The 72,089-nt window shown below is 24.8% G+C and overlaps 1 protein-coding gene and 2 pseudogenes across 1 annotated transcript; 2 read left to right on the top strand and 1 right to left on the bottom strand.

The window, feature by feature from the left end:
• The first annotated feature begins 46,857 nt into the window (after positions 1 to 46,857).
• On the top strand, positions 46,858 to 55,770 carry LOC132927641 (histone deacetylase HDAC1-like). Its single transcript, XM_060992221.1, has 9 exons — positions 46,858 to 47,779; positions 52,816 to 52,928; positions 53,002 to 53,119; positions 53,192 to 53,550; positions 53,924 to 54,125; positions 54,194 to 54,502; positions 54,603 to 54,777; positions 54,859 to 54,950; positions 55,631 to 55,770. The coding sequence occupies exons 1-9, from the start codon at positions 47,734 to 47,736 to the stop codon at positions 55,693 to 55,695; spliced, it is 1,479 nt and encodes a 492-aa protein (XP_060848204.1). The 5' UTR covers positions 46,858 to 47,733; the 3' UTR covers positions 55,696 to 55,770.
• LOC132923793 (uncharacterized) lies at positions 50,456 to 52,272 on the bottom strand (annotated as a pseudogene).
• Positions 55,771 to 58,100: 2,330 nt separating the features above from the next.
• LOC132923950 (probable lysine-specific demethylase 4A) lies at positions 58,101 to 58,849 on the top strand (annotated as a pseudogene).
• Positions 58,850 to 72,089: the final 13,240 nt, after the last annotated feature.

Genomic DNA, 72,089 nt, shown 5'->3' with positions numbered 1-72,089 from the left:
TTAAGCTTATACTTCATAAACTCTAAAAACCATGAATTCCTATTTTAATTTTAACTAATATTAAAAATTCATATATTTTACTGCTTATAAAACACTGTATTCTTAAGTTATTCTCCAACCATTATATTTTTCATAGTTAACTTCCATAATTAATTTAAGCTCATACTTTATAAACAATATAAAACATGCTCTCATATTTAAATTTTAACTCAAATTTTAAGTTCAAATTTCTAACCGCTTATAAAGCCCTGTTTCTTTATGTTATTCTCCAACTATTATACATATTTAACCGACTACATTTTTTTAGATTCAGTAGAGCAGTTCATTCAAGGAATGCTGAGACATGAATTCACTTTTCTACCACATGTGAAAGTTTAACTGCCTATGGTTATAATGGATGCGAATATAACGATAATATTCATGGTTTTATGCAATGTACATAGAATAGTTATTGAATATAATTAATAGTGAATTAATAGTAGAGTAACAAAAAGTTAGTTTCATGAAACCCTTACAATTAGATTAAGAAAATTATTTTAATTACCATAACTAACGTCCTTAAAATTAATTTAAATTCATACTTCATAAACAATATAAAACATGCTTTCATATGTTAATTTTAGCTCAAATTAAAAAATCCAATTTCTAACATTTTATAAAACACTCAATTCTTAAGTTAGTGTCATGAAACCCAGAACAATAAAATAAATAAATATATCTTATTTACCAAAATTAACTGCCATAAAATTCATTTAAGCTCAAACTTCATAAACACTATATTACATGCTTTCATATGTTTATATTGATGAATATTAAAAAATTCATACTTTTAACCGCTTATAAAACACTGTATTCATCAATTACTCTACAGCCATTATATATCTCATAATTAACTTCCATATAATTCATTTTAGCTCATACTTCTTAAATATTTTAAAAAACCTACTTTCATATGTTAATTTTAGGTCATATTAAAAGTTCAAATTTTTTACTGCTTATTAAACACTGTATTCTTAAGTTATTCTCCAACCATTATATATTTCATAATTAACTTCACTATAATTAATTTTAGTTCATACTTCTTAAATATTTTAAAACATTTTTTCATATGTTAATTTTAGCTCATATTAAAAGTTCAAATTTCTAACAATTTATAAAATACTCAATTCTAAAGTTAGAATCATGAAACCCTTACAATTAGATTAAGAAAATTATTTTAATTACCATAACTAACGTCCTTAAAATTAATTTAAATTCATACTTTATAAACTCTATAAAACATGCTTTCATATGTTAATTTTAGCTCAAATTAAAAGTTCCAATTTCTAACATTTTATAAAACACTCAATTCTTTAGTTAGTGTCATGATTACCTGAACAATAGATTAAATAAATAGATCTTATTTAAGAAAATTAATTTTCATATAATTCATTTAAGCTTTTTTTTTTTTTTTTTTTTTCCGTTTGAACCGACAGCAGAGGAGGATCTGTGTGAACACTACTACTCCTCTGCTGCCATCGTTTATTAATATTTAGTAAAAACATTAATACATGCACATTCTTAACATATAATTAATTATGGTTGCTTCACCTTAAAAATAACATTAATACAATAGGTACAATACAATGTAATACAATGCGATACAATAATAAAGTCAGTCAGTTGGAGCGGCTGCCACTGGATTCGCTCTTCGTTCGGCCTCAGCTACCCTTTCATCACGCTCCTTGCAGCTTAAAATGTTGTCAACCATGTCATAAAAGGACTGAGTGGCACGTTGGGAGGCAGCCCGTAGCCGGTCGTTCTCGCTGAACGGGACATCAGAGGGGCCGCACAGCAAATCCTGAACGTCTCCCGGAGTTATATTTCGGTTACCAACAAACATCTTCACTGGCAGCCGAAGCGGATCCCAGTAAGCACAATCAAATATCGTGTGTTCCACAGTGTCCTCAGGGTGTTGGCAGTACAGACAAGCCGCATCAGGAGCGCGCTTCATCCTGTGTAGGTAATACCTGAAACACCCGTGTCCAGTAAGAGCCTGTGTTACATGAAACGTGAGGTCTTTGGGGCATCTTTTCGTCCATCTCATCAGGTCCGGAAGAATCGTGCGCGTCCAGGCGCCTCCAACGCCCCGACTCCATCTGTTCGACCAGGCAGCAAGCAAGATGTCTCGCTCTGCTCTCCGGATTTCATCCTTAGAATCAGCTCTGTCCGGGTCGTCAAGTTTACTTCGGACTCTTTTGCGTTCCAAAGCAAGAAGATCACCCGGAGGAGTTCCCGCCAGAAATAAGGCTGCCTCAGCCGAGACTGTGCGGTAGGCCCTCGTGACTCTGAGAGCCGCAATCCTCTGTGCCCGGATCATAAGGTTTCGACAGATAGCGTACTTGCATGCTCTTTCCGCCCACGTTGGACAGGCGTACAGCAGCCTGCTGTTCACCACAGACATTAGCAGCGTTCTCTTAGCCTGTGAGGGTCCTCCAAGGTTGGGCATGAGCCGTCCTATAGCCAGCGCTGCCTGGGACGCCTTCCCCGAAACAGTAGTGAAGTGTCCACTGAAAGTAAGGTGCGAGTCCAGATGGAGTCCCAGGTATCGCAATTTCCTTAACAAAGGAACTGTGTGACCCCCTACAACGAAAACCGGATCCCGATACGCCCACTTCTTAGTCAGCATGATGGCCTCTGTCTTGTGCCGTGCTAGTTGAAGTCCGTGAGCGCCCATCCAGCCATCAATAGCGTCTAATGTGGGGTTGACCACCTCTTCCAAGGTGTCTGAAGTCTCTCCAACTGCGAGTAGGGCTAGATCATCTGCGAAGCCAACAAGCTGAACCCCCTCCGGAACGTCCATCCTGAGAATGTCATCATAGAATACATTCCACAATGTGGGGCCGAGGACCGACCCCTGCGGAACACCCCCTGTGACCGGCCTGTCAATGCTGTTCCCATCGGTTGTTCTAATGGTAATTGTACGATCCTCCATGTATGACCGTAAAATTTTTAGGAGGTATCGGGGGACTCCTCTGCGTCGAAGAGCCTCATCCACGTGCTTCCATGGCGCAGAGTTGAAGGCATTCTGAACGTCGAGTGCCACTAGGACGCATAGTTCCTGATTTCTTGAGGGTCCATGATTGGCCCACTTAGCCAGGTCAAGAACCTTTTTGATGGCGTCCTCGGTGGAGCAACCCCTTCGGAAGCCAAACTGGTTGATACTGAGTCCACCAGCCCTCTCTAAGTGATCGTTAAGCCTGAGTAGGAGGATCCTCTCAAATAATTTCCCAGTGGTGTCTAGCATGCAGAGAGGCCGAAAGCTAGATGGATTAGATACTGGCTTGTCCGGTCCTTTATGAAGAAGTAGGAGTCTGGCCCTTTTCCACCTAACAGGAAAAACTGACTCACTTAAACATCTATTGTACATTTTAACAAATATATCGGGGGACCTATTGGCAATCAGCGAAAGCATCTCATTAGGAATCCCATCCAGCCCGGTCGCTTTACCCCTTGACAGTCGTGAGACTGTTAGCCTGGACTCCTCTGTGGTTATAGGTGGGCACTCATTACCATGATTTAAGTTGTAACCTTCGGCAGTGGTGGTTGGAAAGCTAGGATCTACTTGGCTATCCATCGGCACACATTGCCAATTGATAATTGGCATAGTGGGAAATAGGTGATCAGCAATCTCGTTTTCGCGTCCTATTGCAGCTAAACCTGGTGGCTGTCTGCCCAGCCGCCCCGAAACAATTCTGTATGGCACACCCCAGGGATCGTTATCTACCGATGCGCAAAGAGCAGCCCAGCTAAGCTTCTGTGACTTACGGATGGAAACGCGTAAAGCCTTGCGTGCCTCTCTGAAGGCAATTCTTTCCGCTGTACTGCCATCAGGGCCTTGTCTCTTAACCACTCTGAGATATATGCGCCTATTCCTTATGCATTTGGCTCTAAGGTCGGCAATCTCATGGTTCCACCAATGAACTGCTTTCCGTTTGTGGGCTCCGTAGACTCTTCTGGGCATACAAGAATCGCAGGCATTAACCAGATAGTTGTTGAGAACCTCTGCTGCGTCATCCACCGAAGCAGGCTCCTCCAAAACCGGTGGTCCCTCATCCAACTTTCGAGAGAGCGCAGCATAATCGAGCTTACGTGTGGCCCATCCTAGATGTACACCCCGTCCCATGGGTACGTTATCGTTAAGTGTTCGCGAGTAGGGAATGAGGTTGAATGTGATGTAGTTGTGGTCGCTACCGGAATAGTCATCGAGGACCTCCCAGTCCACTACCTCGTAGGGGCCCGGGCCCGAGAAGGTTACATCAATGACCGAAGAAGACGCCCCTCTCTGGAAGGTAGGGTGGCTTCCAACGTTGTTGGCCCAGAGTCCAAGACTTGCGGCAAAGGATTCAAGAGCTTCTCCTTTACTATCATCTACACTAGAGCCCCAGTACGTGGACTTAGCATTAAAGTCACCAGCAACCAGGAGAGTTTCATTCTCTCTTTCCCCCTGTCTTATAGCTTGTTCAAGACCATCCAGGAATCCCTTAAAGGCATTCAGGCGGTCCTCTGCAGAGTCGCCGTTGGGGGTCCAGTAGCAGCTGAATGCTCTAACATTCCCAAATCGGAGCCATGCAAAGCCCGGGCCAGAACCAGTCTCCTCCGCCACAATGCCCGCAATGGTGGTCAGTGCTATTGAGCACCTCCCGTCTGAACTAGAAGCCCAGCTGGGGTGGTTACATGGGGATCTGTTGTGCTCACTGAGGATGAGGAGGCCAATGTCCATGTTCAGCACGGTTCGGGAAAGTAGCTGTTGGGCAGCCCAGTCGGTGTGGAGGTTGATTTGCAAGCAGTGAATCATTGCTTCGAGCGTGATCCATCTCCGCTGGCTTCCCGCCGAGACTGCGCTTGCGAATTGTGCCCAGCAAGTATCTTGAGCGCCTCCTTCCTGGCTTTGCACATACCTGAACCTGGCTTATGTTCAAAACGTTCAATGCCTGCTCTCTCACATGCAACACATCGGTCCTTTTCCGCCAAACAGTCTTTAAGTTCGTGTCCTGGTTCTCCACAGCGTCTGCAATTCAACGATAAGTCGGGCCCGGAACAATTATCACTCCGATGACCGAATCCGTGACATCTAAAGCACTTTTCGGGTTTAGGACGCCTAGGACGAACGCGGCACATTGTCCATCCAATAGGGACGCGAGTTACAATAGCGGCAGAAGCTCTAGTCATTCTGGCGGTAGCAATTTGCTGGCCGGACATGGTGGACCAAAGGCCAGTGATTTGAACTGCCTGTCGTTCGCAAATTGCAGCTTGGTCATCTTCGGATCCGGGTATTGCCGCCCGCAATGCCGAAAGAACCTCACCCTCGGTCGTCACTGCGTCGAGGTCAACAATCTCAACAACAGTAAACTGGCTAAGCTGTGACACTCCTCCAACCGCATCACCCAGCCTGGTGGCTATGGCCGACGACAATTTCTGGGCTGCTACTACAGATCCCGCACCTTTGGCTAACTCAACCAGCAAGTGCCCATCCCTGGTTTTGCGCATGCCAGTAACCTGAGCTCCCAGCTCAACCAAGTTCACCTCGCTGTTATTCCTTACTGCACGAACGGTGTCAGCGTACGACGAGCCGGCAGCCACCTTGACTAAAACCGCCGGAGGCTTAGCCCTGAACTTCGCCCCAGTCCTCATAGGTATAGGAAGGCCCATTGCTCTTCCACTGTGCGGAGCTGCAGTTGCTTTCCTGCCAACAACTTCCCTCCACCCTTCGCCATCCGTCTCCATCGCCGAATCAGCTCCAGTATCGGCATGATTTTCCACTGCTGATGGCCCCCGTGCACCTGCCTTGGCTGCGCGACGTCTTGACGACTCCTTCTTCCGGCGCTCCTGCTCACTCTCCCACCAATTAGGAGTCAGAACGGTGTCAGTTCCGACGTCCACCATCTCCGGCCTGCTGAGGCCCTTGTCCACTGAGCCGGTCACTAGTACATCTCTCAATTTCTTAGCTGGGGGGAGAAGTGGTGATCTCAATTTACCCTTTTTTGTTAGCATCGGAGCCACGGTGTCATAGATATCTTCAAGCAACTTCATGAGTCGGTTGGACGCCGATTTATCGCCCCCTGATCTCACTTCGTTCATTGCTGTTTTTAGCGAAGATTTTATGTACGCCAGTCCAGCCTCAATCTGGTTCTCACTGCCCCCCACAGTGGAGGTGAGTGTGGGGATTGTGCACTTTCTTTTAATACCCATCACTGGTGTCGTTTCCCCGTCGGTACACGATCTAGCGCCCACCAGTCCGGGACTTGGTGGCCCAGCCATCCCGGCACCCGAGACACCAGATTCAATTTCCATGACGTCATCATCGACCTCGAGGTTGCCGTGATTCATGCTCCTGCGGCTCAGAGCTTTCTAACTACGCGTCACCCTGTATAATATACAGTGTGCAGGTAGTCTGAGCGGTTCCGTGTGCTATTTGTTTATATAGCTGTTTCAGCTGCGCGCCGCCCGAAATCGCGATAACGAGCTCGGCGATAGCGGCGACGACCGTTCGCCGGTTGACCTTTGGCCGACCGCGGGCCGATAAGAAAAGTAGTAAATGTTACTCTTACTTAATCAGTAGTCGTACAAACCTAACTTAAAACTGCCCTTATGGGGAAAGTTCTTATAGGACCGACTCAAAATCGACACCGATCCTCGCGCGCACTTTTCAGGCACCTCTAGGTACAAAAATCACAAAAAACTGTTAACAATTGTCAGCTGGAGGCGCAATAATATTAGAACAGTGCTATTACGCATGCTACCACTAAGACAGCCACCGCTGAATTCATTTAAGCTTATACTTCATAAACTATAAAAAACATGAATTCCTATTTTAATTTTAACTAATATTAAAAATTCATATATTTTACTGCTTATAAAACACTGTATTCTTAAGTTATTCTCCAACCATTATATTTTTCATAGTTAACTTCCATAATTAATTTAAGCTCATACTTTATAAACAATATAAAACATGCTCTCATATTTAAATTTTAACTCAAATTTTAAGTTCAAATTTCTAACCGCTTATAAAACCCTGTTTCTTTATGTTATTCTCCAACTATTATACATATTTAACCGACTACATTTTTTTAGATTCAGTAGAGCAGTTCATTCAAGGAATGCTGAGACATGAATTCACTTTTCTACCACATGTGAAAGTTTAACTGCCTATGGTTATAATGGATGCGAATATAACGATAATATTCATGGTTTTATGCAATGTACATAGAATAGTTATTGAATATAATTAATAGTGAATTAATAGTAGAGTAACAAAAAGTTAGTGTCATGAAACCCTTACAATTAGATTAAGAAAATTATTTTAATTACCATAACTAACGTCCTTAAAATTAATTTAAATTCATACTTCATAAACAATATAAAACATGCTTTCATATGTTAATTTTAGCTCAAATTAAAAAATCCAATTTCTAACATTTTATAAAACACTCAATTCTTAAGTTAGTGTCATGAAACCCAGAACAATAAAATAAATAAATATATCTTATTTACCAAAATTAACTGCCATAAAATTCATTTAAGCTCAAACTTCATAAACACTATATTACATGCTTTCATATGTTTATATTGATGAATATTAAAAAATTCATACTTTTAACCGCTTATAAAACACTGTATTCATCAATTACTCTACAGCCATTATATATCTCATAATTAACTTCCATATAATTCATTTTAGCTCATACTTCTTAAATATTTTAAAAAACCTACTTTCATATGTTAATTTTAGGTCATATTAAAAGTTCAAATTTTTTACTGCTTATTAAACACTGTATTCTTAAGTTATTCTCCAACCATTATATATTTCATAATTAACTTCACTATAATTAATTTAAGTTCATACTTCTTAAATATTTTAAAACATTTTTTCATATGTTAATTTTAGCTCATATTAAAAGTTCAAATTTCTAACAATTTATAAAATACTCAATTCTAAAGTTAGAATCATGAAACCCTTACAATTAGATTAAGAAAATTATTTTAATTACCATAACTAACGTCCTTAAAATTAATTTAAATTCATACTTTATAAACTCTATAAAACATGCATTCATAAGTTAATTTTAGCTCAAATTAAAAGTTCCAATTTCTAACATTTTATAAAACACTCAATTCTTTAGTTAGTGTCATGATTACCTGAACAATAGATTAAATAAATAGATCTCATTTAAGAAAATTAATTTTCATATAATTCATTTAAGTTTATACTTCATAAACTCTAAAAAACATGAATTCCTATTTTAATTTTAACTAATATTAAAAATTCATATATTTTACTGCTTATAAAACACTGTATTCTTAAGTTATTCTCCAACCATTATATTTTTCATAGTTAACTTCCATCATTAATTTAAGCTCATACTTTATAAACAATATAAAACATGCTCTCATATTTAAATTTTAACTCAAATTTTAAGTTCAAATTTCTAACCGCTTATAAAACCCTGTTTCTTTATGTTATTCTCCAACTATTATACATATTTAACCGACTACATTTTTTTAGATTCAGTAGAGCAGTTCATTCAAGGAATGCTGAGACATGAATTCACTTTTCTACCACATGTGAAAGTTTAACTGCCTATGGTTATAATGGATGCGAATATAACGATAATATTCATGGTTTTATGCAATGTACATAGAATAGTTATTGAATATAATTAATAGTGAATTAATAGTAGAGTAACAAAAAGTTAGTGTCATGAAACCCTTACAATTAGATTAAGAAAATTATTTTAATTACCATAACTAACGTCCTTAAAATTAATTTAAATTCATACTTCATAAACAATATAAAACATGCTTTCATATGTTAATTTTAGCTCAAATTAAAAAATCCAATTTCTAACATTTTATAAAACACTCAATTCTTAAGTTAGTGTCATGAAACCCAGAACAATAAAATAAATAAATATATCTTATTTACCAAAATTAACTGCCATAAAATTCATTTAAGCTCAAACTTCATAAACACTATATTACATGCTTTCATATGTTTATATTGATGAATATTAAAAAATTCATACTTTTAACCGCTTATAAAACACTGTATTCATCAATTACTCTACAGCCATTATATATCTCATAATTAACTTCCATATAATTCATTTTAGCTCATACTTCTTAAATATTTTAAAAAACCTACTTTCATATGTTAATTTTAGGTCATATTAAAAGTTCAAATTTTTTACTGCTTATTAAACACTGTATTCTTAAGTTATTCTCCAACCATTATATATTTCATAATTAACTTCACTATAATTAATTTAAGTTCATACTTCTTAAATATTTTAAAACATTTTTTCATATGTTAATTTTAGCTCATATTAAAAGTTCAAATTTCTAACAATTTATAAAATACTCAATTCTAAAGTTAGAATCATGAAACCCTTACAATTAGATTAAGAAAATTATTTTAATTACCATAACTAACGTCCTTAAAATTAATTTAAATTCATACTTTATAAACTCTATAAAACATGCATTCATAAGTTAATTTTAGCTCAAATTAAAAGTTCCAATTTCTAACATTTTATAAAACACTCAATTCTTTAGTTAGTGTCATGATTACCTGAACAATAGATTAAATAAATAGATCTCATTTAAGAAAATTAATTTTCATATAATTCATTTAAGTTTATACTTCATAAACTCTAAAAAACATGAATTCCTATTTTAATTTTAACTAATATTAAAAATTCATATATTTTACTGCTTATAAAACACTGTATTCTTAAGTTATTCTCCAACCATTATATTTTTCATAGTTAACTTCCATCATTAATTTAAGCTCATACTTTATAAACAATATAAAACATGCTCTCATATTTAAATTTTAACTCAAATTTTAAGTTCAAATTTCTAACCGCTTATAAAACCCTGTTTCTTTATGTTATTCTCCAACTATTATACATATTTAACCGACTACATTTTTTTAGATTCAGTAGAGCAGTTCATTCAAGGAATGCTGAGACATGAATTCACTTTTCTACCACATGTGAAAGTTTAACTGCCTATGGTTATAATGGATGCGAATATAACGATAATATTCATGGTTTTATGCAATGTACATAGAATAGTTATTGAATATAATTAATAGTGAATTAATAGTAGAGTAACAAAAAGTTAGTGTCATGAAACCCTTACAATTAGATTAAGAAAATTATTTTAATTACCATAACTAACGTCCTTAAAATTAATTTAAATTCATACTTCATAAACAATATAAAACATGCTTTCATATGTTAATTTTAGCTCAAATTAAAAAATCCAATTTCTAACATTTTATAAAACACTCAATTCTTAAGTTAGTGTCATGAAACCCAGAACAATAAAATAAATAAATATATCTTATTTACCAAAATTAACTGCCATAAAATTCATTTAAGCTCAAACTTCATAAACACTATATTACATGCTTTCATATGTTTATATTGATGAATATTAAAAAATTCATACTTTTAACCGCTTATAAAACACTGTATTCATCAATTACTCTACAGCCATTATATATCTCATAATTAACTTCCATATAATTCATTTTAGCTCATACTTCTTAAATATTTTAAAAAACCTACTTTCATATGTTAATTTTAGGTTATATTAAAAGTTCAAATTTTTTACTGCTTATTAAACACTGTATTCTTAAGTTATTCTCCAACCATTATATATTTCATAATTAACTTCACTATAATTAATTTAAGTTCATACTTCTTAAATATTTTAAAACATTTTTTCATATGTTAATTTTAGCTCATATTAAAAGTTCAAATTTCTAACAATTTATAAAATACTCAATTCTAAAGTTAGAATCATGAAACCCTTACAATTAGATTAAGAAAATTATTTTAATTACCATAACTAACGTCCTTAAAATTAATTTAAATTCATACTTTATAAACTCTATAAAACATGCATTCATAAGTTAATTTTAGCTCAAATTAAAAGTTCCAATTTCTAACATTTTATAAAACACTCAATTCTTTAGTTAGTATCATGATTACCTGAACAATAGATTAAATAAATAGATCTCATTTAAGAAAATTAATTTTCATATAATTCATTTAAGTTTATACTTCATAAACTCTAAAAAACATGAATTCCTATTTTAATTTTAACTAATATTAAAAATTCATATATTTTACTGCTTATAAAACACTGTATTCTTAAGTTATTCTCCAACCATTATATTTTTCATAGTTAACTTCCATCATTAATTTAAGCTCATACTTTATAAACAATATAAAACATGCTCTCATATTTAAATTTTAACTCAAATTTTAAGTTCAAATTTCTAACCGCTTATAAAACCCTGTTTCTTTATGTTATTCTCCAACTATTATACATATTTAACCGACTACATTTTTTTAGATTCAGTAGAGCAGTTCATTCAAGGAATGCTGAGACATGAATTCACTTTTCTACCACATGTGAAAGTTTAACTGCCTATGGTTATAATGGATGCGAATATAACGATAAAATTCATGGTTTTATGCAATGTACATAGAATAGTTATTGAATATAATTAATAGTGAATTAATAGTAGAGTAACAAAAAGTTAGTGTCATGAAACCCTTACAATTAGATTAAGAAAATTATTTTAATTACCATAACTAACGTCCTTAAAATTAATTTAAATTCATACTTTATAAACTCTATAAAACATGCTTTCATAAGTGAATTTTAGCTCAAATTAAAAGTTCCAATTTCTAACATTTTATAAAACACTCAATTCTTTAGTTAGTGTCATGATTACCTGAACAATAGATTAAATAAATAGATCTCATTTAAGAAAATTAATTTTCATATAATTCATTTAAGTTTATACTTCATAAACTCTAAAAAACATGAATTCCTATTTTAATTTTAACTAATATTAAAAATTCATATATTTTACTGCTTATAAAACACTGTATTCTTAAGTTATTCTCCAACCATTATATTTTTCATAGTTAACTTCCATCATTAATTTAAATTCATACTTCATAAACAATATAAAACATGCTTTCATATGTTAATTTTAGCTCAAATTAAAAAATCCAATTTCTAACATTTTATAAAACACTCAATTCTTAAGTTAGTGTCATGAAACCCAGAACAATAAAATAAATAAATATATCTTATTTACCAAAATTAACTGCCATAAAATTCATTTAAGCTCAAACTTCATAAACACTATATTACATGCTTTCATATGTTTATATTGATGAATATTAAAAAATTCATACTTTTAACCGCTTATAAAACACTGTATTCATCAATTACTCTACAGCCATTATATATCTCATAATTAACTTCCATATAATTCATTTTAGCTCATACTTCTTAAATATTTTAAAAAACCTACTTTCATATGTTAATTTTAGGTCATATTAAAAGTTCAAATTTTTTACTGCTTATTAAACACTGTATTCTTAAGTTATTCTCCAACCATTATATATTTCATAATTAACTTCACTATAATTAATTTAAGTTCATACTTCTTAAATATTTTAAAACATTTTTTCATATGTTAATTTTAGCTCATATTAAAAGTTCAAATTTCTAACAATTTATAAAATACTCAATTCTAAAGTTAGAATCATGAAACCCTTACAATTAGATTAAGAAAATTATTTTAATTACCATAACTAACGTCCTTAAAATTAATTTAAATTCATACTTTATAAACTCTATAAAACATGCATTCATAAGTTAATTTTAGCTCAAATTAAAAGTTCCAATTTCTAACATTTTATAAAACACTCAATTCTTTAGTTAGTGTCATGATTACCTGAACAATAGATTAAATAAATAGATCTCATTTAAGAAAATTAATTTTCATATAATTCATTTAAGTTTATACTTCATAAACTCTAAAAAACATGAATTCCTATTTTAATTTTAACTAATATTAAAAATTCATATATTTTACTGCTTATAAAACACTGTATTCTTAAGTTATTCTCCAACCATTATATTTTTCATAGTTAACTTCCATCATTAATTTAAGCTCATACTTTATAAACAATATAAAACATGCTCTCATATTTAAATTTTAACTCAAATTTTAAGTTCAAATTTCTAACCGCTTATAAAACCCTGTTTCTTTATGTTATTCTCCAACTATTATACATATTTAACCGACTACATTTTTTTAGATTCAGTAGAGCAGTTCATTCAAGGAATGCTGAGACATGAATTCACTTTTCTACCACATGTGAAAGTTTAACTGCCTATGGTTATAATGGATGCGAATATAACGATAATATTCATGGTTTTATGCAATGTACATAGAATAGTTATTGAATATAATTAATAGTGAATTAATAGTAGAGTAACAAAAAGTTAGTGTCATGAAACCCTTACAATTAGATTAAGAAAATTATTTTAATTACCATAACTAACGTCCTTAAAATTAATTTAAATTCATACTTCATAAACAATATAAAACATGCTTTCATATGTTAATTTTAGCTCAAATTAAAAAATCCAATTTCTAACATTTTATAAAACACTCAATTCTTAAGTTAGTGTCATGAAACCCAGAACAATAAAATAAATAAATATATCTTATTTACCAAAATTAACTGCCATAAAATTCATTTAAGCTCAAACTTCATAAACACTATATTACATGCTTTCATATGTTTATATTGATGAATATTAAAAAATTCATACTTTTAACCGCTTATAAAACACTGTATTCATCAATTACTCTACAGCCATTATATATCTCATAATTAACTTCCATATAATTCATTTTAGCTCATACTTCTTAAATATTTTAAAAAACCTACTTTCATATGTTAATTTTAGGTCATATTAAAAGTTCAAATTTTTTACTGCTTATTAAACACTGTATTCTTAAGTTATTCTCCAACCATTATATATTTCATAATTAACTTCACTATAATTAATTTAAGTTCATACTTCTTAAATATTTTAAAACATTTTTTCATATGTTAATTTTAGCTCATATTAAAAGTTCAAATTTCTAACAATTTATAAAATACTCAATTCTAAAGTTAGAATCATGAAACCCTTACAATTAGATTAAGAAAATTATTTTAATTACCATAACTAACGTCCTTAAAATTAATTTAAATTCATACTTTATAAACTCTATAAAACATGCATTCATAAGTTAATTTTAGCTCAAATTAAAAGTTCCAATTTCTAACATTTTATAAAACACTCAATTCTTTAGTTAGTGTCATGATTACCTGAACAATAGATTAAATAAATAGATCTCATTTAAGAAAATTAATTTTCATATAATTCATTTAAGTTTATACTTCATAAACTCTAAAAAACATGAATTCCTATTTTAATTTTAACTAATATTAAAAATTCATATATTTTACTGCTTATAAAACACTGTATTCTTAAGTTATTCTCCAACCATTATATTTTTCATAGTTAACTTCCATCATTAATTTAAGCTCATACTTTATAAACAATATAAAACATGCTCTCATATTTAAATTTTAACTCAAATTTTAAGTTCAAATTTCTAACCGCTTATAAAACCCTGTTTCTTTATGTTATTCTCCAACTATTATACATATTTAACCGACTACATTTTTTTAGATTCAGTAGAGCAGTTCATTCAAGGAATGCTGAGACATGAATTCACTTTTCTACCACATGTGAAAGTTTAACTGCCTATGGTTATAATGGATGCGAATATAACGATAATATTCATGGTTTTATGCAATGTACATAGAATAGTTATTGAATATAATTAATAGTGAATTAATAGTAGAGTAACAAAAAGTTAGTGTCATGAAACCCTTACAATTAGATTAAGAAAATTATTTTAATTACCATAACTAACGTCCTTAAAATTAATTTAAATTCATACTTCATAAACAATATAAAACATGCTTTCATATGTTAATTTTAGCTCAAATTAAAAAATCCAATTTCTAACATTTTATAAAACACTCAATTCTTAAGTTAGTGTCATGAAACCCAGAACAATAAAATAAATAAATATATCTTATTTACCAAAATTAACTGCCATAAAATTCATTTAAGCTCAAACTTCATAAACACTATATTACATGCTTTCATATGTTTATATTGATGAATATTAAAAAATTCATACTTTTAACCGCTTATAAAACACTGTATTCATCAATTACTCTACAGCCATTATATATCTCATAATTAACTTCCATATAATTCATTTTAGCTCATACTTCTTAAATATTTTAAAAAACCTACTTTCATATGTTAATTTTAGGTTATATTAAAAGTTCAAATTTTTTACTGCTTATTAAACACTGTATTCTTAAGTTATTCTCCAACCATTATATATTTCATAATTAACTTCACTATAATTAATTTAAGTTCATACTTCTTAAATATTTTAAAACATTTTTTCATATGTTAATTTTAGCTCATATTAAAAGTTCAAATTTCTAACAATTTATAAAATACTCAATTCTAAAGTTAGAATCATGAAACCCTTACAATTAGATTAAGAAAATTATTTTAATTACCATAACTAACGTCCTTAAAATTAATTTAAATTCATACTTTATAAACTCTATAAAACATGCATTCATAAGTTAATTTTAGCTCAAATTAAAAGTTCCAATTTCTAACATTTTATAAAACACTCAATTCTTTAGTTAGTATCATGATTACCTGAACAATAGATTAAATAAATAGATCTCATTTAAGAAAATTAATTTTCATATAATTCATTTAAGTTTATACTTCATAAACTCTAAAAAACATGAATTCCTATTTTAATTTTAACTAATATTAAAAATTCATATATTTTACTGCTTATAAAACACTGTATTCTTAAGTTATTCTCCAACCATTATATTTTTCATAGTTAACTTCCATCATTAATTTAAGCTCATACTTTATAAACAATATAAAACATGCTCTCATATTTAAATTTTAACTCAAATTTTAAGTTCAAATTTCTAACCGCTTATAAAACCCTGTTTCTTTATGTTATTCTCCAACTATTATACATATTTAACCGACTACATTTTTTTAGATTCAGTAGAGCAGTTCATTCAAGGAATGCTGAGACATGAATTCACTTTTCTACCACATGTGAAAGTTTAACTGCCTATGGTTATAATGGATGCGAATATAACGATAAAATTCATGGTTTTATGCAATGTACATAGAATAGTTATTGAATATAATTAATAGTGAATTAATAGTAGAGTAACAAAAAGTTAGTGTCATGAAACCCTTACAATTAGATTAAGAAAATTATTTTAATTACCATAACTAACGTCCTTAAAATTAATTTAAATTCATACTTTATAAACTCTATAAAACATGCTTTCATAAGTGAATTTTAGCTCAAATTAAAAGTTCCAATTTCTAACATTTTATAAAACACTCAATTCTTTAGTTAGTGTCATGATTACCTGAACAATAGATTAAATAAATAGATCTCATTTAAGAAAATTAATTTTCATATAATTCATTTAAGTTTATACTTCATAAACTCTAAAAAACATGAATTCCTATTTTAATTTTAACTAATATTAAAAATTCATATATTTTACTGCTTATAAAACACTGTATTCTTAAGTTATTCTCCAACCATTATATTTTTCATAGTTAACTTCCATCATTAATTTAAGCTCATACTTTATAAACAATATAAAACATGCTCTCATATTTAAATTTTAACTCAAATTTTAAGTTCAAATTTCTAACCGCTTATAAAACCCTGTTTCTTTATGTTATTCTCCAACTATTATACATATTTAACCGACTACATTTTTTTAGATTCAGTAGAGCAGTTCATTCAAGGAATGCTGAGACATGAATTCACTTTTCTACCACATGTGAAAGTTTAACTGCCTATGGTTATAATGGATGCGAATATAACGATAATATTCATGGTTTTATGCAATGTACATAGAATAGTTATTGAATATAATTAATAGTGAATTAATAGTAGAGTAACAAAAAGTTAGTGTCATGAAACCCTTACAATTAGATTAAGAAAATTATTTTAATTACCATAACTAACGTCCTTAAAATTAATTTAAATTCATACTTCATAAACAATATAAAACATGCTTTCATATGTTAATTTTAGCTCAAATTAAAAAATCCAATTTCTAACATTTTATAAAACACTCAATTCTTAAGTTAGTGTCATGAAACCCAGAACAATAAAATAAATAAATATATCTTATTTACCAAAATTAACTGCCATAAAATTCATTTAAGCTCAAACTTCATAAACACTATATTACATGCTTTCATATGTTTATATTGATGAATATTAAAAAATTCATACTTTTAACCGCTTATAAAACACTGTATTCATCAATTACTCTACAGCCATTATATATCTCATAATTAACTTCCATATAATTCATTTTAGCTCATACTTCTTAAATATTTTAAAAAACCTACTTTCATATGTTAATTTTAGGTCATATTAAAAGTTCAAATTTTTTACTGCTTATTAAACACTGTATTCTTAAGTTATTCTCCAACCATTATATATTTCATAATTAACTTCACTATAATTAATTTAAGTTCATACTTCTTAAATATTTTAAAACATTTTTTCATATGTTAATTTTAGCTCATATTAAAAGTTCAAATTTCTAACAATTTATAAAATACTCAATTCTAAAGTTAGAATCATGAAACCCTTACAATTAGATTAAGAAAATTATTTTAATTACCATAACTAACGTCCTTAAAATTAATTTAAATTCATACTTTATAAACTCTATAAAACATGCATTCATAAGTTAATTTTAGCTCAAATTAAAAGTTCCAATTTCTAACATTTTATAAAACACTCAATTCTTTAGTTAGTGTCATGATTACCTGAACAATAGATTAAATAAATAGATCTCATTTAAGAAAATTAATTTTCATATAATTCATTTAAGTTTATACTTCATAAACTCTAAAAAACATGAATTCCTATTTTAATTTTAACTAATATTAAAAATTCATATATTTTACTGCTTATAAAACACTGTATTCTTAAGTTATTCTCCAACCATTATATTTTTCATAGTTAACTTCCATCATTAATTTAAGCTCATACTTTATAAACAATATAAAACATGCTCTCATATTTAAATTTTAACTCAAATTTTAAGTTCAAATTTCTAACCGCTTATAAAACCCTGTTTCTTTATGTTATTCTCCAACTATTATACATATTTAACCGACTACATTTTTTTAGATTCAGTAGAGCAGTTCATTCAAGGAATGCTGAGACATGAATTCACTTTTCTACCACATGTGAAAGTTTAACTGCCTATGGTTATAATGGATGCGAATATAACGATAATATTCATGGTTTTATGCAATGTACATAGAATAGTTATTGAATATAATTAATAGTGAATTAATAGTAGAGTAACAAAAAGTTAGTGTCATGAAACCCTTACAATTAGATTAAGAAAATTATTTTAATTACCATAACTAACGTCCTTAAAATTAATTTAAATTCATACTTCATAAACAATATAAAACATGCTTTCATATGTTAATTTTAGCTCAAATTAAAAAATCCAATTTCTAACATTTTATAAAACACTCAATTCTTAAGTTAGTGTCATGAAACCCAGAACAATAAAATAAATAAATATATCTTATTTACCAAAATTAACTGCCATAAAATTCATTTAAGCTCAAACTTCATAAACACTATATTACATGCTTTCATATGTTTATATTGATGAATATTAAAAAATTCATACTTTTAACCGCTTATAAAACACTGTATTCATCAATTACTCTACAGCCATTATATATCTCATAATTAACTTCCATATAATTCATTTTAGCTCATACTTCTTAAATATTTTAAAAAACCTACTTTCATATGTTAATTTTAGCTCATATTAAAAGTTCAAATTTCTAACAATTTATAAAATACTCAATTCTAAAGTTAGAATCATGAAACCCTTACAATTAGATTAAGAAAATTATTTTAATTACCATAACTAACGTCCTTAAAATTAATTTAAATTCATACTTTATAAACTCTATAAAACATGCTTTCATAAGTTAATTTTAGCTCAAATTAAAAGTTCCAATTTCTAACATTTTATAAAACACTCAATTCTTTAGTTAGTGTCATGATTACCTGAACAATAGATTAAATAAATAGATCTCATTTAAGAAAATTAATTTTCATATAATTCATTTAAGTTTATACTTCATAAACTCTAAAAAACATGAATTCCTATTTTAATTTTAACTAATATTAAAAATTCATATATTTTACTGCTTATAAAACACTGTATTCTTAAGTTATTCTCCAACCATTATATTTTTCATAGTTAACTTCCATCATTAATTTAAGCTCATACTTTATAAACAATATAAAACATGCTCTCATATTTAAATTTTAACTCAAATTTTAAGTTCAAATTTCTAACCGCTTATAAAACCCTGTTTCTTTATGTTATTCTCCAACTATTATACATATTTAACCGACTACATTTTTTTAGATTCAGTAGAGCAGTTCATTCAAGGAATGCTGAGACATGAATTCACTTTTCTACCACATGTGAAAGTTTAACTGCCTATGGTTATAATGGATGCGAATATAACGATAATATTCATGGTTTTATGCAATGTACATAGAATAGTTATTGAATATAATTAATAGTGAATTAATAGTAGAGTAACAAAAAGTTAGTGTCATGAAACCCTTACAATTAGATTAAGAAAATTATTTTAATTACCATAACTAACGTCCTTAAAATTAATTTAAATTCATACTTCATAAACAATATAAAACATGCTTTCATATGTTAATTTTAGCTCAAATTAAAAAATCCAATTTCTAACATTTTATAAAACACTCAATTCTTAAGTTAGTGTCATGAAACCCAGAACAATAAAATAAATAAATATATCTTATTTACCAAAATTAACTGCCATAAAATTCATTTAAGCTCAAACTTCATAAACACTATATTACATGCTTTCATATGTTTATATTGATGAATATTAAAAAATTCATACTTTTAACCGCTTATAAAACACTGTATTCATCAATTACTCTACAGCCATTATATATCTCATAATTAACTTCCATATAATTCATTTTAGCTCATACTTCTTAAATATTTTAAAAAACCTACTTTCATATGTTAATTTTAGGTCATATTAAAAGTTCAAATTTTTTACTGCTTATTAAACACTGTATTCTTAAGTTATTCTCCAACCATTATATATTTCATAATTAACTTCACTATAATTAATTTAAGTTCATACTTCTTAAATATTTTAAAACATTTTTTCATATGTTAATTTTAGCTCATATTAAAAGTTCAAATTTCTAACAATTTATAAAATACTCAATTCTAAAGTTAGAATCATGAAACCCTTACAATTAGATTAAGAAAATTATTTTAATTACCATAACTAACGTCCTTAAAATTAATTTAAATTCATACTTTATAAACTCTATAAAACATGCTTTCATATGTTAATTTTAGCTCAAATTAAAAGTTCCAATTTCTAACATTTTATAAAACACTCAATTCTTTAGTTAGTGTCATGATTACCTGAACAATAGATTAAATAAATAGATCTTATTTAAGAAAATTAATTTTCATATAATTCATTTAAGCTTATACTTCATAAACTATAAAAAACATGAATTCCTATTTTAATTTTAACTAATATTAAAAATTCATATATTTTACTGCTTATAAAACACTGTATTCTTAAGTTATTCTCCAACCATTATATTTATCATAGTTAACTTCCATCATTAATTTAAGCTCATACTTTATAAACAATATAAAACATGCTCTCATATTTAAATTTTAACTCAAATTTTAAGTTCAAATTTCTAACCGCTTATAAAACCCTGTTTCTTTATGTTATTCTCCAACTATTATACATATTTAACCGACTACATTTTTTTAGATTCAGTAGAGCAGTTCATTCAAGGAATGCTGAGACATGAATTCACTTTTCTACCACATGTGAAAGTTTAACTGCCTATGGTTATAATGGATGCGAATATAACGATAATATTCATGGTTTTATGCAATGTACATAGAATAGTTATTGAATATAATTAATAGTGAATTAATAGTAGAGTAACAAAAAGTTAGTGTCATGAAACCCTTACAATTAGATTAAGAAAATTATTTTAATTACCATAACTAACGTCCTTAAAATTAATTTAAATTCATACTTCATAAACAATATAAAACATGCTTTCATATGTTAATTTTAGCTCAAATTAAAAAATCCAATTTCTAACATTTTATAAAACACTCAATTCTTAAGTTAGTGTCATGAAACCCAGAACAATAAAATAAATAAATATATCTTATTTACCAAAATTAACTGCCATAAAATTCATTTAAGCTCAAACTTCATAAACACTATATTACATGCTTTCATATGTTTATATTGATGAATATTAAAAAATTCATACTTTTAACCGCTTATAAAACACTGTATTCATCAATTACTCTACAGCCATTATATATCTCATAATTAACTTCCATATAATTCATTTTAGCTCATACTTCTTAAATATTTTAAAAAACCTACTTTCATATGTTAATTTTAGGTCATATTAAAAGTTCAAATTTTTTACTGCTTATTAAACACTGTATTCTTAAGTTATTCTCCAACCATTATATATTTCATAATTAACTTCACTATAATTAATTTTAGTTCATACTTCTTAAATATTTTAAAACATTTTTTCATATGTTAATTTTAGCTCATATTAAAAGTTCAAATTTCTAACAATTTATAAAATACTCAATTCTAAAGTTAGAATCATGAAACCCTTACAATTAGATTAAGAAAATTATTTTAATTACCATAACTAACGTCCTTAAAATTAATTTAAATTCATACTTTATAAACTCTATAAAACATGCTTTCATATGTTAATTTTAGCTCAAATTAAAAGTTCCAATTTCTAACATTTTATAAAACACTCAATTCTTTAGTTAGTGTCATGATTACCTGAACAATAGATTAAATAAATAGATCTTATTTAAGAAAATTAATTTTCATATAATTCATTTAAGCTTATACTTCATAAACTATAAAAAAACATGAATTCCTATTTTAATTTTAACTAATATTAAAAATTCATATATTTTACTGCTTATAAAACACTGTATTCTTAAGTTATTCTCCAACCATTATATTTTTCATAGTTAACTTCCATCATTAATTTAAGCTCATACTTTATAAACAATATAAAACATGCTCTCATATTTAAATTTTAACTCAAATTTTAAGTTCAAATTTCTAACCGCTTATAAAACCCTGTTTCTTTATGTTATTCTCCAACTATTATACATATTTAACCGACTACATTTTTTTAGATTCAGTAGAGCAGTTCATTCAAGGAATGCTGAGACATGAATTCACTTTTCTACCACATGTGAAAGTTTAACTGCCTATGGTTATAATGGATGCGAATATAACGATAATATTCATGGTTTTATGCAATGTACATAGAATAGTTATTGAATATAATTAATAGTGAATTAATAGTAGAGTAACAAAAAGTTAGTGTCATGAAACCCTTACAATTAGATTAAGAAAATTATTTTAATTACCATAACTAACGTCCTTAAAATTAATTTAAATTCATACTTCATAAACAATATAAAACATGCTTTCATATGTTAATTTTAGCTCAAATTAAAAAATCCAATTTCTAACATTTTATAAAACACTCAATTCTTAAGTTAGTGTCATGAAACCCAGAACAATAAAATAAATAAATATATCTTATTTACCAAAATTAACTGCCATAAAATTCATTTAAGCTCAAACTTCATAAACACTATATTACATGCTTTCATATGTTTATATTGATGAATATTAAAAAATTCATACTTTTAACCGCTTATAAAACACTGTATTCATCAATTACTCTACAGCCATTATATATCTCATAATTAACTTCCATATAATTCATTTTAGCTCATACTTCTTAAATATTTTAAAAAACCTACTTTCATATGTTAATTTTAGGTCATATTAAAAGTTCAAATTTTTTACTGCTTATTAAACACTGTATTCTTAAGTTATTCTCCAACCATTATATATTTCATAATTAACTTCACTATAATTAATTTAAGTTCATACTTCTTAAATATTTTAAAACATTTTTTCATATGTTAATTTTAGCTCATATTAAAAGTTCAAATTTCTAACAATTTATAAAATACTCAATTCTAAAGTTAGAATCATGAAACCCAGAACAATAGATTAATGAAATAGATTTTATTTACCACAATTAACTGCCATATAATTCATTTAAGCTCATACTTCATAAACTCTAAAAAACATGCTTTCATATGTTAATTTTAGCTCAAATTAAAAGTTCCAATTTCTAACATTTTATAAAACACTCAATTCTTTAGTTAGTGTCATGATTACCTGAACAATAGATTAAATAAATAGATCTTATTTAAGAAAATTAATTTTCATATAATTCATTTAAGCTTATACTTCATAAACTCTAAAAACCATGAATTCCTATTTTAATTTTAACTAATATTAAAAATTCATATATTTTACTGCTTATAAAACACTGTATTCTTAAGTTATTCTCCAACCATTATATTTTTCATAGTTAACTTCCATAATTAATTTAAGCTCATACTTTATAAACAATATAAAACATGCTCTCATATTTAAATTTTAACTCAAATTTTAAGTTCAAATTTCTAACCGCTTATAAAGCCCTGTTTCTTTATGTTATTCTCCAACTATTATACATATTTAACCGACTACATTTTTTTAGATTCAGTAGAGCAGTTCATTCAAGGAATGCTGAGACATGAATTCACTTTTCTACCACATGTGAAAGTTTAACTGCCTATGGTTATAATGGATGCGAATATAACGATAATATTCATGGTTTTATGCAATGTACATAGAATAGATATTGAATATAATTAATAGTGAATTAATAGTAGAGTAACAAAAAGTTAGTTTCATGAAACCCTTACAATTAGATTAAGAAAATTATTTTAATTACCATAACTAACGTCCTTAAAATTAATTTAAATTCATACTTCATAAACAATATAAAACATGCTTTCATATGTTAATTTTAGCTCAAATTAAAAAATCCAATTTCTAACATTTTATAAAACACTCAATTCTTAAGTTAGTGTCATGAAACCCAGAACAATAAAATAAATAAATATATCTTATTTACCAAAATTAACTGCCATAAAATTCATTTAAGCTCAAACTTCATAAACACTATATTACATGCTTTCATATGTTTATATTGATGAATATTAAAAAATTCATACTTTTAACCGCTTATAAAACACTGTATTCATCAATTACTCTACAGCCATTATATATCTCATAATTAACTTCCATATAATTCATTTTAGCTCATACTTCTTAAATATTTTAAAAAACCTACTTTCATATGTTAATTTTAGGTCATATTAAAAGTTCAAATTTTTTACTGCTTATTAAACACTGTATTCTTAAGTTATTCTCCAACCATTATATATTTCATAATTAACTTCACTATAATTAATTTTAGTTCATACTTCTTAAATATTTTAAAACATTTTTTCATATGTTAATTTTAGCTCATATTAAAAGTTCAAATTTCTAACAATTTATAAAATACTCAATTCTAAAGTTAGAATCATGAAACCCTTACAATTAGATTAAGAAAATTATTTTAATTACCATAACTAACGTCCTTAAAATTAATTTAAATTCATACTTTATAAACTCTATAAAACATGCTTTCATATGTTAATTTTAGCTCAAATTAAAAGTTCCAATTTCTAACATTTTATAAAACACTCAATTCTTTAGTTAGTGTCATGATTACCTGAACAATAGATTAAATAAATAGATCTTATTTAAGAAAATTAATTTTCATATAATTCATTTAAGCTTATACTTCATAAACTATAAAAAACATGAATTCCTATTTTAATTTTAACTAATATTAAAAATTCATATATTTTACTGCTTATAAAACACTGTATTCTTAAGTTATTCTCCAACCATTATATTTTTCATAGTTAACTTCCATAATTAATTTAAGCTCATACTTTATAAACAATATAAAACATGCTCTCATATTTAAATTTTAACTCAAATTTTAAGTTCAAATTTCTAACCGCTTATAAAACCCTGTTTCTTTATGTTATTCTCCAACTATTATACATATTTAACCGACTACATTTTTTTAGATTCAGTAGAGCAGTTCATTCAAGGAATGCTGAGACATGAATTCACTTTTCTACCACATGTGAAAGTTTAACTGCCTATGGTTATAATGGATGCGAATATAACGATAATATTCATGGTTTTATGCAATGTACATAGAATAGTTATTGAATATAATTAATACCTAGTGAATTAATAGTAGAGTAACAAAAAGTTAGTGTCATGAAACCCTTACAATTAGATTAAGAAAATTATTTTAATTACCATAACTAACGTCCTTAAAATTAATTTAAATTCATACTTCATAAACAATATAAAACATGCTTTCATATGTTTATATTGATGAATATTAAAAAATTCATACTTTTAACCGCTTATAAAACACTGTATTCATCAATTACTCTACAGCCATTATATATCTCATAATTAACTTCCATATAATTCATTTTAGCTCATACTTCTTAAATATTTTAAAAAACCTACTTTCATATGTTAATTTTAGGTCATATTAAAAGTTCAAATTTTTTACTGCTTATTAAACACTGTATTCTTAAGTTATTCTCCAACCATTATATATTTCATAATTAACTTCACTATAATTAATTTAAGTTCATACTTCTTAAATATTTTAAAACATTTTTTCATATGTTAATTTTAGCTCATATTAAAAGTTCAAATTTCTAACAATTTATAAAATACTCAATTCTAAAGTTAGAATCATGAAACCCTTACAATTAGATTAAGAAAATTATTTTAATTACCATAACTAACGTCCTTAAAATTAATTTAAATTCATACTTTATAAACACTATAAAACATGCTTTCATATGTTAATTTTAGCTCAAATTAAAAGTTCCAATTTCTAACATTTTATAAAACACTCAATTCTTTAGTTAGTGTCATGATTACCTGAACAATAGATTAAATAAATAGATCTCATTTAAGAAAATTAATTTTCATATAATTCATTTAAGTTTATACTTCATAAACTCTAAAAAACATGAATTCCTATTTTAATTTTAACTAATATTAAAAATTCATATATTTTACTGCTTATAAAACACTGTATTCTTAAGTTATTCTCCAACCATTATATTTTTCATAGTTAACTTCCATCATTAATTTAAGCTCATACTTTATAAACAATATAAAACATGCTCTCATATTTAAATTTTAACTCAAATTTTAAGTTCAAATTTCTAACCGCTTATAAAACCCTGTTTCTTTATGTTATTCTCCAACTATTATACATATTTAACCGACTACATTTTTTTAGATTCAGTAGAGCAGTTCATTCAAGGAATGCTGAGACATGAATTCACTTTTCTACCACATGTGAAAGTTTAACTGCCTATGGTTATAATGGATGCGAATATAACGATAATATTCATGGTTTTATGCAATGTACATAGAATAGTTATTGAATATAATTAATAGTGAATTAATAGTAGAGTAACAAAAAGTTAGTGTCATGAAACCCTTACAATTAGATTAAGAAAATTATTTTAATTACCATAACTAACGTCCTTAAAATTAATTTAAATTCATACTTCATAAACAATATAAAACATGCTTTCATATGTTAATTTTAGCTCAAATTAAAAAATCCAATTTCTAACATTTTATAAAACACTCAATTCTTAAGTTAGTGTCATGAAACCCAGAACAATAAAATAAATAAATATATCTTATTTACCAAAATTAACTGCCATAAAATTCATTTAAGCTCAAACTTCATAAACACTATATTACATGCTTTCATATGTTTATATTGATGAATATTAAAAAATTCATACTTTTAACCGCTTATAAAACACTGTATTCATCAATTACTCTACAGCCATTATATATCTCATAATTAACTTCCATATAATTCATTTTAGCTCATACTTCTTAAATATTTTAAAAAACCTACTTTCATATGTTAATTTTAGGTCATATTAAAAGTTCAAATTTTTTACTGCTTATTAAACACTGTATTCTTAAGTTATTCTCCAACCATTCTATATTTCATAATTAACTTCACTATAATTAATTTAAGTTCATACTTCTTAAATATTTTAAAACATTTTTTCATATGTTAATTTTAGCTCATATTAAAAGTTCAAATTTCTAACAATTTATAAAATACTCAATTCTAAAGTTAGAATCATGAAACCCTTACAATTAGATTAAGAAAATTATTTTAATTACCATAACTAACGTCCTTAAAATTAATTTAAATTCATACTTTATAAACTCTATAAAACATGCTTTCATAAGTTAATTTTAGCTCAAATTAAAAGTTCCAATTTCTAACATTTTATAAACCACTCAATTCTTTAGTTAGTGTCATGATTACCTGAACAATAGATTAAATAAATAGATCTCATTTAAGAAAATTAATTTTCATATAATTCATTTAAGTTTATACTTCATAAACTCTAAAAAACATGAATTCCTATTTTAATTTTAACTAATATTAAAAATTCATATATTTTACTGCTTATAAAACACTGTATTCTTAAGTTATTCTCCAACCATTATATTTTTCATAGTTAACTTCCATCATTAATTTAAGCTCATACTTTATAAACAATATAAAACATGCTCTCATATTTAAATTTTAACTCAAATTTTTAGTTCAAATTTCTAACCGCTTATAAAACCCTGTTTCTTTATGTTATTCTCCAACTATTATACATATTTAACCGACTACATTTTTTTAGATTCAGTAGAGCAGTTCATTCAAGGAATGCTGAGACATGAATTCACTTTTCTACCACATGTGAAAGTTTAACTGCCTATGGTTATAATGGATGCGAATATAACGATAATATTCATGGTTTTATGCAATGTACATAGAATAGTTATTGAATATAATTAATAGTGAATTAATAGTAGAGTAACAAAAAGTTAGTGTCATGAAACCCTTACAATTAGATTAAGAAAATTATTTTAATTACCATAACTAACGTCCTTAAAATTAATTTAAATTCATACTTCATAAACAATATAAAACATGCTTTCATATGTTAATTTTAGCTCAAATTAAAAAATCCAATTTCTAACATTTTATAAAACACTCAATTCTTAAGTTAGTGTCATGAAACCCAGAACAATAAAATAAATAAATATATCTTATTTACCAAAATTAACTGCCATAAAATTCATTTAAGCTCAAACTTCATAAACACTATATTACATGCTTTCATATGTTTATATTGATGAATATTAAAAAATTCATACTTTTAACCGCTTATAAAACACTGTATTCATCAATTACTCTACAGCCATTATATATCTCATAATTAACTTCCATATAATTCATTTTAGCTCATACTTCTTAAATATTTTAAAAAACCTACTTTCATATGTTAATTTTAGGTCATATTAAAAGTTCAAATTTTTTACTGCTTATTAAACACTGTATTCTTAAGTTATTCTCCAACCATTATATATTTCATAATTAACTTCACTATAATTAATTTTAGTTCATACTTCTTAAATATTTTAAAACATTTTTTCATATGTTAATTTTAGCTCATATTAAAAGTTCAAATTTCTAACAATTTATAAAATACTCAATTCTAAAGTTAGAATCATGAAACCCTTACAATTAGATTAAGAAAATTATTTTAATTACCATAACTAACGTCCTTAAAATTAATTTAAATTCATACTTTATAAACTCTATAAAACATGCTTTCATAAGTTAATTTTAGCTCAAATTAAAAGTTCCAATTTCTAACATTTTATAAAACACTCAATTCTTTAGTTAGTGTCATGATTACCTGAACAATAGATTAAATAAATAGATCTCATTTAAGAAAATTAATTTTCATATAATTCATTTAAGTTTATACTTCATAAACTCTAAAAAACATGAATTCCTATTTTAATTTTAACTAATATTAAAAATTCATATATTTTACTGCTTATAAAACACTGTATTCTTAAGTTATTCTCCAACCATTATATTTTTCATAGTTAACTTCCATCATTAATTTAAGCTCATACTTTATAAACAATATAAAACATGCTCTCATATTTAAATTTTAACTCAAATTTTAAGTTCAAATTTCTAACCGCTTATAAAACCCTGTTTCTTTATGTTATTCTCCAACTATTATACATATTTAACCGACTACATTTTTTTAGATTCAGTAGAGCAGTTCATTCAAGGAATGCTGAGACATGAATTCACTTTTCTACCACATGTGAAAGTTTAACTGCCTATGGTTATAATGGATGCGAATATAACGATAATATTCATGGTTTTATGCAATGTACATAGAATAGTTATTGAATATAATTAATAGTGAATTAATAGTAGAGTAACAAAAAGTTAGTGTCATGAAACCCTTACAATTAGATTAAGAAAATTATTTTAATTACCATAACTAACGTCCTTAAAATTAATTTAAATTCATACTTCATAAACAATATAAAACATGCTTTCATATGTTAATTTTAGCTCAAATTAAAAAATCCAATTTCTAACATTTTATAAAACACTCAATTCTTAAGTTAGTGTCATGAAACCCAGAACAATAAAATAAATAAATATATCTTATTTACCAAAATTAACTGCCATAAAATTCATTTAAGCTCAAACTTCATAAACACTATATTACATGCTTTCATATGTTTATATTGATGAATATTAAAAAATTCATACTTTTAACCGCTTATAAAACACTGTATTCATCAATTACTCTACAGCCATTATATATCTCATAATTAACTTCCATATAATTCATTTTAGCTCATACTTCTTAAATATTTTAAAAAACCTACTTTCATATGTTAATTTTAGGTCATATTAAAAGTTCAAATTTTTTACTGCTTATTAAACACTGTATTCTTAAGTTATTCTCCAACCATTATATATTTCATAATTAACTTCACTATAATTAATTTAAGTTCATACTTCTTAAATATTTTAAAACATTTTTTCATATGTTAATTTTAGCTCATATTAAAAGTTCAAATTTCTAACAATTTATAAAATACTCAATTCTAAAGTTAGAATCATGAAACCCTTACAATTAGATTAAGAAAATTATTTTAATTACCATAACTAACGTCCTTAAAATTAATTTAAATTCATACTTTATAAACTCTATAAAACATGCTTTCATAAGTTAATTTTAGCTCAAATTAAAAGTTCCAATTTCTAACATTTTATAAACCACTCAATTCTTTAGTTAGTGTCATGATTACCTGAACAATAGATTAAATAAATAGATCTCATTTAAGAAAATTAATTTTCATATAATTCATTTAAGTTTATACTTCATAAACTCTAAAAAACATGAATTCCTATTTTAATTTTAACTAATATTAAAAATTCATATATTTTACTGCTTATAAAACACTGTATTCTTAAGTTATTCTCCAACCATTATATTTTTCATAGTTAACTTCCATCATTAATTTAAGCTCATACTTTATAAACAATATAAAACATGCTCTCATATTTAAATTTTAACTCAAATTTTTAGTTCAAATTTCTAACCGCTTATAAAACCCTGTTTCTTTATGTTATTCTCCAACTATTATACATATTTAACCGACTACATTTTTTTAGATTCAGTAGAGCAGTTCATTCAAGGAATGCTGAGACATGAATTCACTTTTCTACCACATGTGAAAGTTTAACTGCCTATGGTTATAATGGATGCGAATATAACGATAATATTCATGGTTTTATGCAATGTACATAGAATAGTTATTGAATATAATTAATAGTGAATTAATAGTAGAGTAACAAAAAGTTAGTGTCATGAAACCCTTACAATTAGATTAAGAAAATTATTTTAATTACCATAACTAACGTCCTTAAAATTAATTTAAATTCATACTTCATAAACAATATAAAACATGCTTTCATATGTTAATTTTAGCTCAAATTAAAAAATCCAATTTCTAACATTTTATAAAACACTCAATTCTTAAGTTAGTGTCATGAAACCCAGAACAATAAAATAAATAAATATATCTTATTTACCAAAATTAACTGCCATAAAATTCATTTAAGCTCAAACTTCATAAACACTATATTACATGCTTTCATATGTTTATATTGATGAATATTAAAAAATTCATACTTTTAACCGCTTATAAAACACTGTATTCATCAATTACTCTACAGCCATTATATATCTCATAATTAACTTCCATATAATTCATTTTAGCTCATACTTCTTAAATATTTTAAAAAACCTACTTTCATATGTTAATTTTAGGTCATATTAAAAGTTCAAATTTTTTACTGCTTATTAAACACTGTATTCTTAAGTTATTCTCCAACCATTATATATTTCATAATTAACTTCACTATAATTAATTTAAGTTCATACTTCTTAAATATTTTAAAACATTTTTTCATATGTTAATTTTAGCTCATATTAAAAGTTCAAATTTCTAACAATTTATAAAATACTCAATTCTAAAGTTAGAATCATGAAACCCTTACAATTAGATTAAGAAAATTATTTTAATTACCATAACTAACGTCCTTAAAATTAATTTAAATTCATACTTTATAAACTCTATAAAACATGCTTTCATAAGTTAATTTTAGCTCAAATTAAAAGTTCCAATTTCTAACATTTTATAAACCACTCAATTCTTTAGTTAGTGTCATGATTACCTGAACAATAGATTAAATAAATAGATCTCATTTAAGAAAATTAATTTTCATATAATTCATTTAAGTTTATACTTCATAAACTCTAAAAAACATGAATTCCTATTTTAATTTTAACTAATATTAAAAATTCATATATTTTACTGCTTATAAAACACTGTATTCTTAAGTTATTCTCCAACCATTATATTTTTCATAGTTAACTTCCATCATTAATTTAAGCTCATACTTTATAAACAATATAAAACATGCTCTCATATTTAAATTTTAACTCAAATTTTAAGTTCAAATTTCTAACCGCTTATAAAACCCTGTTTCTTTATGTTATTCTCCAACTATTATACATATTTAACCGACTACATTTTTTTAGATTCAGTAGAGCAGTTCATTCAAGGAATGCTGAGACATGAATTCACTTTTCTACCACATGTGAAAGTTTAACTGCCTATGGTTATAATGGATGCGAATATAACGATAATATTCATGGTTTTATGCAATGTACATAGAATAGTTATTGAATATAATTAATAGTGAATTAATAGTAGAGTAACAAAAAGTTAGTGTCATGAAACCCTTACAATTAGATTAAGAAAATTATTTTAATTACCATAACTAACGTCCTTAAAATTAATTTAAATTCATACTTCATAAACAATATAAAACATGCTTTCATATGTTAATTTTAGCTCAAATTAAAAAATCCAATTTCTAACATTTTATAAAACACTCAATTCTTAAGTTAGTGTCATGAAACCCAGAACAATAAAATAAATAAATATATCTTATTTACCAAAATTAACTGCCATAAAATTCATTTAAGCTCAAACTTCATAAACACTATATTACATGCTTTCATATGTTTATATTGATGAATATTAAAAAATTCATACTTTTAACCGCTTATAAAACACTGTATTCATCAATTACTCTACAGCCATTATATATCTCATAATTAACTTCCATATAATTCATTTTAGCTCATACTTCTTAAATATTTTAAAAAACCTACTTTCATATGTTAATTTTAGGTCATATTAAAAGTTCAAATTTTTTACTGCTTATTAAACACTGTATTCTTAAGTTATTCTCCAACCATTATATATTTCATAATTAACTTCACTATAATTAATTTTAGTTCATACTTCTTAAATATTTTAAAACATTTTTTCATATGTTAATTTTAGCTCATATTAAAAGTTCAAATTTCTAACAATTTATAAAATACTCAATTCTAAAGTTAGAATCATGAAACCCTTACAATTAGATTAAGAAAATTATTTTAATTACCATAACTAACGTCCTTAAAATTAATTTAAATTCATACTTTATAAACTCTATAAAACATGCTTTCATAAGTGAATTTTAGCTCAAATTAAAAGTTCCAATTTCTAACATTTTATAAAACACTCAATTCTTTAGTTAGTGTCATGATTACCTGAACAATAGATTAAATAAATAGATCTCATTTAAGAAAATTAATTTTCATATAATTCATTTAAGTTTATACTTCATAAACTCTAAAAAACATGAATTCCTATTTTAATTTTAACTAATATTAAAAATTCATATATTTTACTGCTTATAAAACACTGTATTCTTAAGTTATTCTCCAACCATTATATTTTTCATAGTTAACTTCCATCATTAATTTAAGCTCATACTTTATAAACAATATAAAACATGCTCTCATATTTAAATTTTAACTCAAATTTTAAGTTCAAATTTCTAACCGCTTATAAAACCCTGTTTCTTTATGTTATTCTCCAACTATTATACATATTTAACCGACTACATTTTTTTAGATTCAGTAGAGCAGTTCATTCAAGGAATGCTGAGACATGAATTCACTTTTCTACCACATGTGAAAGTTTAACTGCCTATGGTTATAATGGATGCGAATATAACGATAATATTCATGGTTTTATGCAATGTACATAGAATAGTTATTGAATATAATTAATAGTGAATTAATAGTAGAGTAACAAAAAGTTAGTGTCATGAAACCCTTACAATTAGATTAAGAAAATTATTTTAATTACCATAACTAACGTCCTTAAAATTAATTTAAATTCATACTTCATAAACAATATAAAACATGCTTTCATATGTTAATTTTAGCTCAAATTAAAAAATCCAATTTCTAACATTTTATAAAACACTCAATTCTTAAGTTAGTGTCATGAAACCCAGAACAATAAAATAAATAAATATATCTTATTTACCAAAATTAACTGCCATAAAATTCATTTAAGCTCAAACTTCATAAACACTATATTACATGCTTTCATATGTTTATATTGATGAATATTAAAAAATTCATACTTTTAACCGCTTATAAAACACTGTATTCATCAATTACTCTACAGCCATTATATATCTCATAATTAACTTCCATATAATTCATTTTAGCTCATACTTCTTAAATATTTTAAAAAACCTACTTTCATATGTTAATTTTAGGTCATATTAAAAGTTCAAATTTTTTACTGCTTATTAAACACTGTATTCTTAAGTTATTCTCCAACCATTATATATTTCATAATTAACTTCACTATAATTAATTTTAGTTCATACTTCTTAAATATTTTAAAACATTTTTTCATATGTTAATTTTAGCTCATATTAAAAGTTCAAATTTCTAACAATTTATAAAATACTCAATTCTAAAGTTAGAATCATGAAACCCTTACAATTAGATTAAGAAAATTATTTTAATTACCATAACTAACGTCCTTAAAATTAATTTAAATTCATACTTTATAAACTCTATAAAACATGCTTTCATAAGTGAATTTTAGCTCAAATTAAAAGTTCCAATTTCTAACATTTTATAAAACACTCAATTCTTTAGTTAGTGTCATGATTACCTGAACAATAGATTAAATAAATAGATCTCATTTAAGAAAATTAATTTTCATATAATTCATTTAAGTTTATACTTCATAAACTCTAAAAAACATGAATTCCTATTTTAATTTTAACTAATATTAAAAATTCATATATTTTACTGCTTATAAAACACTGTATTCTTAAGTTATTCTCCAACCATTATATTTTTCATAGTTAACTTCCATCATTAATTTAAGCTCATACTTTATAAACAATATAAAACATGCTCTCATATTTAAATTTTAACTCAAATTTTAAGTTCAAATTTCTAACCGCTTATAAAACCCTGTTTCTTTATGTTATTCTCCAACTATTATACATATTTAACCGACTACATTTTTTTAGATTCAGTAGAGCAGTTCATTCAAGGAATGCTGAGACATGAATTCACTTTTCTACCACATGTGAAAGTTTAACTGCCTATGGTTATAATGGATGCGAATATAACGATAATATTCATGGTTTTATGCAATGTACATAGAATAGTTATTGAATATAATTAATAGTGAATTAATAGTAGAGTAACAAAAAGTTAGTGTCATGAAACCCTTACAATTAGATTAAGAAAATTATTTTAATTACCATAACTAACGTCCTTAAAATTAATTTAAATTCATACTTCATAAACAATATAAAACATGCTTTCATATGTTAATTTTAGCTCAAATTAAAAAATCCAATTTCTAACATTTTATAAAACACTCAATTCTTAAGTTAGTGTCATGAAACCCAGAACAATAAAATAAATAAATATATCTTATTTACCAAAATTAACTGCCATAAAATTCATTTAAGCTCAAACTTCATAAACACTATATTACATGCTTTCATATGTTTATATTGATGAATATTAAAAAATTCATACTTTTAACCGCTTATAAAACACTGTATTCATCAATTACTCTACAGCCATTATATATCTCATAATTAACTTCCATATAATTCATTTTAGCTCATACTTCTTAAATATTTTAAAAAACCTACTTTCATATGTTAATTTTAGGTCATATTAAAAGTTCAAATTTTTTACTGCTTATTAAACACTGTATTCTTAAGTTATTCTCCAACCATTATATATTTCATAATTAACTTCACTATAATTAATTTAAGTTCATACTTCTTAAATATTTTAAAACATTTTTTCATATGTTAATTTTAGCTCATATTAAAAGTTCAAATTTCTAACAATTTATAAAATACTCAATTCTAAAGTTAGAATCATGAAACCCTTACAATTAGATTAAGAAAATTATTTTAATTACCATAACTAACGTCCTTAAAATTAATTAAAATTCATACTTTATAAACTCTATAAAACATGCTTTCATATGTTAATTTTAGCTCAAATTAAAAGTTCCAATTTCTAACATTTTATAAAACACTCAATTCTTTAGTTAGTGTCATGATTACCTGAACAATAGATTAAATAAATAGATCTTATTTAAGAAAATTAATTTTCATATAATTCATTTAAGTTTATACTTCATAAACTCTAAAAAACATGAATTCCTATTTTAATTTTAACTAATATTAAAAATTCATATATTTTACTGCTTATAAAACACTGTATTCTTAAGTTATTCTCCAACCATTATATTTTTCATAGTTAACTTCCATCATTAATTTAAGCTCATACTTTATAAACAATATAAAACATGCTCTCATATTTAAATTTTAACTCAAATTTTAAGTTCAAATTTCTAACCGCTTATAAAACCCTGTTTCTTTATGTTATTCTCCAACTATTATACATATTTAACCGACTACATTTTTTTAGATTCAGTAGAGCAGTTCATTCAAGGAATGCTGAGACATGAATTCACTTTTCTACCACATGTGAAAGTTTAACTGCCTATGGTTATAATGGATGCGAATATAACGATAATATTCATGGTTTTATGCAATGTACATAGAATAGTTATTGAATATAATTAATAGTGAATTAATATTAGAGTAACAAAAAGTTAGTGTCATGAAACCCTTACAATTAGATTAAGAAAATTATTTTAATTACCATAACTAACGTCCTTAAAATTAATTTAAATTCATACTTCATAAACAATATAAAACATGCTTTCATATGTTAATTTTAGCTCAAATTAAAAAATCCAATTTCTAACATTTTATAAAACACTCAATTCTTAAGTTAGTGTCATGAAACCCAGAACAATAAAATAAATAAATATATCTTATTTACCAAAATTAACTGCCATAAAATTCATTTAAGCTCAAACTTCATAAACACTATATTACATGCTTTCATATGTTTATATTGATGAATATTAAAAAATTCATACTTTTAACCGCTTATAAAACACTGTATTCATCAATTACTCTACAGCCATTATATATCTCATAATTAACTTCCATATAATTCATTTTAGCTCATACTTCTTAAATATTTTAAAAAACCTACTTTCATATGTTAATTTTAGGTCATATTAAAAGTTCAAATTTTTTACTGCTTATTAAACACTGTATTCTTAAGTTATTCTCCAACCATTATATATTTCATAATTAACTTCACTATAATTAATTTAAGTTCATACTTCTTAAATATTTTAAAACATTTTTTCATATGTTAATTTTAGCTCATATTAAAAGTTCAAATTTCTAACAATTTATAAAATACTCAATTCTAAAGTTAGAATCATGAAACCCTTACAATTAGATTAAGAAAATTATTTTAATTACCATAACTAACGTCCTTAAAATTAATTAAAATTCATACTTTATAAACTCTATAAAACATGCTTTCATATGTTAATTTTAGCTCAAATTAAAAGTTCCAATTTCTAACATTTTATAAAACACTCAATTCTTTAGTTAGTGTCATGATTACCTGAACAATAGATTAAATAAATAGATCTCATTTAAGAAAATTAATTTTCATATAATTCATTTAAGTTTATACTTCATAAACTCTAAAAAACATGAATTCCTATTTTAATTTTAACTAATATTAAAAATTCATATATTTTACTGCTTATAAAACACTGTATTCTTAAGTTATTCTCCAACCATTATATTTTTCATAGTTAACTTCCATCATTAATTTAAGCTCATACTTTATAAACAATATAAAACATGCTCTCATATTTAAATTTTAACTCAAATTTTAAGTTCAAATTTCTAACCGCTTATAAAACCCTGTTTCTTTATGTTATTCTCCAACTATTATACATATTTAACCGACTACATTTTTTTAGATTCAGTAGAGCAGTTCATTCAAGGAATGCTGAGACATGAATTCACTTTTCTACCACATGTGAAAGTTTAACTGCCTATGGTTATAATGGATGCGAATATAACGATAATATTCATGGTTTTATGCAATGTACATAGAATAGTTATTGAATATAATTAATAGTGAATTAATAGTAGAGTAACAAAAAGTTAGTGTCATGAAACCCTTACAATTAGATTAAGAAAATTATTTTAATTACCATAACTAACGTCCTTAAAATTAATTTAAATTCATACTTCATAAACAATATAAAACATTCTTTCATATGTTAATTTTAGCTCAAATTAAAAAATCCAATTTCTAACATTTTATAAAACACTCAATTCTTAAGTTAGTGTCATGAAACCCAGAACAATAAAATAAATAAATATATCTTATTTACCAAAATTAACTGCCATAAAATTCATTTAAGCTCAAACTTCATAAACACTATATTACATGCTTTCATATGTTTATATTGATGAATATTAAAAAATTCATACTTTTAACCGCTTATAAAACACTGTATTCATCAATTACTCTACAGCCATTATATATCTCATAATTAACTTCCATATAATTCATTTTAGCTCATACTTCTTAAATATTTTAAAAAACCTACTTTCATATGTTAATTTTAGGTCATATTAAAAGTTCAAATTTTTTACTGCTTATTAAACACTGTATTCTTAAGTTATTCTCCAACCATTATATATTTCATAATTAACTTCACTATAATTAATTTAAGTTCATACTTCTTAAATATTTTAAAACATTTTTTCATATGTTAATTTTAGCTCATATTAAAAGTTCAAATTTCTAACAATTTATAAAATACTCAATTCTAAAGTTAGAATCATGAAACCCAGAACAATAGATTAATGAAATAGATTTTATTTACCACAATTAACTGCCATATAATTCATTTAAGCTCATACTTCATAAACTCTAAAAAACATGCTTTCATATGTTAATATTGACGAATATTAAAAAATTCATACTTTTAACCGCTTATAAAACACTGTATTCATCAATTACTCTACAGCCATTATATATCTCATAATTAACTTCCATATAATTCATTTTAGCTCATACTTCTTAAATATTTTAAAAAACCTACTTTCATATGTTAATTTTAGGTCATATTAAAAGTTCAAATTTTTTACTGCTTATTAAACACTGTATTCTTAAGTTATTCTCCAACCATTATATATTTCATAATTAACTTCACTATAATTAATTTAAGTTCATACTTCTTAAATATTTTAAAACATTTTTTCATATGTTAATTTTAGCTCATATTAAAAGTTCAAATTTCTAACAATTTATAAAATACTCAATTCTAAAGTTAGAATCATGAAACCCAGAACAATAGATTAATGAAATAGATTTTATTTACCACAATTAACTGCCATATAATTCATTTAAGCTCATACTTCATAAACTCTAAAAAACATGCTTTCATATGTTAATTTTAGCTCAAATTAAAAGTTCCAATTTCTAACATTTTATAAAACACTCAATTCTTTAGTTAGTGTCATGATTACCTGAACAATAGATTAAATAAATAGATCTCATTTAAGAAAATTAATTTTCATATAATTCATTTAAGTTTATACTTCATAAACTCTAAAAAACATGAATTCCTATTTTAATTTTAACTAATATTAAAAATTCATATATTTTACTGCTTATAAAACACTGTATTCTTAAGTTATTCTCCAACCATTATATTTTTCATAGTTAACTTCCATCATTAATTTAAGCTCATACTTTATAAACAATATAAAACATGCTCTCATATTTAAATTTTAACTCAAATTTTAAGTTCAAATTTCTAACCGCTTATAAAACCCTGTTTCTTTATGTTATTCTCCAACTATTATACATATTTAACCGACTACATTTTTTTAGATTCAGTAGAGCAGTTCATTCAAGGAATGCTGAGACATGAATTCACTTTTCTACCACATGTGAAAGTTTAACTGCCTATGGTTATAATGGATGCGAATATAACGATAATATTCATGGTTTTATGCAATGTACATAGAATAGTTATTGAATATAATTAATACCTAGTGAATTAATAGTAGAGTAACAAAAAGTTAGTGTCATGAAACCCTTACAATTAGATTAAGAAAATTATTTTAATTACCATAACTAACGTCCTTAAAATTAATTTAAATTCATACTTCATAAACAATATAAAACATGCTTTCATATGTTAATTTTAGCTCAAATTAAAAAATCCAATTTCTAACATTTTATAAAACACTCAATTCTTAAGTTAGTGTCATGAAACCCAGAACAATAAAATAAATAAATATATCTTATTTACCAAAATTAACTGCCATAAAATTCATTTAAGCTCAAACTTCATAAACACTATATTACATGCTTTCATATGTTTATATTGATGAATATTAAAAAATTCATACTTTTAACCGCTTATAAAACACTGTATTCATCAATTACTCTACAGCCATTATATATCTCATAATTAACTTCCATATAATTCATTTTAGCTCATACTTCTTAAATATTTTAAAAAACCTACTTTCATATGTTAATTTTAGGTCATATTAAAAGTTCAAATTTTTTACTGCTTATTAAACACTGTATTCTTAAGTTATTCTCCAACCATTATATATTTCATAATTAACTTCACTATAATTAATTTTAGTTCATACTTCTTAAATATTTTAAAACATTTTTTCATATGTTAATTTTAGCTCATATTAAAAGTTCAAATTTCTAACAATTTATAAAATACTCAATTCTAAAGTTAGAATCATGAAACCCTTACAATTAGATTAAGAAAATTATTTTAATTACCATAACTAACGTCCTTAAAATTAATTTAAATTCATACTTTATAAACTCTATAAAACATGCTTTCATAAGTTAATTTTAGCTCAAATTAAAAGTTCCAATTTCTAACATTTTATAAAACACTCAATTCTTTAGTTAGTGTCATGATTACCTGAACAATAGATTAGATAAATAAATCTCATTTAAGAAAATTAATTTTCATATAATTCATTTAAGTTTATACTTCATAAACTCTAATAAACATGAATTCCTATTTTAATTTTAACTAATATTAAAAATTCATATATTTTACTGCTTATAAAACACTGTATTCTTAAGTTATTCTCCAACCATTATATTTTTCATAGTTAACTTCCATCATTAATTTAAGCTCATACTTTATAAACAATATAAAACATGCTCTCATATTTAAATTTTAACTCAAATTTTAAGTTCAAATTTCTAACCGCTTATAAAACCCTGTTTCTTTATGTTATTCTCCAACTATTATACATATTTAACCGACTACATTTTTTTAGATTCAGTAGAGCAGTTCATTCAAGGAATGCTGAGACATGAATTCACTTTTCTACCACATGTGAAAGTTTAACTGCCTATGGTTATAATGGATGCGAATATAACGATAATATTCATGGTTTTATGCAATGTACATAGAATAGTTATTGAATATAATTAATAGTGAATTAATAGTAGAGTAACAAAAAGTTAGTGTCATGAAACCCTTACAATTAGATTAAGAAAATTATTTTAATTACCATAACTAACGTCCTTAAAATTAATTTAAATTCATACTTCATAAACAATATAAAACATGCTTTCATATGTTAATTTTAGCTCAAATTAAAAAATCCAATTTCTAACATTTTATAAAACACTCAATTCTTAAGTTAGTGTCATGAAACCCAGAACAATAAAATAAATAAATATATCTTATTTACCAAAATTAACTGCCATAAAATTCATTTAAGCTCAAACTTCATAAACACTATATTACATGCTTTCATATGTTTATATTGATGAATATTAAAAAATTCATACTTTTAACCGCTTATAAAACACTGTATTCATCAATTACTCTACAGCCATTATATATCTCATAATTAACTTCCATATAATTCATTTTAGCTCATACTTCTTAAATATTTTAAAAAACCTACTTTCATATGTTAATTTTAGGTCATATTAAAAGTTCAAATTTTTTACTGCTTATTAAACACTGTATTCTTAAGTTATTCTCCAACCATTATATATTTCATAATTAACTTCACTATAATTAATTTTAGTTCATACTTCTTAAATATTTTAAAACATTTTTTCATATGTTAATTTTAGCTCATATTAAAAGTTCAAATTTCTAACAATTTATAAAATACTCAATTCTAAAGTTAGAATCATGAAACCCTTACAATTAGATTAAGAAAATTATTTTAATTACCATAACTAACGTCCTTAAAATTAATTTAAATTCATACTTTATAAACTCTATAAAACATGCTTTCATAAGTTAATTTTAGCTCAAATTAAAAGTTCCAATTTCTAACATTTTATAAAACACTCAATTCTTTAGTTAGTGTCATGATTACCTGAACAATAGATTAAATAAATAGATCTCATTTAAGAAAATTAATTTTCATATAATTCATTTAAGTTTATACTTCATAAACTCTAAAAAACATGAATTCCTATTTTAATTTTAACTAATATTAAAAATTCATATATTTTACTGCTTATAAAACACTGTATTCTTAAGTTATTCTCCAACCATTATATTTTTCATAGTTAACTTCCATCATTAATTTAAGCTCATACTTTATAAACAATATAAAACATGCTCTCATATTTAAATTTTAACTCAAATTTTAAGTTCAAATTTCTAACCGCTTATAAAACCCTGTTTCTTTATGTTATTCTCCAACTATTATACATATTTAACCGACTACATTTTTTTAGATTCAGTAGAGCAGTTCATTCAAGGAATGCTGAGACATGAATTCACTTTTCTACCACATGTGAAAGTTTAACTGCCTATGGTTATAATGGATGCGAATATAACGATAATATTCATGGTTTTATGCAATGTACATAGAATAGTTATTGAATATAATTAATAGTGAATTAATAGTAGAGTAACAAAAAGTTAGTGTCATGAAACCCTTACAATTAGATTAAGAAAATTATTTTAATTACCATAACTAACGTCCTTAAAATTAATTTAAATTCATACTTCATAAACAATATAAAACATGCTTTCATATGTTAATTTTAGCTCAAATTAAAAAATCCAATTTCTAACATTTTATAAAACACTCAATTCTTAAGTTAGTGTCATGAAACCCAGAACAATAAAATAAATAAATATATCTTATTTACCAAAATTAACTGCCATAAAATTCATTTAAGCTCAAACTTCATAAACACTATATTACATGCTTTCATATGTTTATATTGATGAATATTAAAAAATTCATACTTTTAACCGCTTATAAAACACTGTATTCATCAATTACTCTACAGCCATTATATATCTCATAATTAACTTCCATATAATTCATTTTAGCTCATACTTCTTAAATATTTTAAAAAACCTACTTTCATATGTTAATTTTAGGTCATATTAAAAGTTCAAATTTTTTACTGCTTATTAAACACTGTATTCTTAAGTTATTCTCCAACCATTATATATTTCATAATTAACTTCACTATAATTAATTTAAGTTCATACTTCTTAAATATTTTAAAACATTTTTTCATATGTTAATTTTAGCTCATATTAAAAGTTCAAATTTCTAACAATTTATAAAATACTCAATTCTAAAGTTAGAATCATGAAACCCTTACAATTAGATTAAGAAAATTATTTTAATTACCATAACTAACGTCCTTAAAATTAATTAAAATTCATACTTTATAAACTCTATAAAACATGCTTTCATATGTTAATTTTAGCTCAAATTAAAAGTTCCAATTTCTAACATTTTATAAAACACTCAATTCTTTAGTTAGTGTCATGATTACCTGAACAATAGATTAAATAAATAGATCTTATTTAAGAAAATTAATTTTCATATAATTCATTTAAGTTTATACTTCATAAACTCTAAAAAACATGAATTCCTATTTTAATTTTAACTAATATTAAAAATTCATATATTTTACTGCTTATAAAACACTGTATTCTTAAGTTATTCTCCAACCATTATATTTTTCATAGTTAACTTCCATCATTAATTTAAGCTCATACTTTATAAACAATATAAAACATGCTCTCATATTTAAATTTTAACTCAAATTTTAAGTTCAAATTTCTAACCGCTTATAAAACCCTGTTTCTTTATGTTATTCTCCAACTATTATACATATTTAACCGACTACATTTTTTTAGATTCAGTAGAGCAGTTCATTCAAGGAATGCTGAGACATGAATTCACTTTTCTACCACATGTGAAAGTTTAACTGCCTATGGTTATAATGGATGCGAATATAACGATAATATTCATGGTTTTATGCAATGTACATAGAATAGTTATTGAATATAATTAATAGTGAATTAATAGTAGAGTAACAAAAAGTTAGTGTCATGAAACCCTTACAATTAGATTAAGAAAATTATTTTAATTACCATAACTAACGTCCTTAAAATTAATTTAAATTCATACTTCATAAACAATATAAAACATGCTTTCATATGTTAATTTTAGCTCAAATTAAAAAATCCAATTTCTAACATTTTATAAAACACTCAATTCTTAAGTTAGTGTCATGAAACCCAGAACAATAAAATAAATAAATATATCTTATTTACCAAAATTAACTGCCATAAAATTCATTTAAGCTCAAACTTCATAAACACTATATTACATGCTTTCATATGTTTATATTGATGAATATTAAAAAATTCATACTTTTAACCGCTTATAAAACACTGTATTCATCAATTACTCTACAGCCATTATATATCTCATAATTAACTTCCATATAATTCATTTTAGCTCATACTTCTTAAATATTTTAAAAAACCTACTTTCATATGTTAATTTTAGGTCATATTAAAAGTTCAAATTTTTTACTGCTTATTAAACACTGTATTCTTAAGTTATTCTCCAACCATTATATATTTCATAATTAACTTCACTATAATTAATTTAAGTTCATACTTCTTAAATATTTTAAAACATTTTTTCATATGTTAATTTTAGCTCATATTAAAAGTTCAAATTTCTAACAATTTATAAAATACTCAATTCTAAAGTTAGAATCATGAAACCCTTACAATTAGATTAAGAAAATTATTTTAATTACCATAACTAACGTCCTTAAAATTAATTAAAATTCATACTTTATAAACTCTATAAAACATGCTTTCATATGTTAATTTTAGCTCAAATTAAAAGTTCCAATTTCTAACATTTTATAAAACACTCAATTCTTTAGTTAGTGTCATGATTACCTGAACAATAGATTAAATAAATAGATCTTATTTAAGAAAATTAATTTTCATATAATTCATTTAAGTTTATACTTCATAAACTCTAAAAAACATGAATTCCTATTTTAATTTTAACTAATATTAAAAATTCATATATTTTACTGCTTATAAAACACTGTATTCTTAAGTTATTCTCCAACCATTATATTTTTCATAGTTAACTTCCATCATTAATTTAAGCTCATACTTTATAAACAATATAAAACATGCTCTCATATTTAAATTTTAACTCAAATTTTAAGTTCAAATTTCTAACCGCTTATAAAACCCTGTTTCTTTATGTTATTCTCCAACTATTATACATATTTAACCGACTACATTTTTTTAGATTCAGTAGAGCAGTTCATTCAAGGAATGCTGAGACATGAATTCACTTTTCTACCACATGTGAAAGTTTAACTGCCTATGGTTATAATGGATGCGAATATAACGATAATATTCATGGTTTTATGCAATGTACATAGAATAGTTATTGAATATAATTAATAGTGAATTAATAGTAGAGTAACAAAAAGTTAGTGTCATGAAACCCTTACAATTAGATTAAGAAAATTATTTTAATTACCATAACTAACGTCCTTAAAATTAATTTAAATTCATACTTCATAAACAATATAAAACATGCTTTCATATGTTAATTTTAGCTCAAATTAAAAAATCCAATTTCTAACATTTTATAAAACACTCAATTCTTAAGTTAGTGTCATGAAACCCAGAACAATAAAATAAATAAATATATCTTATTTACCAAAATTAACTGCCATAAAATTCATTTAAGCTCAAACTTCATAAACACTATATTACATGCTTTCATATGTTTATATTGATGAATATTAAAAAATTCATACTTTTAACCGCTTATAAAACACTGTATTCATCAATTACTCTACAGCCATTATATATCTCATAATTAACTTCCATATAATTCATTTTAGCTCATACTTCTTAAATATTTTAAAAAACCTACTTTCATATGTTAATTTTAGGTCATATTAAAAGTTCAAATTTTTTACTGCTTATTAAACACTGTATTCTTAAGTTATTCTCCAACCATTATATATTTCATAATTAACTTCACTATAATTAATTTAAGTTCATACTTCTTAAATATTTTAAAATATTTTTTCATATGTTAATTTTAGCTCATATTAAAAGTTCAAATTTCTAACAATTTATAAAATACTCAATTCTAAAGTTAGAATCATGAAACCCAGAACAATAGATTAATGAAATAGATTTTATTTACCACAATTAACTGCCATATAATTCATTTAAGCTCAAACTTCATAAACACTTTAATACATGCTTTCATATGTTAATATTGACGAATATTAAAAAATTCATACTTTTAACCGCTTATAAAACACTGTATTCATAAGATATTCTCCAGCTATTAAAAAATTTCATAATTAGCTTCCTTATAATTCATTTAAGCTCACACTTCATAAACTCTATTGAACATGCTTTCATATGTTAATTTTAACTATTATTAAAAATTGATATTTTTAACGACTTATAAAACACTCAATTTTTAAGTAAGTGTCATGAAACCCTTACAATTAGATTAAGTTACTGATTTTTAATTACCATAACTAACGTCCATAAAATTTATTTAAGCTCATCCTTCATAAACACAATAAAACATACATTCATAAGTTAATTTTAACTCATATTTAAAATTTATTTTTTTAATTACGTATAAAACTCTCAATTTTCAAGTTCGTTTCATGAATCCCGCATCCACCCCAGATACAGTCTATTAGTATAAGGTCTATGGTGCATGTCTGCACTGCTTGTGTCTTGTGCTGCACATGACAATATTTTATGTCAAAATACATAGGCATGTCAGCAACTCATGATACGCAGGTCTGTGACGTTAGCACCTCTCCGACTAGATTAGCGGCGGTGTGGTGGTGGATTCATTGTTGGTGCGGCGGTGGCGGGGGCGGTGGACCAATGAGAAACGGAGAAATGCCACGTCACAGTACGTAGATGGGCGGAGGGTGGATGCGCGATTCGCTTCAAAAACCGGAATATTGCTGACATGCCTATGTTAGGTTAGCCCAAAATGTACGGTGCGTTTTTACGTTTCCGACTCGCGTATACGGTGATGCTCTAAATAGTAAATAGTAAATAATATTTCTCTATTCACTGGTCTGCAGTTCTTACTCGTTTATCGTCAACGGCGCTGACGTTTTTGGTTTTTTTTATTTTTTATACTGTGGTTTTTATTTTCGTTCGTTTCCCACTGTATTTTCTTCAACGGTTAGTCGCCGCAGGTAGTAACACCGTCGATACCAGTTCTCCGTTGGTGGTTGTTAACGAAGAAAACGTCGCCGTTATCTCAACACAATTTTGTCGGCCCGCGCTTTTTTGAGAGGCCTAGCTAGTCGTACGACACAAGCACACATACCGATTACTCTAAGAAGTACCAGTCAGACTTAGGACGCCGCAATGTCTATCACATCATTCAAGAAACGCGTCTGTTACTATTACGACGGTGTGTATCGTTTTTATAGATGTTAAATGTGTTGTGTGTGTGCTCTGATTGTCATTGTTCAATGCTTTCGACATTTCAGCTGTGGGTATGGCAACTCTTGTTTTGATGAAAGGTCAGCTATAGTTAAATATAATCTATGTTTGTCTATTATCCCTCACAAATGGTATATAACGAAAAAAAAACTTAGATATGCCTGCAGTCTGTTTGGGTTTTTATTTTTTTCTATTCGCCCTTGTACTGTCTGTACTTCTAGATAGTTTAGACAAAATTAAATTCAATAATAATATTATTAATTACATAAAGTATATTCTTAGAAATTTGGTGGTTTCATATTATGTCAGACATATAGTTATTGATATCAGTTGTCACTAAACAAATTTTAATTATCTCCTGTTTTTGATGTGTTAACCTTGATCATTACATCTGTGAATTCCAATAATTACATATTTATCCAAGAGGTTGAGACATTTATTGAACACAGACTAAATTCTAGAAAAGTTAATTTATACTACTGAATCATATAAAGTGTTTTAATACAATTAAAAAATGGTGTCAATATTTTGTATAGGTAATTTTGATAGAAGTACAATAAGTGATTACAAACAATACAATATTGTCAACAGTTTTGATTCATAATATGCAGAATTAAAATATAACGATCATTGTAGTATTATAAATTAGGTACATAATTGTGTAATTTATTTCTCATATAACTTTATTAACTTGATGCTTAAATATAATACACAATACACCTCTATGAGGTACCATGTTCGATAAAAGATATAATTTTTTTTTATAAATGTACCTATATTTTCAATTTAAAAAAAATATGTGAATTTTTACTATGAGTTGTTAAAGTTAATTTTTGGTTTCATAAATCTTTTTTAATATTATGGACAATTTTTTTGGCCACAATATTTGTGTTACTAAATTATTATTCCTTAATATTTTATAGATGTTATAACAACGTTAAATTTATGTTTTACAACAACTAATTAATGTTCCCATAACGTTAAATTAAAATTATATTAATGATATTAAAACATCATTATCAAGTTATTGTATTATTATAATAGGTACCTATAAACATTCATACATTATTATTGTATTTTGTATAAATGTTTATAATTTATAATTATAATAATATTATTTAATTATAATTTATAACGAATTACAAATTACAGTAAATATTTAAAAAAGAAAAAAAAGTTATTTTCTATGAATATAACAAATCACCTGTATTGTTATGAATACAAATATTTAAGCAAATTATAAAATTAGGTCAATTATAATCAAGGACAATAAAAAAAATACACTTTTTAATATGATATTATTTTGTATAAATTTGAATTTAATTACTATACTTTTTTACATTAAAATAAAACAAAATAGTTAAAACAAGAAAAATAAAATAATTATTTTATAACAAAATCAATTTTATTGTATTATAGTATACTATATAATACCTAATAATAATATAATAATATGAATAAGAATAGTTATTTAAATAATATTAAAAAAAAAATGTAAAATTATCAATTATTCAAGAGCTGCATCTTCAAGTGATACTTTTTTTGATTTTTTGAGCAGTCTGAATTTGGCATGTGATAACCAAGTAGCGATGCATTTGTCTACTTCTTTTTCAGGTGTTTGTTTGAACTTAGCATTGCTTCTTATAATATCTGAAATGTTAAACAATATTTTCCATAATCATTCATTGTAAATGTTTAATTGATATTTTAGTATATATTATATAATTAATTATTACCAAATATCAAACGATAGCAATTTAGTTCTGAAAAAGATTCTTTTTTTTTAAATCCCTGTAAAGAATATGTTTGTAATAAATCATCTTTAAACATTCTTCTAAAATTTGTCTTATGCTGTTTCGTAGTGATCCACTTATCGACAAAGACAATTTAGATACCTGAAATTATTTTGTAATATTTCATTTTGATCAGAATTAAATAGCAATTACAATTGAGAATCAAATCAAATCATTATATGTAAATATCTGGGATTTAGGAGTGATATATAGTAGATAATTTTTACTGAAAATTGTAATTTTACTTTACTTTATTGCACTATGTATAAAACACAGAATAACAATTATTATGATTTACAAACTTAAAACTAGAGTTCTTTCTAGCGACACTTTTTTATCTGACTTACATTAGTTATCTATACCCAAGCACACATAAGTCACACACCACACATATACATCTAGCGTCTCGTCTAGCGTTTTATAGGCCAAATTCCCACACCTTTACATATAATAAGATGATGAACTTAGATAATTTAAAAAAAATATTAGAAATATAAGTTGGCACAACAAATGTATTGTGTTCCATTCAGCATTTTTTATTGATGTCTGTACTATTGTCTGTATTATTATTTCATTTAAGAGAAAACTCAGACAGATAGGCTTTTGCACACGGATAAGGCTTTAAAACACTGTAGCAGATGATTGACTTGGTATTACCAGACTAACACCTAACAAAAATTAGTTGCCGCCTGAGATTGCCCTTAAATGGGATATACTCATATGCTATATTTTCTAATATTGTAGTGAGATTTAAAAATTGAATATACAATATATTACACATAATTACCAAAACACGACGAATATCTAAATTAGAAATAATTGTTTCAAAGTTTCTTAGCTCTTCGTAATATTTAATAGGAAAATAAGAATCAATATCTATTAGTGACATATTATCTTCATAAGATACAGTTGAGCAATGTTCAGGTACAGACATATAATTATCAATAATCTTCTCGACATTTAAATGAATTGTTTGGGTTAATGTTTCCAAACCATCGATTCTATACTTCAAACTTGTTAATGTTTTAACTACATAACTTTTTAGTTCTACAAAAATAAAAATAGTGGACATTGATTTTTAATTAGAGAGATTTAATTATTTGAAATAATATATTATATTAAGTATTAGACACTCAATAAAATAAAATTTAAATTAAAAAGTATACAAACAAATTGAACTTGCATTAAAATTAATTTTGTTATAATTCATTGAAATAAATAAAAATACTAAATGGTCCATGTTTTAAAATAATAGATTTAAACCTTTAAAACTTCCAAAAAAGTATTTATGAACTATTTCAAATGGAAGAATATAATATTAGTTCCAAAATAATATTATGTACATTGTACATAAACATAAGAATAAAGAATAAGAATTTGATTATTATTAAAATTAAAATATATAGGATAAATATGTTGTATATACTTAATAAATACCTTGTATATTTTTTTAAATTAAAGTTTCATTGTCTTCGGTATTTTTATCATTAAAATCCAATGTTTTTATGTGTGATTGTGATAGATCCTCGTTGCATTTATCATTGTGTACTGCACTAGATATTATAGGTAAAACATCATTTTGTTTTTCTACAGACCATTTACTACCAGAAAAGTTAATTTCTTTTTCAAATACCATATTATTTTCTTCGAATGACCAATTAAAATTTGGGCTCATAATAATAACATCATTCAATGGTTTTTCTTCATTTTAGATGACTATAAAACAAATTATTATTATGTTATTATATTATAATATGTGGGTAATCCAATTGTTACTTAAGCTATAAATAATAATTTATTTTATTACTTTTTTTCTGGTTTGAGCAATCTTCAATGATCCATACAGCATCATTTTCAGAATCACCAGAGTCTGAGTTAAATTTTGAAAATGTTATATTATTTTTTTCATATATATTAATGAATTGTGCTGATTTAATTTATGATTTCTTAAAAAAAAAAAATTATCGCAAACAACACCAATTATTTAAGAATTATATATAAAGTTGGCAGAATATAACTGCATTTATAAAGTAAATGATTCTGAAAAAATTTTATTGGTAGCTTAATATTAATAGATTAATTCAAATTACTATTTAGTCAGCAAATAAAACAGCATTAATTTCAAATTCTCCACCAAATTCAAAACATATTTTATAAGCAACTGTAAACCTTTATACAAGTCCTCTCTTCTAATAGGTTTTTTTTAAGTCCTATACTCTGTTCTATATAAGTATATAAATTTAACATTTTTCATTATAAAATTAAGCCATAAACTTTTATTTTCACTTGCACATATGACTAAAATATACTAACAACAATAAACCCTAAAATAAACCTATTTATACAATTTATTTTAAATTTTTTTTCCAATTTTCTAAATATTAATTATGTAGGTACATTTTAGTAACCATTAGTACTCATTTTAAATTACATTGTTAATTGTAATAATTAATAATATTATTGATCTTATATATAGTGAAAAGCTAAGTATCTAATATAAATAAATCAATACTAATAGTAGTCATATTACCTTTAGTCAATGTACTATTAAAACGTAGAGGAAAATCACTAGTGATTAATGAACTGTTTTTTGAACAGCCTGCAACTGGTAGTGTGTGGTATTCATTTTTTGTTTTTTCTTAGGACTTTTTACTCTAAATTGAAACATTATAAATTTATCAAATTTAAATATTCTTCTAAGATAAACATAAAAAATTATTTTAAATTATTATAATACTTTAAAGAAATTAAAATTAAAATATTATAAATTAAAATTAAATGAAATAAGATAATAATATGGTTAGACTAATGTTATTTAAAATTAAAACCTAAATATGATAATAACATTTTAATTTAGTTAGAACTTAAATATTATAAAACTAATACAATTTTATCATTAATAAAATATTTTGATTGTAATATTAAATTTTTAAACTTCGTAAAATGTTTAATTAACATTATAAGTATAATATTAAAAATGCAATTCACTTTAAAAGTTATAATAATATTGATGTTATAATATTATTGCTGTCTGGGATGAATGTGTATCTCCCCTAAATATCACATTTTTAATTACTTACTGTTTAAAGGTAGTTGAGTAATTAAATTATTATAGAAGTTTATGTGTTGTCTTTTAATAGATAGAAAACTTTTTCTATAATTTCAAACAGCTATTTAATGTAATTAATTTACCATTGTATATTTTTTACAGGTAACATAGGAAACTATTATTATGGACAAGGTCATCCTATGAAACCACATAGGATTTCAATGACTCATAATTTGCTTTTAAATTATGGTTTATACCAAAAAATGGATATAGCTGTAAGTCAAAATAATATTTAGTCTTGATGATATTTTTCAATTACTTATAAAATCAATGTTTATAATGATTTAGAGACCTTATGAAGTTACTGCAAAAGACATGACCAAATTTCATAGTGATGAGTACATACAGTTTTTAAAAAGTATTTGTCCTGATAATATGAACAATTATAAAATACAAATGCAAAGATGTAAGTATATTGTCACTTTTACTAAAATCAAATGTAATTGTTAAAATGGTTATTATTATTATTTTTTCACAGTCAATGTTGGTAAAGCTTCTCCAGTTTTTGATGGTTTATACAAATTTTGTCAGCTATCTGTGGGCGGATCAGTAGGAGCAGCTGTAAAATTAAATAAACAATCTGCAGATATTTGTATCAATTGGGGAGGTGGTTTACATCACGCAAAAAAATCTAAAGCCAGTGGCTTTTGTTATGTTAATGATATCGTACTTGGTATATTAGAATTGCTTAAATACCATCAACGAGTGTTGTACATTGATATTGATGTCCATCACGGTGATGGTGTTGAAGAAGCATTTTATACAACTGATAGAGTTATGACTGTTTCATTCCACAAATATGGTGGCAAATATTTTCCTGGTTCTGGAGATCTCAAAGTAAGTCAATGAATAGTGAAATTTAATTTTTAATATCTTAATTTGTTTAATCTGTTAATGGTTGCAATATTAGCATTCAAATAAATTTGTTTTTATAAGGTCCCATAAATACTTTTCTAATGGTAATTATCATAGTTTTATAAATTTATGCATATAGTTTTATAATTTTATAGATCATGTATCAAACTAATATATTGATTAATTTTTTTTTCTATCATGCATTTTAAAATGTTAAGTTTATTTTTCTTTTAAAGTCTCTTAACAGTTATCACTTATTACATTACAGAGTATAATATACTTGATTTTAAATTTTCTTATATTGTCTGCTAAATAAATTGTTTAATAACAATATTAAAATGTATTATTATTTTAGAGTATTGGTAATGGAGAAGGAAAGCACTATGCAGTTAACATTCCCTTAAGAGATGGAATGGATGATGATAGTTATGAATCAATATTCGTACCAATAATTACTAAAGTAATGGAGATGTTCCAACCTAGTGCAGTTGTATTACAATGTGGAGCGGATTCACTTACAGGAGACAAGCTTGGATGCTTTAATCTAACTATTAAAGGTATGACAATTTTGTACATTATTAATTTATAAACTTCAAACTTAAAAACTGTAAACGAACATTTTTAGGTCATGGCAAATGTGTTGAATTTGTAAAACGTTATGGCTTACCCCTTCTTATGGTTGGCGGAGGTGGTTATACTATTCGAAATGTATCTCGATGTTGGACATTTGAAACAGCTGTGGCCTTAGGAGCTGAAATTGCTAATGAATTGCCAAATAATGACTATTACAAATATTTTGGCCCCGATTTTAAACTTCATATCAGCCCTTCGAAAATGAAAAATAGAAATACTACAAAGTCTTTAGAAAAGATTAAAAACCATCTCTTTGAAAACTTAAGAATGCTACCTCACGCCCCAGGAGTTCAAGTCCAAGGTAAATTTTATTATACTTATAATTGTAATTATATTGTTAATTTTTTGATATAAACTTTTAAATGAACTACTTACTATTTTATATTTATTTTTGTTATTAGCTATACCAGAAGACGGAGTACGCAACGAGTCAGAAGATGAAGATAATGTTAACCCAGATGAAAGGAATCCTCAATCTATTACAGATAAAAAAATTTCACCTGATAATGAATTTAGTGATAGTGAAGATGAAGGAATGGCTCCTGGTGTAGGGGGTGGTGGCCGAAAAGATAATAGGTATTGCAACTGGTTTATATAATATATAATATAAATAATATAATATTTAATATATATATAATATTATTACTTTTGTTTTAGATCTTATAAAAATGTCAAATATGCTAGAAAACGATCATGTTTGGACTCAAATAGGATGGAAGTCAATGTACCAGAATTTAATATTCTAAAAGGTAATTATTTTTAATATGAATCTCTCTACATAAACATAAATGTGCTATCATACTGCAGTGGCTAATTGCCAATTTTTAAATTCTCATTGTATACATCAGTTTTTGTCAACTAAAAAAATTCATACTCTAGTTTTTAGCCAAAAATACATTTTCAAAAGTGTTATTTACTATCTGGCGTTTCAATTCAAAATCTTGTTTGGAGGTTGAAAGTGTAGGCACTTCATAAGCGATTGCTACATTTTTTCCTTTAAATAATGATTTTATATAATATGTAAATTAATTATTTACAGTTCAGTATAATATACATGATGTATTGAATTTACAAAATGTTTTTTATATTACCAATGTATTGACATCTTATTTTATTATTCATGCAGATAATGATTAATTAATAGTATAATGTCACTTACAGCGGTATGACAAATTATATTTTTCTAATTCTTTTTTTTTTTATATATATCTTAAGTAGATTCTGTGAGTTTCTAATAAAGTTATGTTCTCTTAAAGTCTCTTAAAGATATAACATGATGTATAGACAGTGTTGTATTCATATTTAAGACAAATTTTCCAAAGATCATATATTTTATTCATAAAATTAACGATACAATTGTATTTTAAGTTTTTAATATCACTTAATGCTTAAATATTGTCTTAATAAATGTTTTAATTTTTTTTTTTAGATGATAAAGAAGATAAATCTGTTAGTTCTGATGATTCTAATAAAAAGAATGCTGTCAAGTCTTGAATTTATGACTAAAATATATAATACAATTGTAAATAATTAAAAGAAAAAAGTAAAACAATGATTTACTGTCATTCATTTGTGTACACAAACTCCTTTATTTATTAGGGCGGTATAATTTAATTTAGTAAATTATCTTATTTATAGTTACTAATTTATGGTTTATGATTGTTAACTCTAATAATAACGCCCTTAGTAAGTTTTAAAAAAATGAAGTAAGCTGAGTATACATTAAAAGATATTTTTTCACAATAATTGTTTCTACTTTTTTATATTTGGGTATATCGATTTGTTTTAATTTTTGTAATTATATTAGTTTATTCAGCAGCTGAAACATTTTTTTGATTTGTGGTTATTAAAGTTAACAATTATTATTTTTTTTTTCATTTTCAAACTATTTTCATGATTACAATATTTAGTAACTTCCGATAAGTATAAAATGTCTATAGTACAGACAAACATATCTTAATTTTCAATCAAACAAATTTTACATGTTTTCAATTATGAAAACTTTTTTTATATGAGGTCATCAACAAATTTACCAAGTCAGCTATTTATAATATAGTTTTAATCCATTTTTTTTTTTTATATTATCAAATTTATAATAGGCCTACATCTTATTGGTTTTATTAATTAGTAAGATCTAATATAAGATAATAATTTTCAATCCTAATTATGTATTTTATTTTGTTCAATTAAATAACTATACATTTATATTTTTTTTTTTGTATAAAACAAAATAAATAATATTTATTACTTAATTTTATAACTATTCTGTGTTATTTAATGGATTTCAATTTATAAGTTGGTATTATTTTTATAATCTAATGCATTAAATTTAAATGTATTGGATATGTAATAACAAAAGTTAATCAGATATCAGTTATGTTATTTTTCTATTTGTCCAGTAGCTTAGGTTTCTATAGAGAAAATGAGTTAAGACAAATTTGAGTAGCGTTTCTTCTCTTAGATATATAAAAAGAAAATTAAAGACCTCGCAGATAGACTTAAAAGAAAGCCAGAATGCTTGTCGTCAATTGCAAAATGTTTATAAAAAATACTTAAGAGAATTTAGACAGTTTTATTAGCAATGAAATAAACACACCTAAAATAGTGATTCTGCTAGTGCTTAAAATAATGCATTTATTAAACTTTCATACTTATCATTATGTAATTTTAATTGTTTTTTTATTATACATAATAGTACAATTGATGACAAATATAATAAAGAAAAATGCAAAAATGAATTATTAAAAAAAGAACTGTATGAATCACAATTGATAAATTCAGCAGAACTCAAGTATGTAAATGTGCATTTGTTTAATTTAAGTCTGTAAGGTTCGATTATAATTGAACATTGCACGGGGTGTCGTGTTCAACTTTTCTCAAAAAAAACATGATATCGTTTAGACAATTGATTTCATACGAGCTAACAGTGAAAAGGTCAGTGGATGTTTACATGTTGATGGAATGGATATAAATTCATTCATCATGAGTGTTAAAATCTTTTTTTTTAAATACAATTTTTATGATCATCTAATTATTAAAAAAATATTAACTATTAAACTTGAACAACAAAATATATAAATTAAACCAAAACCTATAATATAATCTATACAAATATAAGGGTAAAAAAAAAAAAAAATTGAAATTAATAAACATAATAAAGGAGAAATTATAAATATAAAAACATTTATATTACTTGGATAATTATCTTCTTTTATCAGTTATGTTATTCTTCTATTTGTCCAGTTCAATCTTTTCCTAACACTTTTATACTTCTAAAATATTTTTCACTTGCTCTTCATACAATTAAGAGAGGAATGTCTGTTTCTATGTACAGTGTAGAATAACAAATTTGTTATTTTAATTAGTGAACTTCTAATAACTTTTGAAAAATTTTTCACATAAGTTATCAAGTGTTTTATTACAGCAATCTTAAATGCGAAAAATAATATATACCTAGCTAAGGTTTGTAAAGTTTAGATGGGAACATTTAAACCATAAACAATTCTAAAACTGTATCAAAACTAGGTGAAAACTAGTGCCAACATTATTTTGGAGAGCTAGTTTTCTAATCATGTCAAATAAGGTTTACATAAGACTTATGAGTTCTGAAAATTGTTTATACATAATTAGTAGCTGTAGTAATACTGGACAATTTTAAAACATACATCAGTGATCTAACATTTACTTACGTAACAGTTAACACATAAGTATCTATTTAAATACTAATTAGGAATAAACTGTCTTTATTATACACTATGATAGTGTAGAATTAAACATCATAGAAATAATGTTATTTAAATCATGCTAAAAAATTATAGACTACAAACATGACATTTCAAATTAATACTATTTATTAAAACCCTACACTGTATGACTTTTTTTTCTAAAAATATATTTATAAACTTGGTACAGTTTTAGACTATGGGAATGAGGATTATGGGATAAAAATGGATGGGGTTAATACGGCTTATTTTTATTTTGGAATGTGAAAAACATAATTTTCTTAGCATTCACGAAGGTAGCCGAAAGTCATGGTAACTTCTATATACTTCATCCCATGTGATTTTATTTTTTAAGGTGTGCAAAACCACCGGAATATGGACGGCGCTTTAAAGGAGTAGTTAATGGTCTTTTTCCTTAAGATTTTTCAGTATATCCGCATATCTTATACATAAATTAATGTCTATTAAATATCCACAAATGTTGCCTACTCATTATGTTCCATTTGACAAGGTAGAAGATTTTGAATACAAAATGTTGTTAATATATTGTTTCTATATAATTGTTTTAGATAACACAAGCGAAAATAGAAGTTGTAATAACTTTTCCGTATGGATACCATGCTGGTTTTAACCATGGTTTCAATATGGCAGGATCAACAAACTTTGCATCGTCCCGTTGGGTAGAATACGGAAAAAGGGCGACACTAGGTAGTTCCTGCAAGGACTATGTAAAAATTGACATGGAAACATTTGTGAGACGTTTACAACCTGAAAACAATGAAGACCGGCTTTATGGAATAGGTATTGGTTGCCATCAAGAAGACGACACTTCTCGAAGGTTTGTCACCCGTGTGTATAATTTGTCGTATGTATAAAATTCATATTTTTAAATGATTGTAAAATAATCAATGCTTAAATTGTGTAACCTTGACTCTTATTTATAACTAATAAACTATTATTTATACAATTGAACCTGATATCTATATAACTCTTTAAAACATGTTTTCATATTAAAATTTGTCGTATGTATTGAATTCATATTTTTAAATGATTGTAAAAAAATCATATCTTAAGTTAGTGTATTGAAGCCTTGACCATTAGATATGGAAAATGATTTTAAATTACCATTATAAACTATTATTTATACATTTTTACCTGATTCTTCAAAAACACTATATAACATACAATTAAATTACTATTTTGGTAAATGTATAAAATTCAGATTTAAATGATTGTAAAATACTCAATTCTTAAGTAAAGAACTTAAAACCTTGACCATTAGATAGAGATAATTCTGCTAAATTACCATTATACGCTATAATTTATACAATTTTACTTGATATCTATAAAACTCTTTAAAACATGTTTTCATGTTACAATTTGTCGTATGTATTGAATTCATATTTTTAAATGCTTATAAAATACTCAACTCTTATGTAAATATATTGAAACCTTGACCATTAGATAGAGAAGATCATTCTTATTTACCATGATTAACTATTATTTATACAATTTAACCTGATATTCAATAAACTCTTAAAAACGTGTTTTTATATTATAATTTGTATAAGGTATAAAATTCATAATTTTAAATGATTGTAAAATAATCGATTCTTAAGTAAAGAACTTAAAACCTTGACCATTAGATAGAGAAAATCTTCCTAAATTACCATTATAGGCAATAATTTATACAATTTTACCTGATATCTATATAACTCTTTAAAACATGTTTTTATATTACAATTTGTCGTATGTATAGAATTCATATTTTTAAATGATGGTAAAAAAATCATAACAAGTAACTGATTTTTAATTACCATAACTAACGTCCGTAAAATTAATTTAAGCTCATACATCAAAAACTGTATAAAACATGCTTTCCTATGTTAATTTTAACACATATTTAAAATTTTTATTATTAATTACTTATAAAACACTCATTTATCAGGTTAGTTTCATGAAACCCTTACGATTAGATTAAGTAACTGATTTTCAATTGCCATAACTAACGTCCGAAAAATTCATTTAAGCTCATACTTCATAAACTGTTTAAAACATGCTTTCCTATGTTAATTTTAACACATATTTAAAATTTTTATTATTAATTACTTATAAAACACCGTTTTCATAAGTAAGTATCCTACCATTTTATATTTCATAATAAACTTCCATGATTCATTTAAGCTCATACTTCAAAAACTCTATAAAACATGCTTTCCTATTTTAATTTTAACACATATTTAAAATTTTTATTATTATTAACTTATAAAACACTCATTTCTTAGGTTAGTTTCATGAAACCTTTACGATTAGATAAAGTTACTGATTTTCAATTACCATAACTAACGTGTGTAAAATTCATTTAAGCTCATACTTCATAAACTCTATAAAACATGCTTTCCTATGTTAATTTTAACACATATCTAAAAATTTTTATTATTAATTACTTATAAAACACCGTATTCATAAGTAAGTATCCTACCATTTTATATTTCATAATGAACTTCCATAATTCATTTAAGCTCATAGTTCATAAACAATATAAAACATGCTTTAAAATGTTAATTTTAGCTCATATTTAAAATATATATTATAAATTAATTTTAAAACAATCATTTCTTAGGTTAGTTTCCTGAAACCTTTACGATTAGATTAGGTTTCTGATTTTCAATTACCTTAACTAACGTCCGTAAAATTCATTTAAGCTCATACTTCATTAACTCTATAAAACATGCTTTCCTATGTTAATTTTAACTAATTTTAAAAATTCATATTTCTAACTAACCATAAATCAGTCATTTGTCAGGTTAGTTTCATGAAACCCTCACGATTAGATTAAGTTTCTGATTTTCAATTACCTTAACTAACGTCCGTAAAATTCATTTAAGCTCATACTTGATAAACTCTATAAAACATGCTTTCCTATGTAAATTTTAACACATATTTAAAATTTTTATTATTAATTACTTATAAAACACCGTATTCATAAGTAAGTATCCTACCATTTTATATTTCATAATGAACTTCCATAATTCATTTAAGCTCATAGTTCATAAACAATATAAAACATGCTTTAAAATGTTAATTTTAGCTCATATTTAAAATATATATTATAAATTAATTTTAAAACAATCATTTCTTAGGTTAGTTTCCTGAAACCTTTACGATTAGATTAAGTAACTGATTTTTAACTACCATAACTAACGTCCATAAAATTAATTAAAGCTCATACTTCATTAACTCTATAAAACATGCTTTCCTATGTTAATTTAAAAAAATATTTAAAACTTTTATTATTAATTACTTATAAAACACTTATTTCTTAGGTTAGTTTCATGAAACCCTTACAATTAGATTAAGTTTCTGATTTTCAATTACCTTAACTAACGTCCGTAAATTCATTTAAGCTCATACTTGATAAACAATATAAAACATGCTTTCCTATGTTAATTTTAACACATATTTAAAATTTTTATTATTAATTACTTATAAAACACCGTATTCATAAGTAAGTATCCTACCATTTTATATTTCATAATGAACTTCCATAATTCATTTAAGCTCATAGTTCATAAACAATATAAAACATGCTTTAATATGTTAATTTTAACTCATATTTAAAATATATATTAATTAATACTTATAAAACACTCATTTCTTAGGTTAGCTTCATGAAACCTTTACGATTAGATTAAGTAACTGATTTTCAATTACCGTAACTAACGTCCGTAAAATTCATTTAAGCTCATACTTTAAAAACTCTATAAAACATGCTTTAATATGTTAATTTTAACACATATTTAAAATTTTTATTATTAATTACTTATAAAACACCGTATTCATAAGTAAGTATCCTACAAATTTATATTTCATAATGAACTTCCATCATTCATTTAAGCTCATACTTCATAAAGTCTATAAAACATGCTTTCCTATGTTAATTTTAACACTTATTTTAAATTTTTATTATTAATTACTTATAAAACACTCATTTCTTAGGTTAGTTTCATGAAACCTTTACGATTAGATTATGTAACTGATTTTCAACTACCATAACTAACGTCTGTAAAATTCATTTAAGCTCATACTTCAAAAACTCTATAAAACATGCTTTCATATGTTAATTTTAACTCATATTTAAAATATAAATTATTAAATACTTATAAAACACTCATTTCTTAGGTTAGTTTCATGAAACCTTTACGATTAGATTAAGTAACTGATTTTCAATTACTATAACTAACGTCTGTAAAATTAATTTAAGCTCATACTTCATAAACTGTATAAAACATGCTTTCCTATGTTAATTTTAACACATATTTAAAATTTTTATTATTAATTACTTATAAAACACCGTATTCATAAGTAAGTATCCTACAAATTTATATTTCATAATGAACTTCCATAATTCATTTAAGCTCATACTTCAAAAACTCTATAAAACATGCTTTCCTATATTAATTTTAACACATATTTAAAATTTTTATTATTAATAACTTATAAAACACTCATTTCTTAGGTTAGTTTCATGAAACCTTTAAGATTAGATTAAGTAACTGATTTTCAACTACCATAACTAACGTCTGTAAAATTCATTTAAGCTCATAGTTCAAAAACTCTATAAAACATGCTTTAATATGTTAATTTTAACACATATTTAAAATTTTTATTATTAATTACTTATAAAACACCATATTCATAAGTAAGTATCCTACCATTTTATATTTCATAATGAACTTCCATAATTCATTTAAGCTCATAGTTCATAAACAATATAAAACATGCTTTAAAATGTTAATTTTAGCTCATATTTAAAATATATATTATTAATAACTTATAAAACACTCATTTCTTAGGTTAGTTTCTTGAAACCTTTACGATTAGATTAAGTAACTGATTTTCAACTACCATAACTAACGTCTGTAAAATTCATTTAAGCTCATACTTCATTAACTCTATAAAACATGCTTTCAAATGTTAATTTTACTTCATATAGAAAATTTATATAATTAATTACTTATTAAACAATAGATTCTTAAGTTATTCTCAAAAAATTACATATTTCATAATTAACTTCCATATAATTCATAACAGCTCATACTTCATTAAGTCTATAAAACATGCTTTCCTATGTTAATTTTAACACATATTTAAAATTATTATTATTAATTACTTATAAAACACTCATTTGTCAGGTTAGTTTCATGAAACCCTTACAATTAGATTAAGTTTCTGATTTTCAATTACCTTAACTAACGTCCGTAAATTCATTTAAGCTCATACTTGATAAACTCTATAAAACATGCTTTCCTATGTTAATTTTAACACATATCTAAAAATTTTTATTATTAATTACTTATAAAACACCGTATTCATAAGTAAGTATCCTACCATTTTATGTTTCATAATGAACTTCCATAATTCATTTAAGCTCATAGTTCATAAACAATATAAAACATGCTTTAAAATGTTAATTTTAGCTTATATTTAAAAAATATATTATTAATAACTTATAAAACACTCATTTCTTAGGTTAGCTTCATGAAACCTTTACGATTAGATTAAGTAACTGATTTTCAATTACCGTAACTAACGTCGGTAAAATTCATTTAAGCTCATACTTCAAAAACTCTATAAAACATGCTTTAATATGTTAATTTTAACTCATATTTAAAATATATATTAATTAATTACTTATAAAACACTCATTTCTTAGGTTAGTTTCATGAAACCTTTACGATTAGATTATGTAACTGATTTTCAACTACCATAACTAACGTCTGTAAAATTCATTTAAGCTCATACTTCAAAAACTCTATAAAACATGCTTTCATATGTTAATTTTAACTCATATTTAAAAAATATATTAATTAATACTTATAAAACACTCATTTCCTGTGTCAATTTTAACACATATTTAATACTTTTATTATTAATTACTTATAAAACACTCATTTCTTAGGTTAGTTTCATGAAACCTTTACGATTAGATTAAGTTACTGATTTTCAATTACCATAACTAACGTGTGTAAAATTCATTTAAGCTCATACTTCAAAAACAATATAAAACATGCTTTAAAATGTTAATTTTAGCTCATATTTAAAATATATATTATAAATTAATTTTAAAACAATCATTTCTTAGGTTAGTTTCCTGAAACCTTTACGATTAGATTAAGTAACTGATTTTCAATTACCATAACTAACGTCCGTAAAATTCATTTAAGATCATACTTCAAAAACTCTATAAAACATGCTTTCCTATGTTAATTTTAACACATATTTAAAATTTTTATAATTAATTACTTATAAAACACCGTATTCATAAGTAAGTATCCTACCATTTTATATTTCATAATGAACTTCCATAATTCATTTAAGCTCATAGTTCATAAACAATATAAAACATGCTTTAAAATGTTAATTTTAGCTCATATTTAAAATATATATTATTAATAACTTATAAAACACTCATTTCTTAGGTTAGTTTCTTGAAACCTTTACGATTAGATTAAGTAACTGATTTTCAACTACCATAACTAACGTCTGTAAAATTCATTTAAGCTCATACTTCATTAACTCTATAAAACATGCTTTCAAATGTTAATTTTACTTCATATAGAAAATTTATATAATTAATTACTTATTAAACAATAGATTCTTAAGTTATTCTCAAAAAATTACATATTTCATAATTAACTTCCATATAATTCATAACAGCTCATACTTCATTAAGTCTATAAAACATGCTTTCCTATGTTAATTTTAACACATATTTAAAATTATTATTATTAATTACTTATAAAACACTCATTTGTCAGGTTAGTTTCATGAAACCCTTACAATTAGATTAAGTTTCTGATTTTCAATTACCTTAACTAACGTCCGTAAATTCATTTAAGCTCATACTTGATAAACTCTATAAAACATGCTTTCCTATGTTAATTTTAACACATATCTAAAAATTTTTATAATTAATTACTTATAAAACACCGTATTCATAAGTAAGTATCCTACCATTTTATATTTCATAATGAACTTCCATAATTCATTTAAGCTCATAGTTCATAAACAATATAAAACATGCTTTAATATGTTAATTTTAACTCATATTTAAAATTTTTATTATTAATAACTTATAAAACACTCATTTCTTAGGTTAGTTTCATGAAACCTTTAAGATTAGATTAAGTAACTGATTTTCAACTACCATAACTAACGTCTGTAAAATTCATTTAAGCTCATACTTCAAAAACTCTATAAAACATGCTTTCATATGTTAATTTTAACTCATATTTAAAATTTTTATTATTAATTACTTATAAAACACCGTATTCATAAGTAAGTATCCTACCATTTTATATTTCATAATGAACTTCCATAATTCATTAAAGCTCATAGTTCATAAACAACATAATACATGCTTTAAAATGTTAATTTTAGCTCATATTTAAAATATATATTATTAATAACTTATAAAACACTCATTTCTTAGGTTAGTTTCTTGAAACCATTACGATTAGATTAAGTAACTGATTTTCAACTACCATAACTAACGTCTGTAAAATTCATTTAAGCTCATACTTCATTAACTCTATAAAACATGCTTTCAAATGTTAATTTTACTTCATATAGAAAATTTAAATAATTAATTACTTATTAAACAATAGATTCTTAAGTTATTCTCAAAAAATTACATATTTCATAATTAACTTCCATATAATTCATAACAGCTCATACTTCATTAAGTCTATAAAACATGCTTTCCTATGTTAATTTTAACACATATTTAAAATTATTATTATTAATTACTTATAAAACACTCATTTGTCAGGTTAGTTTCATGAAACCCTTACAATTAGATTAAGTTTCTGATTTTCAATTACCTTAACTAACGTCCGTAAATTCATTTAAGCTCATACTTGATAAACTCTATAAAACATGCTTTCCTATGTTAATTTTAACACATATCTAAAAATTTTTATTATTAATTACTTATAAAACACCGTATTCATAAGTAAGTATCCTACCATTTTATATTTCATAATGAACTTCCATAATTCATTTAAGCTCATAGTTCATAAACAATATAAAACATGCTTTAAAATGTTAATTTTAGCTTATATTTAAAAAATATATTATTAATTACTTATAAAACACTCATTTCTTAGGTTAGTTTCATGAAACCTTTACGATTAGATTAAGTTACTGATTTTCAATTACCATAACTAACGTGTGTAAAATTCATTTAAGCTCATACTTCATTAACTCTATAAAACATGCTTTCCTATGTTAATTTAAAATAATATTTAAAACTTTTATTATTAATTACTTATAAAACACTTATTTCTTAGGTTAGTTTCTTGAAACTCTTACGATTAGATTAAGTTTCTGATTTTCAATTACCTTAACTAACGTCCGTAAAATTCATTTAAGCTCATACTTCAAAAACTCTATAAAACATGCTTTAATATGTTAATTTTAACACATATTTAAAATTTTTATTATTAATTACTTATAAAACACCGTATTCATAAGTAAGTATCCTACAAATTTATATTTCATAATGAACTTCCATCATTCATTTAAGCTCATACTTCATAAACTGTATAAAACATGCTTTCCTATGTTAATTTTAACACTTATTTTAAATTTTTATTATTAATTACTTATAAAACACTCATTTCTTAGGTTAGTTTCATGAAACCTTTACGATTAGATTATGTAACTGATTTTCAACTACCATAACTAACGTCTGTAAAATTCATTTAAGCTCATACTTCAAAAACTCTATAAAACATGCTTTCATATGTTAATTTTAACTCATATTTAAAATATATATTATTAAATACTTATAAAACACTCATTTCTTAGGTTAGTTTCATGAAACCCTTACAATTAGATTAAGTTTCTGATTTTCAATTACCTTAACTAACGTCCGTAAATTCATTTAAGCTCATACTTGATAAACTCTATAAAACATGCTTTCCTATGTTAATTTTAACACATATCTAAAAATTTTTATAATTAATTACTTATAAAACACCGTATTCATAAGTAAGTATCCTACCATTTTATATTTCATAATGAACTTCCATAATTCATTTAAGCTCATAGTTCATAAACAATATAAAACATGCTTTAAAATGTTAATTTTAGCTCATATTTAAAATATATATTATTAATAACTTATAAAACACTCATTTCTTAGGTTAGTTTCTTGAAACCTTTACGATTAGATTAAGTAACTGATTTTCAACTACCATAACTAACGTCTGTAAAATTCATTTAAGCTCATACTTCATTAACTCTATAAAACATGCTTTCAAATGTTAATTTTACTTCATATAGAAAATTTATATAATTAATTACTTATTAAACAATAGATTCTTAAGTTATTCTCAAAAAATTACATATTTCATAATTAACTTCCATATAATTCATAACAGCTCATACTTCATTAAGTCTATAAAACATGCTTTCCTATGTTAATTTTAACACATATTTAAAATTATTATTATTAATTACTTATAAAACACTCATTTGTCAGGTTAGTTTCATGAAACCCTTACAATTAGATTAAGTTTCTGATTTTCAATTACCTTAACTAACGTCCGTAAATTCATTTAAGCTCATACTTGATAAACTCTATAAAACATGCTTTCCTATGTTAATTTTAACACATATCTAAAAATTTTTATAATTAATTACTTATAAAACACCGTATTCATAAGTAAGTATCCTACCATTTTATATTTCATAATGAACTTCCATAATTCATTTAAGCTCATAGTTCATAAACAATATAAAACATGCTTTAATATGTTAATTTTAACTCATATTTAAAATTTTTATTATTAATAACTTATAAAACACTCATTTCTTAGGTTAGTTTCATGAAACCTTTAAGATTAGATTAAGTAACTGATTTTCAACTACCATAACTAACGTCTGTAAAATTCATTTAAGCTCATACTTCAAAAACTCTATAAAACATGCTTTCATATGTTAATTTTAACTCATATTTAAAATTTTTATTATTAATTACTTATAAAACACCGTATTCATAAGTAAGTATCCTACCATTTTATATTTCATAATGAACTTCCATAATTCATTAAAGCTCATAGTTCATAAACAACATAATACATGCTTTAAAATGTTAATTTTAGCTCATATTTAAAATATATATTATTAATAACTTATAAAACACTCATTTCTTAGGTTAGTTTCTTGAAACCATTACGATTAGATTAAGTAACTGATTTTCAACTACCATAACTAACGTCTGTAAAATTCATTTAAGCTCATACTTCATTAACTCTATAAAACATGCTTTCAAATGTTAATTTTACTTCATATAGAAAATTTAAATAATTAATTACTTATTAAACAATAGATTCTTAAGTTATTCTCAAAAAATTACATATTTCATAATTAACTTCCATATAATTCATAACAGCTCATACTTCATTAAGTCTATAAAACATGCTTTCCTATGTTAATTTTAACACATATTTAAAATTATTATTATTAATTACTTATAAAACACTCATTTGTCAGGTTAGTTTCATGAAACCCTTACAATTAGATTAAGTTTCTGATTTTCAATTACCTTAACTAACGTCCGTAAATTCATTTAAGCTCATACTTGATAAACTCTATAAAACATGCTTTCCTATGTTAATTTTAACACATATCTAAAAATTTTTATTATTAATTACTTATAAAACACCGTATTCATAAGTAAGTATCCTACCATTTTATATTTCATAATGAACTTCCATAATTCATTTAAGCTCATAGTTCATAAACAATATAAAACATGCTTTAAAATGTTAATTTTAGCTTATATTTAAAAAATATATTATTAATTACTTATAAAACACTCATTTCTTAGGTTAGCTTCATGAAACCTTTACGATTAGATTAAGTAACTGATTTTCAATTACCATAACTAACGTCCGTAAAATTCATTTAAGCTCATACTTCAAAAACTCTATAAAACATGCTTTCATATGTTAATTTTAACTCATATTTAAAATATATATTATTAAATACTTATAAAACACTCATTTCTTAGGTTAGTTTCATGAAACCTTTACGATTAGATTAAGTAACTGATTTTCAATTACTATAACTAACGTCTGTAAAATTCATTTAAGCTCTTACTGAATAAACTCTATAAAATAAGCTTTCCTGTGTCAATTTTAACACATATTTAATACTTTTATTATTAATTACTTATAAAACACTCATTTCTTAGGTTAGTTTCATGAAACCTTTACGATTAGATTAAGTTACTGATTTTCAATTACCATAACTAACGTGTGTAAAATTCATTTAAGCTCATACTTCATTAACTCTATAAAACATGCTTTCCTATGTTAATTTAAAAAAATATTTAAAACTTTTATTATTAATTACTTATAAAACACTTATTTCTTAGGTTAGTTTCTTGAAACTCTTACGATTAGATTAAGTTTCTGATTTTCAATTACCATAACTAACGTGTGTAAAATTCATTTAAGCTCATACTTCATTAACTCTATAAAACATGCTTTCCTATGTTAATTTAAAAAAATATTTAAAACTTTTATTATTAATTACTTATAAAACACTTATTTCTTAGGTTAGTTTCTTGAAACTCTTACGATTAGATTAAGTTTCTGATTTTCAATTACCATAACTAACGTCCCTAAAATTCATTTAAGCTCATACTTCATTAACTCTATAAAACATGCTTTCCTATGTTAATTTTAACTAATTTTAAAAATTCATATTTCTAACTAACCATAAATCAGTCATTTGTCAGGTTAGTTTCATGAAACCCTCACGATTAGATTAAGTTTCTGATTTTCAATTACCTTAACTAACGTCCGTAAAATTCATTTAAGCTCATACTTGATAAACTCTATAAAACATGCTTTCATATGTTAATTTTAACTCATATTTAAAATTTTTATTATTAATTACTTATAAAACACCGTATTCATAAGTAAGTATCCTACAAATTTATATTTCATAATGAACTTCCATAATTCATTTAAGCTCATACTTCATAAACTGTATAAAACATGCTTTCCTATGTTAATTTTAACACTTATTTAAAATTTTTATTATTAATTACTTATAAAACACCGTATTCATAAGTAAGTATCCTACAAATTTATATTTCATAATGAACTTCCATAATTCATTTAAGCTCATAGTTCATAAACAATATAAAACATGCTTTAAAATGTTAATTTTAGCTTATATTTAAAAAATATATTATTAATAACTTATAAAACACTCATTTCCTGTGTCAATTTTAACACATATTTAATACTTTTATTATTAATTACTTATAAATTACTCATTTCTTAGTTAGTTTCATGAAACCTTTACGATTAGATTAAGTTACTGATTTTCAATTACCATAACTAACGTGTGTAAAATTCATTTAAGCTCATACTTCATTAACTCTATAAAACATGCTTTCCTATGTTAATTTAAAAAAATATTTAAAACTTTTATTATTAATTACTTATAAAACACTTATTTCTTAGGTTAGTTTCTTGAAACTCTTACGATTAGATTAAGTTTCTGATTTTCAATTACCTTAACTAACGTCCGTAAAATTTATTTAAGCTCATACTTCATAAACTCTATAAAACATGCTTTCCTATGTTAATTTTAACACATATTTAAAATTTTTATTATTAATTACTTATAAAACACCGTATTCATAAGTAAGTATCCTACAAATTTATATTTCATAATGAACTTCCATAATTCATTTAAGCTCATAGTTCATAAACAATATAAAACATGCTTTAAAATGTTAATTTTAGCTCATATTTAAAATATATATTATAAATTAATTTTAAAACACTCATTTCTTAGGTTAGTTTCTTGAAACCTTTACGATTAGATTAAGTAACTGATTTTCAACTACCATAACTAACGTCTGTAAAATTCATTTAAGCTAATACTTCATTAACTCTATAAAACATGCTTTCAAATGTTAATTTTACTTCATATAGAAAATTTATATAATTAATTACTTATTAAACAATAGATTCTTAAGTTATTCTCAAAAAATTACATATTTCATAATTAACTTCCATATAATTCATAACAGCTCATACTTCATTAAGTCTATAAAACATGCTTTCCTATGTTAATTTTAACACATATTTAAAATTATTATTATTAATTACTTATAAAACACTCATTTGTCAGGTTAGTTTCATGAAACCCTTACAATTAGATTAAGTTTCTGATTTTCAATTACCTTAACTAACGTCCGTAAATTCATTTAAGCTCATACTTGATAAACTCTATAAAACATGCTTTCCTATGTTAATTTTAACACATATCTAAAAATTTTTATTATTAATTACTTATAAAACACCGTATTCATAAGTAAGTATCCTACCATTTTATGTTTCATAATGAACTTCCATAATTCATTTAAGCTCATAGTTCATAAACAATATAAAACATGCTTTAAAATGTTAATTTTAGCTTATATTTAAAAAATATATTATTAATAACTTATAAAACACTCATTTCTTAGGTTAGCTTCATGAAACCTTTACGATTAGATTAAGTAACTGATTTTCAATTACCGTAACTAACGTCGGTAAAATTCATTTAAGCTCATACTTCAAAAACTCTATAAAACATGCTTTAATATGTTAATTTTAACTCATATTTAAAATATATATTAATTAATTACTTATAAAACACTCATTTCTTAGGTTAGTTTCATGAAACCTTTACGATTAGATTATGTAACTGATTTTCAACTACCATAACTAACGTCTGTAAAATTCATTTAAGCTCATACTTCAAAAACTCTATAAAACATGCTTTCATATGTTAATTTTAACTCATATTTAAAAAATATATTAATTAATACTTATAAAACACTCATTTCCTGTGTCAATTTTAACACATATTTAATACTTTTATTATTAATTACTTATAAAACACTCATTTCTTAGGTTAGTTTCATGAAACCTTTACGATTAGATTAAGTTACTGATTTTCAATTACCATAACTAACGTGTTTAAAATTCATTTAAGCTCATACTTCATTAACTCTATAAAACATGCTTTCCTATGTTAATTTAAAAAAATATTTAAAACTTTTATTATTAATTACTTATAAAACAC

Source organism: Rhopalosiphum padi, chromosome 3, assembly GCF_020882245.1.
Source record: "Rhopalosiphum padi isolate XX-2018 chromosome 3, ASM2088224v1, whole genome shotgun sequence".
Taxonomy (NCBI): Eukaryota; Metazoa; Arthropoda; class Insecta; order Hemiptera; family Aphididae; genus Rhopalosiphum; species Rhopalosiphum padi.
This window is presented reverse-complemented; position numbering and strand designations above follow the sequence as displayed.

Coding starts and splice junctions, on each gene's coding strand:
- LOC132927641 (XM_060992221.1), top strand. CDS start 47,734: ATGTCTATCACATCATTCAAGAAACGCGTCTGTTACTATTACGACG. Junction 54,126..54,193: donor CTTTAATCTAACTATTAAAG/GTATGACAATTT, acceptor GAACATTTTTAG/GTCATGGCAAATGTGTTGAA. Junction 54,951..55,630: donor AGAATTTAATATTCTAAAAG/GTAATTATTTTT, acceptor TTTTTTTTTTAG/ATGATAAAGAAGATAAATCT.